Raw genomic sequence first — 60022 nt, forward strand, 5'->3', positions numbered from 1 at the left:
TTCCCATTGATTCCTCCATAGGACATAGGTAGTGTATGAAAGCTTGGCAAAGAAAGAGAGCTGTTATTGAGGTGACTGAGACCGAAGTGGAGGAAGAAGAGGAGGGAACAAGAGCCATGGTATGCAAGATAGAGAAGAGTTGCGGAAGAGATCACATCAGTGTAGGAGAAAGTTTTAGCAAAAGTGAGGAGAATGTAGAGGAGATGTAAGCAAAAAGATAAGGTGGAGTTCCATCAGATCTACATACCATATTAAGAAGAGATGATTGATAGGGAAATCTGGAATTTGAATTCAATTTTGGTTGACTAATTATCTGCTTGAAGATAAGGTGCATATTTATATATTGAGTCTCAATGTCTCTAAGCCTTGACATATTTATTGTTTCTTGAATTTAGGTGATGCCTTCTTTAGGATTGATGGGTTGGTAAGAGAGATTTTTGCTTTGATTGGCTATCAAAGCTGTATTTGGCAAGAGTTTGGTTTGATTCAAACTCTTGTTGTGATTTTGGTTGTCAATGGCCAGAGATGGAAGTGTTTCTGACACTTTCCTTCCATAGGTTGTTGATCGTGTCAAACGCCTAGCCAATAAAACCCAAAAGACCGGTCTGTTAAGTGTGGAAAACCAAGTACCTAACCCAGGTGGACCAGGGGTGAACGGAACCTAACCCAGGTGGACCAGAACCACCTAGCTCTGATAGATCGTCTATCAATAACATGGTGTGAGTGGGATATAGAGCAATACCTAGCTGACTAGTTCAGGTTTACTAGTTGAAGTGATGAACCAGTAGACTTGGCCTAGTCAAAAGGGGCACCTTCCTAGAACTGGAATACAACCATGGAAGTAGGGATGGCATGCAATCATGGTCAACCAAGTCTCACCACTTTGGGCATTGGGTGGGGAAAAACAGCCCACTTCTCACTTCTCCTCCCTCACACGTGTTAGCGCATTGGGAGAGGGAAACCCTGATCTATATTTTTCTAGATTTAGTTTAATTTTTAAAAATATAATATTAACATTAACCGGGTCAGTTGACAATCTAAATTGATTCACTTGAGTTTAACATGACCAACTTAAACTTAATTTCATTCAAGGTGTCCAAATACAAAGTTAAGCAAACAACTACTAACTGCACCAAGAATTTCTTTATGGCTTGCAATTAATTTTTGATACTGCTACTCCACTCGTAGGGGGCAGCCCTTGCTCTAAAATTAAAAATTCACTATGATTAGTTAAACAACATCTACAACAAAGAGTTTCAAGAGACTTAATCACAACACTTGCCCAAACACTTTGGGACTTAAGGTCAAAAACTTTTGCAAGTAGGTGACATGGTTTCTATTAAAATTATAAATATGCCTCTAGTTAGGCAAATATGATAATCTACTAGTTATTTCAGTAGCTCTACCTAAGATTTAAAATAGATGCAATTGAGAACTTTTTATTGTTGGCAATATTAGAAGATTTTCAAAGAAGAACTACACTTGGTATTAAAAGAAAAGGCTTGTAATGATATGACCATGTATAGGGGTGGTATCGAACCAAGCCAGTTCGTGAGCGGCTCGAGCTCGGCTCGGTTCAATTCCATTTATCTGGATCTCAAACCGAGTTTGAGATCCAGATATGGCTAATTTGAGTTAACGAGCCGAGCTCAACCGAACCATGGTTCAGTTCAAAAGCTCGCAAGCCGGCCCTTTAACTGACTCAGGAGTCGGGAGCTGGAGTGAGAGCGAGGGGGGAAAAATTCTTCCTCCCCTCGTCATCGCCTAGCCCCTCCCATCCATTGTTGTGGCGACATCTTCCACCGTTGACAACTGCTCACCGGCCGCCTTCGCCGTTGCTCGGTTCGATTTCTTCCTTCCATTTCTTCCTCTGATTTCTTCCTCCCCTCGTCTGCCTTCGACGCTGCTTCCGTCTTCACTGTTTTTGTTGCCACCGCTTCCACTGCCGCCGCCTCCGTCTCAGTCATCAGCCCCGACGACAGGTCCTCTCTGGCCCCGCTAGACCCCTTCCCTTGGCGTCAACTATGGGGAAATAATTTTTCCCCTTGCACAAAGACAATTGGCGATTTTGCACTTTCGACTTTCACTCATACGATTTCGCACGTTCCGGCTATCCCTTCCTCATAGCTCTTGAAGAAATTGAAAAGATATTTCAGTAGAAATACGTTTTTAGGGCCTATTAGTGGTTTTTTCAAGAAATGTCAAAAAGACATTTTTAGTAGAAATACAGTTCTAGGGACTATTAGTGCCTCATGTTTTTTGGAAACATTTTCCTAATTGGAAACTCTTACTAAAAAAATCATATTATTTTTTAAGTAAGATTTTCCTGCCAAGATGGGGTAGCAACCGTATAGAAAATTTTTGAATAAGTATTTGACAGTTGATACTGTAATACTTTTAGTATGAGGCAATTTTCATAGCAACTTTGTGTTAGAAATTTTACTTGATTAAAAATTTACCGATAAGCATAGTAATATATTTGATTGATTATTAATTTTTATTTATTTCCCTGGAAGAGACAATAAGAGGTCTATTTAACTTTACTAAGAAAATTTTAAAATATTTCTTGAAATTTTCTAGTAAGTCACTAATAATAATAAGATTTTATTTAAAGGTTTTTTTGGAAATATATATCCTAGAAAAGACATTTCTAGTTTTTCCTAGAATATAAATTTTCAACCACGGGCACTAAGGAGGCCATAGTAAATTTATGGCTTAATTCAAAAATTACAAAATAAGGTAGACAACATTTGGGGTAAAATGGATTAATATTGGTACATTTTAATCCATTACCGAGATTCAATCCCGAACCTCCCCTATCATTTTTTTTAAATGTATACATAATTTTATATATAATTTATTTGATATATATTTTATGCAAAGCATTAAATGTAGGTTGAAGCTTGAACTTGGCTCGAGATCGGTTAAAATTATTAGGCCCAAGGTTAGGGTTAGCTCGAGCTCGAGTTCGAAATATTTAAATCAAACTCGGCTCGAACATAGGAAGGTTTGGGCTCCGCCCAATTTGATGCCACCCTTATGCCCAATTTTATGTAGAGGTTATGTCCAATTTTATGTAAAATGTATGCCCAATTTTATGTAAAATGTAGGCATAATTTTATATACAATTTATTTGACATGTATTTTTTGAAAGTTTAAATGTATGTTGGAGCTCGAACTCGAGACATGTATTTTTTAAAAAGTTTTAAATGAATGTTGAAGCTCGAACTTGGTTAAAATTATTGGGTTCGAGTTCGATAACAATTTTAGGCTCGAACTTGAGTTCGAAATATTTAAATCAAACTCGGCTCGAATATAGGCAGGTTCGGGCTCGGCTCGGTTCGATGCCAACCCTAACCATGTGAAACTAGACTTCCATCAAACACCAAGTACTCAAATATAATATTATAAACAATGTTCATAAATAGTTAGCCTTCAATGAGAAACCTTGCAAAGGTACTTCTTGAGCACCTAATAATGGCTCTTGCACTTTGAGAAAACAATTGGGAGCATTTGGGAGTTAAGAAACTAGAGTGAGCAAACATCTCTTGAAGTTTTGGTCGAGTTTGATGTATATAACACATTTCTCAATGTTTTGAAAACTATCCATTATGAGTGGATAAATTTCTTTTTGGTATTTTGTAAAATTAAATCAAAATAAATTCCAAAAATTGACAAGAGTCAACAAATTCTATCTTTGTTATTGATCATATTGGTGGGTCACTAATAAAGTTTGAATATATATATAGTCTCTAAATTAGCCACTAAGATTTCAAGTATAGAGGGCGACTATAATTGGCAAGGGTCAACTTCCCTTTGTTTCTTTTTCTTTGTAACGAACTCGACTCCTCCCTTATGGTCTCAACTCCTTTCAACTTCAGTATAGGAGTCGACCCTACTTTCTAATCCAAATTTTTTTGTAAGTCGAGTATCGAATCTTCTTTTCTTTTCTGCTTATTGGATGAGGCTGACTCCTTCTGAATGAGTTTGACTCCTTTTTTTAGCTTCTGTATTGGGGTCAACTCCACCTTTTAATTCGAAAATCACAATAAGTGAAATTTGACCCCATTTTCTATTGTTTGTAGCAAGTGGGTTGGACTCTACTAGTAAGAAATCGACTCCTCTTTCAAAAATAACTTTTATGCCTTTGATTTCTACAAAAAAATTATGGTTAAACATCTTAGTTTGTTATCATTAAAATATGGGTTCTTAGAGGAACTTTGAGCCTCAATTCCCACAGAAACTTGGTGCATGCAACTCTAATACAGTTGAGATATGACAAAAGAAAAAAAAGTGTGAAGAAACTATTAGAAGATAGTCCCATATAGATTAGCGAGAACAAGATCTTGGGTATATTAGTTTGAAAATAAGGTTCTTAACTTCACTATTCATTTTAGGATGAGTCTTAGGCCCAACTTTATATAGTATCAGAGCAGGTGTGCATACGTGAGGCTCCACCCAAATTGTCCACTTTTAGGAACCATATACGATGGTTTACTTATGAGGGTGAGTGCTAAAAAAAAGTTTCATATGGATTAGTGAGTATAAGATTTTAGTTTATTAGTTGGAAGATAGACTTTCTAACTTAACAAGTCATTTTGGAATGAACTTTGAACCCAACTTCACAAAAACAACATAAACGTCTAATAATTTAGATGATCTAATTTTGTTCTTTTACTTTTTTCCTGCTTTTACAATCCTTCACTAGGATGCTCCCTCACGTACACTTGAGTAAAACTATGACTACGGCTGCTGATGTTTACTACTTTCTCTACATGGTGGTTGCACTTGATGCCCTAGAGTCTATATATGGTGGTTGCACTTGCACAAGTTTGAATTCATTCAGTGGTTTCATTTTCTTTTTTAATCGACGACAAGTGTAACAACTGCTGGGCTGAGTGAGACAGTATTCATCTCAGATGATGAATATTATATTCCTTTTAGTTGTTATCTTTGGAGTTTGGACCATGCATAATGGGCAGAGGGTGACACTTTAAATGACTTCAACACTGTGAGTGAGGTTACTAGTATGCACCTTTGTCAGACATAACTAACCCCTTCCTAACCTCTTCTCTATTTGTCAAAGATGATCCATATATCTAAGCAAACTAGCAACATCTTCTTTCTCTATCATCTACTCTGACAAGACATCCACTCTGACAAGACACAAGTGAAGGTGCTTATCCTGAAATCTGATCAGCTAATTAGGTTCTTCATGGTTGTCTATCGGACTAATGGTGTGAAATCTGATCATATATTTGATACCATGAAGTATTAGAATCCACAATAATTAGGTTCATGCGAGGAGTAAGAGATTTTTGTGAAGAGAATAAATTAATCAAGAGAAAGAAACAATTTTCTTTCTTATTCAATATCTATATAGCTTGACACCACACGTCGGGGTGGAAGATTCAGGGCCTTTCAATACATGGCAAAATCAGGCCTCTTCAATTTCTATCTATTTAAGTACAAAATTTTCTATGTTTTAAGTCTCGGAACATCTTGGAACGACGAGGCCACGAGTGGTTCCATGCACGTTTCTACAAGAGGACTCCGCCGGCCGGTTCTGATAAGTGAGCTTAATGTTTTCCATCCAGATCTCTGTGCATGGTTTGCTCCCACTGCAGTCCAGTTTCAGCGCCACTTCTGTCCCTGACGTCCCATGGATGTCATTGTAGCTGACTCCGCTAATTTTGACACCGGAAGACCGTAGAACCGTAGAAAAAGGCAGAGATCAGAAGATTCAAGCAACTGAAATTGACCAGAGGATCTCTTTTAGTGTTTTCGATTTTTAGGTTGACATCAAATTGATCCCTTCAATGAAGACGATGTAAAACTGGGTTTGACACTTTTTGACATTTGACCGCTTGAATCGAAAAAAGTCGACCGAAATTGGAGGAGATTTATGTTGTCATCATCATTTACGCAACCCGATTCAGAATCCCTAATGCAAAACGTTTGTTATGGGCTAATTGGACCTTCTGAGGCGATTCGATATTCTTACCTGATCATGGCAGCCATGATTTCCGGGGCAGTAATTCTGGTCAATAATGATGGGGTTGTCGACATTGTTCATGATCGCATCCTGGAAAATAACTCCCTGCACGAACCCATTTCTCCTTTCCTTGGTGGTTCAAACTACTATGTGATATTTATTGATGATGTAAGCAGAAAAGTATGAGTTTATTTTCTGAAAATAAAATCTGATGTCTTTGATACATTCAAAAGATGGAGAACAATGGTTGAGAATGAGACATATTTGAAGGTGAGGTGCTTCCAGTCAGGTAATAGGGGAGAATACATAGATGATGATTTCATACGATACTGTGCTGATAATGGCACCAGGATGAAGAAGACCATTCCCGGAAAACCTCAACATAATGGTGTGGCTGAGAGGATGAACAGAACTTTGAATGAGCGTGCTAGGAGCATGAGATTACATGCAGGATTGTCAAAGATGTTCTGGTTTGAGGCTATTAGCACCTCTACCTATTTGATTAGCAGAGGTCCCTCCACACCATTGGATTGCAAAATACAAAAAGAGGTCTAGAACGGCAAAGAGGTAAACCTTTCTTCCTTGAAAGTTTTTGGTTGTGTTTCTTATATTCACATTGATTCTGTTGTAGAAGTAAACTTGATGCTAAATCTAAGATATGCTTTTTTATTGGCTATGGTGGTACCGAGTTTGGTTATTACTTCTAGGATGACCAAAGTTGTAAGGTTAGCAGGAGTAAGGGCGTGATCTTCAATGAAGGTGTCCTGTACAAAGACAGGTTGAGAACAGAGTCTGAGAGCACAAGTGATGAAGCCAAGAAGTCTGGAGTGATTAAGTTGAGAGATCTTCCAGTTATTGAGATGGAGAATATTGCTCAGGAAGACTAGGAAAAGATACCCCTTGAAATAAATCAGAACATTCCTATGATTGAACATAGAAGATTTGCTAGAACTAGTAGTCCACCACATAGGTACTCCTCTAGCTGAATTATATTTTTTTGAATGATAAAGTTGAACCAAAGAGTTTTGAGGAAGTCATGCAAGTTGATGAATCAACCAAGTAGGAGTTGGCCATGAGAGACGAGATGGACTCACTATTGTCCAATCAAACACGGTAGTTAATCGAGTTACCAAAAGAGAAGAAGGCCTTGGAGAGTAAATGTCTGTACCGAAAAAAGACAAACATGATGGTAGCAAGCGGTACAAGGAAAGACTGATGGTAAAATTCTTTCAACAAAATGAAGGCATTGACTACAATGAGATTTTCTCTCAAGTAGTGAAATTGACTACTATTAAAACAATGTTTGGACTAGTGGCAAATGAAAACTTGCATTTAGAACAGTTGGATGTAAAGATAGCCTTTCTTCATGGTGATTTGGAGGAAAAAATTTACATGATATAGCCATAGGGTTTCAAAACACAAGGAAAAGAGAAAATAGTGTGCAAACTTTAAAAGAGTTGGTATGGTCTTAAACAGGCTCCAAGATAATGGTATAAAAAGTTTGACACCTTTATGAGTAGTAATGATTTGTTGAGGTGCCAGGCGAATCATTATTGTTATGTGAAGAAGCTTAATGAGTCCTACATCATTCTATAACTTACAAAAAAGAAATAGATAAATAGAAAAGGGATTTTGTCCAAGAAGTTTGCAATGAAGGATTTAGGGGCTGCAAAACAAATCCTTGGGATAAGGATTACTAGGGACATTGATGTCTTGAAACTGTCACAAGAAGAATATGTTAAAAAGGTATTGAGCATATTTAACATGAATGATGCAAAACCAGTGAGTACTCCTTTGGCTAGTCACTTTAGGCTATCTAAGGTGCAGTCACCTTCTATAGAGCAGGAGTGAACCTGCATGGCCAATATGCCTTATGCTTCTGGTAGTGGAAGTTGTGGGCAGATATATGAGTAATCCAGGTGAACAATATTGGGAAACAGTGAAGTGGATTCTCAGGTATTTGAGAGGTACTGCAAACTCAACCTTATGTTTCAGAAAGTCAGATTTGGGATTACAGGGTTATGTAGATGCAGACATGGCTGGAGGCATTGATGGTAGGAAGAGTTCCACTGGATATATATACACATTGGGTGGTACAACAATTAGTTGGATGTCAAAGTTGCAGAAGATAGTTTCTTTTTCCACTACTTAGGCGGAACATGCCATCGTGACCAAAGCCAGCAAAGAGATGGTATGGCTGTAGTCTTTCTAGGAAGAATTAGGTCTCAAGCATGGAAAGAATGTGTGGTATTGTGACTGTCATAGTGTTATTCCTTTAGCAAAGAATCTTATTGATCATGCCAGAACAAAGCACATATAGGTGCATTCACTTTGTCATATCAGCTTTTGAGGATGTAGTCATAGTACTTGAGAAGATTCAAGGAAGTCAAAATTCGGTTGATATGTTGACAAAGACTATTACGATTGAGAAACTGAAGTTGTGTGAAACTTTAGTTGGACTTCACTCTGAAAATTGGGAAGTTGTTGCCGTTGTAGAGGAGATATTGATGACGAATTAGTCTCCAAGTGGGAGATTGTTAAGTTGTGGTGCCTAATCAATGCTCTATGCTATTTCTTTAAGGGCAGTTTGAGAATTTTAATCTTGTATCACGGTTGCCCTAGTTTTTTCTTTATATTTGAGCCATCACTATTAGGGTTTTATCATCAATTTGAGAAGTATCATTAGTTGCGACTGAGAGAGGTTAGAGAAAAATCACATGTAACTGTGTGTGATTTCTCTTGTGAACTATTTCATCTTCATAGTGGATTACTACAGCGGCAGAAGATAGGATGTAGTCTCACCTTGAGGTGAACCTGTATAAATATTGTTTGTTCTCGTGTTTGCTTTTTCGTTCTTCCGCGTTTATTATTATTGCTCTCGTTAGTTTGAAATTAGTGCATCTAATTCCTAACAATGTCCTCATGAATAGTATCTAAATAAAATCTAGCATGACTAGTCCTAGAAATAAAGGTAACTTTTGGCTTTTAGCAATTTGAAATCCACACAAATTTCATGCTTACAAGATAATTTTATTAACAACTTCTTATTGACTAAACTAGAAAGAGACTTAACATCAAAGTAATTAGAAAAAAATCAATGGAGCAATTATTATTTTTAGTAAACTTATGAACTGAAATCATTATAGTAGGAAGATAAAGAGTACGAGGAAGAGTGAAGGAGTTATTAGTGGTAAATAAAAGTACCAGTCCACCAGATTGTATAGGCAATAAAAAATAAGTGCCTTAGATTTCTAGAAAAAAATTATGGTGAAATATTTTAGTTTGATATCATTAAAATATGGGTTCTTAGAAGAACATTAAGCCTCAATTCCCACAAAAACTTGGTGCATGCAACTCTAACACAGTTAGGATATGACAAAAGAAGAAAAAGTGTGAAGAAACTATTAGAAGATAGTCCCGTATAGATTAGTGAGAATAGGATCTTGGGTATATTAGTTTGAAAATAAGGTTCTTAACTTAACTAGTCATTTTAGGATGAGTCTTAGGTTCAACTTTATATAGTATCAGAGCAGGTATTCATACGTGATGCTCCAAATTGTCCACTTATAGGAACCATATACGGTAGCTTACTTATGAGGGTGAGTATTAAAGAACAGTTTCATATGGATTAGTGAGTATAGGATCTTAATTTATTAGTTGGAAGGGAGACTTTCTAACTTGACTTGTCATTTTGGAATAAACTTTGAACCCAACTTCACAAAAACAAACATAAACGTCTAATAATCTTGATGTTCTAATTTCGTACTTTTACTATTTTTCATCTTTTACAATCCTTCGCTAAGATGATCCCTCGTGTACACTTGAGTAAAACTATGACTGTGGCTGTTGTTGTTTACTACTTTCTCTACATGGTGGTTGCACTTGATGCCCTAGAGTCTACATGTTTGGAGCGAGTTGGCAAGGCTATGTCCATTGTTGGAATGACTTGTCTTTAATATGCATGTTGGGCCTTCGCTAAAAGACCGGTCTTTTGGCGCAATGGTAAGTAACATGGTATCAGAGCAGGTGGTCTCGAGTTCGAGTTCCACTCCCCCGTTTGTTTCGTCCCCGCATAGGTGGGACTTTGTCTTTGGCCGTCCCCGTATAGGTGGGATTGTGCATTTGCATTTGTACACGGGTGTTCCCCGTGCGGGTTTGCAGCCGATGGAGAGACCTCTGTGATCCTTTGACGATGGAGAGGATGGAAACAGCACCAGGAAAATTGACATTCTCTTACGAACTTGTCCTTGAATTAAGGAGTGCAAGTCTGAAATGTTTTACGGAGCCTGAAAGGGATCCCCGCCTTTGCTTGTCTTAACTTCCAGAATGTCAACCAGCGTAATCTACCGTATTTGTTTCTTGAAGCTTTCATCAGTATTTAAATGTTTGAAATCAGAATCCAGAAGTCATCATGGAAACAGTTAAAAGAGCACGAACCTGTCAGTTACAGTAGATTTATGAATTAAACTACATTTTCAGAGGCTTTCGCGGGGTGAAGAAGAAGATAGATTAGTTAGAGTCTTCAACCGAATATAACTAACCTACTAGCGTGAGTTGCTGACTTTGAGTGGAGAAATTAGACACCTACCAGGCCATGGTTTCTCAGTAATTTGTTCCAGCTGGGAATTGGAACAGGAGGAATGAAGCAATCATATTAAAACTTAAAAGCAGGCAGATTTTCCGAAGCCGAACTGGATTAAGGGAAGAATTGAGTGGAGGAGATAAGACACATGCGCGGCGCTTGCGGTTTGCGAAACTCAACCGGAAGGCATTGGTAAGTAAACTACTCTTTGTAATTAAAAGGAGCTTTTTTCCATGACGCGAATTAAAACGATGGAATTATTACGATTTCTGGCTCTTCTCATGGATCAAAGTGAGAAGGGAATGTTGGGAAAAACACCATATTCAAACAAATATTTAGTAAAATATCCATTTTTTAAATTAGTCAAAATAGCCAATATTGATTTGCCACGTTGGACGATCGATGAGCCACATCAGCCTAGACCGACAATGTGGCACATTAAAAACTCGATAAGTATCATCTGAAGAAGAGGGACGATCGACGAGCCACATCAGCCTAGACCGCCAATGTGGCACATTAAAAACTCGAGAAGTATTATCTGAAGAAGAGGAAAGAGGAGAAAAATGAGGAGGATCGAAAGAAAAAAGAAGAAAAATAGGGATGGCAAATTGACTGTCCAATAAGGACCCATTATGGAATCCAATAAATTATAAAACTTAATTTAAGCTACAAAAATTATTATGAATAATTTAAATTAATAAAATAATCATTTAAATTTTTAAATAAATCACATAAAATATAAATTAGATAATAAATTTGAAATAAAAATTACAAAAAAATTAATTTAATAAAAAATATTTAATGTATAAATATTATTAATATTTAATTAAAATATTATAAATATTATAAATATTTAATTAAAATATTATAAATGTTATAAATATTTAATTAAAATATTAAAATATTATAAATATTTAATTAAAATATTAAAATATTATAAATATTTAATTAAAATATTATAAATATTTAATTAAAATATTATAAATATTTAAAATTAAAAATATTTAAAATTAAAACTATAAAATAACAAAAATCAAAATATTCAAATTCAAATTCATAAAATTATTCGAAGTCACAAAGTCCTATGCACTTGCAATTGACTTATAGTTGCACTTATTCCTTAAATTCTTATGTCTAATAACCAACATTTTGATAATAATAAATTAATTTAATTAATTATAGTGTACAAAGTGGATTTTGTACTGAAAATTGTAGTATAAAAGTCATTTTCAAAAGTGGAGTTGACCCCTTAATAAATGGAGTCTAAGCACTGAGCTGAAGTAACTAAAGGAGTCAACACTACCTTAAAATAACTGTTTTTTGTTTAAAATTTGTAGTCGATCCTAATAGTGTGAAAAATGGAGTTGAGCATACTCAAGTGGTGTTGATCCCTTACAAATGGTGAAAAAGGAAAAGAGTCCACACCAACTTATAGTAACTTCTAGCTTAAAATTTGGAGTCGACCCCTTATAGCTAACGAAAAAGGAAACAGAGTCAACACCAACTTACAATAAGTATTCGAGTGGTTAAAGAATGATTTGACCTTAAAATGACCATTGGGACCAATGAATTCGACCCTCATGTAATCCAATCAACCCATGATATAGAATTTCAACTTTTTAGATTGTCAGAGGTAAATTCTATAGGTTATAAGTTTCAAGTTTGGTAAGTGATCTACCAACACATTCAATAACAAAAATATGATTTATTGATCATTTTTTGTGATTTTTTGGAGTACTTTTCACCTATTTTTTTAAAAAAAAGACATTAAATCAACCCTATCCACTCCAACAACTAATTTTTTTGAATATTAAGAAACATTCTATAAATGTAAAACTCGACCCAAAGTCCCGAACAACACCTATCTACACGAATTTTAAAGTTTGCTCCCAAGTGATTTCTCAAAGTACTAGTGCCATAAAAAGTTAAAAAATGGTGTTTTTAATTGAGAGATAAGTATTTATGTGCACTGAGTTTTAAATCTATATTTAATACTTTTTCTTTAATTTGTGGAAGGGGAACTCATTATTGATCTTTACGTTAATATTATTTTACCTGATTTTTAAAAAAATTTCCATATAGCCAACCTCTATAAAGCATTCAAGAGCATTGATTTTCAATACTTCTATTGTTGGTAGATTAACCATAGGAGTAGAGTAATCAACTAATACTTTATTTTAATATCTTCCTTACAAGAGGTGTATTGATATATTGAGACCAAGTCCCCTTGCAAAACCACCAACTTCAATTGAATGTTGTTAAATCCCTTATTTCGGTCCAAGTTGCCAGTACCTAGGAGCTACCGACCATAAGTCCCAAGGTGTTTGGGCTGGTATTGTAAATTGAGTGTCTTGAGGCTCTATATAGTAGATGTCTTTTAGCTAACAATTCCAGGATAAGGGCTCCTTGGGAGTTTATTAGCAATCTGGAATATTAATTGTGAACCAATTTATATAAAAATCTTCAGTAGTGTGGTTAATAATCATATTATATTTTAATTACTACTTGTGCAATTAAGATATAAATTGGTTATAAAATCTAATAAACCTATTCATGCATTCCTTGCTTTAGGTTTATCCTTATGAGACCTTACAAATGAAGGAGAATGAAAACTCATTTCAATTAAAAACTAACATTATAAACTAGAAGAACAACCACCAACATAACTACATATGGAACAAAAACTTAAGAAAGGAAGGAAGAAAAATGAAGTATCCCAAATGCATAATATTAGTTTAATCACAACTTGAACAAGAGGGAAAATGTACAAATAATTTGTAATCTTCTTCTATCACCATGAGCTTTGTTAGACACAGACTCTTAGTTTTCTTAAACTTTTTAAAAATTCAATGATAACGCACATTTGGCCTCTCCAAAACGAATACTAAGAGCACTTATCTTCAATCTTCTAAGCCTTCTCTTGGTGTCATCCAACACCCAAGATCCATTTGTAAGTGAAATCTCAAAAACACACAAAAGTGGAAGGGACAAAAACTTACAACAAGCCCCTTAAGAAAGGAAGAAAGAAAAAATGAAGCATCCCAAATGCATAATATTAGTTTAATCACAACTTGGAGGAAAAATGTACAAATAATTTGTAATCTTCTTGTGCCACCATGACCTTTGTTAGATACAAAACCGTTAGTTTTCTTAAACATTTTAAACACTCAATGATAAAGCATATTTGGCCTCTCCACAATAAGTACAAAGAGCACACATCTTAAAGCTTTCAAGCATTCTCTTGGTTTCATTCAACAAGAAGATCCATCTATAGTTGACATCTCAAAATACTTAAGAGTGGAAAGAACAAAAACTTATAACAAGCCCCTTATGAAAGGAAGAAAGAAAAGTGAAGCATCCCAAATGCATTATATTAGTTTAATCACAACTTGAACTAGAGGGAAAAGTACAAATGATTTGTAATCTTCTTCTACCATCGTGAACTTTGTTAGACACAGACCTCTTAGTTTTCTTAAATGTTTTTAAAAAATTAATGATAAAGCACATTTGGCCTCTCCACAATGAATACTAAGAGCACTTATCTTCAATCTTCCAAGCCTTCTCTTGGTTTCATTCAACACCCAAGATCCATTTGTAATTGACATCTCAAAAAACTTAAAAGTGAAATTTATCTCCTAATATTTGTAAGAGAACTTTGTATGCTTCTAAATTTCAGCTCATTTAAACCCCAAGCATCTTAATTATAAACACCAAGCACTTGCCCTCCATAATAAACAATAAGCATCCAAATAACATCTATAGAGGAGACAAAAGGCATAACAAAACCTCTTGCATTTTAATACTCAAGAGGCTACATCAATCCTTAAAAGTAGGTCTTATGCAACTCTTGAAAGGAACATCAATCTAATGCAATAGTCTATGTAGACATCTATGAGATTATATATAAGAATAGCTAGAATAAGTAATAGTCTCAATAATCCAAGCAAATATGTCTAAAGAAAAAGAACTGAGCAAAAGAACTAGGGGAGGCATCGAACCGAGCCGGTTCACGAGCGGCTCGAGCTTGGCTCGGTTTCGGCTCAATTTGATTTGATTTATGTGGATCTCGATCCAAGATTCAGATGAGGCTCGTTTAAGTTAATGAGTCAAACTCAACCAAACCATGGTTTGGTTCAAAAACTCACGAGCCTACTCGTTAACTTAACGAGGGTCCAGGACTCGGGGATTTAGGAGGCGGGAGAGGGAGCGGGAGGTCGACTCTTCGAGTTCGTCTCTTCATCTTTCGTTCTCTCGGGAATCATGGGGAGTAGAGAAATGGCGTTCATCAGGCAGCGATTTAGAAAAAATAGGGAGATTTTGTCTTCTTATTCCTCATTCTCCCTCTCCGATTCCTTACTCTTAGTCTCTCAGTCTCCAATTTGTTTCCTCTTCGAATTCTTCCTCTCTAATCTTCTTCGTCTTCAACTTCTTCCTCTGAACTTCTTCCGCGCCAAGATAAATGACAAAAAGGGGTAAGTTGTTTTATTCTTAATCTTCTGGGTTTTTTGTTCGCCGACCTTACATTGATTTTTTTTATCTTTTATATTCCATTATTTATCTTTGATCGGACGAACGCCTCATGTTGATGTTGTTTTAGGAGCTCCTTCCTACTCATTTATCAAAGGTAATATCTCTCAACCTCTCCACTACTGTTGATTTTTAAGTTTTTAGCTCATATCATTCTGTTGTGTTTTCCGTTTTAAGTGTTTTGTATTAATGTTTTAACTCACCACCTCTCACTCCTTAGATTCGGCACTTTGTGTATTTCTTTTGCCTTTTCCCTCAAATTAAAAGGTTCAGAGAACTCCATATTCTTGAATTGTATTGTTTGAAGCGAAAATCCCATCATGACTTCGGTAAGAAACTCTCCCTTTTGTTTGAATTTTCCTTTTATTCCTCATGTTTGGGAACTATTGGAATCTCGTTTCTTACTCCAAAAATGGCTTTTTGGATTTATTGGTTCTTTTCATCTGAACTTTGTCGTCTTGATTTGTTGTGCTTGTTTGGGGTTTCAGGTTTCTTTGTTGGAGATTGTCATTTTCTAGGATGTTTGTGTTCGAAATTATCCATTTTGCAGTTTACTCTACAGGTTACCTGCAGATATTTTGGATGTAGTGTGCCAGATCTTTAACTCTTTGTGGGGGATCACTTTGTTTTCACTGATGATTTGTTTTCTGTGAGAACTTTTCGGCTTAGCTGTAGGGGATCAGTTTTATTGGTAATGAGAGAAACATATTTCTGTTATGAAACACCTAGTCAACGTCTTCTTCCCTCTGCCGTTCCTCTTTTTTCTTCTTTGTTAATTTCCCACACATTATTCTCTTTCTTTCTCCTTATCTCTCTATCATTATCTTACTAATTTTCAGCTTTATGAAAAAATAAAGAAGAAGAAGAAACAAGACATAGAAAATATTATGAGGAAGAGAGTTTTATTTTTTGAAAGTCAATTAAGTAGTTTGTTTTTGTAAAGTCTTTGTTAGAAAGTCTCAAATCTTTTCTTTAAACAATAGATATTTTTCATGCAAGAGTTTAAGTGCATATAAAACTACCAATTTCTCTCACAATCCATTTAGGTTATTTTGCAATTAAAAAATAAAAAATACTAATTTTTGGTTTTAAAAAAACTTACACATTTCATTTCATTAGCTAAGTTCGATTAATTTTTAAATGTTGTTGAATAATTTTTATGTTATTTGACATTTTGATGTAAAAAAATTTATTAATATATGACTTCCTTTTACATCCATCCTTGCTTATTTTTGTAAATATAAGGTAATAAAATGTGAAATGATAAATTTGATTTTTGAACTCTAAAATATTTATTTTTCAATTAATATAATATTTTTTAATTAATAAATATTTTAAACCGATAATAAAAAAGTATTAAATAGGTAAGAGTAAGATTTTTAATTAATTAATATACTAATTTTATATTCTATTATTTTAAATATAATGTACCAAATGTCTATCGAAATGTTTGATTTTATAACACAAAAGTAAAAGTTTTTAATAATTTTTCATTTTTTTAAATTGATAATAAAATGTGATAAATAAGTAAGAGTAAGATTTTTTAATTAAATAGTATATTTATTTTATTTTTAATTATTTCAAGTATAAATTAATAAAAAGTGTATCGATAAATTTGAAAAAAATGTATTGAAAATTTTGATTTTTAAACTCAAAACTAAAAATTTTAAAACATTTTAACTAAAAAAAATTTTAAATCACTAATAAAAAATTGTTAAATAGGTAAGAGTAAGAATTTTTAATAACTTATTATTTTAAATAAAACCTATTAAAAAGTGTACCGATACATTTATTTTTTAAACTTTTAAATAAAATTTCATATTTTATCAGTTAATAAATATTTTAAATCCATAATAAAAGGTGTTGTAAGATTTTTAATTAATTAATATATTTTAATAATTTATTATTTTTTAAAATAAATTGAATTTTTAAGCTCTAAAATAACTTTTTTGTGTAATTTTTTCAATTTATAAATTTTTTAAATCGATAATAAATGGGTAAGAGTAAGATTTTTTCTATTTATAAATATTTTAAAGTGATAATATGTTAGTAAGATTTTAAATTAAGTAGTATACTTATTTTTAAACTATTATTACGAAATTTCATATATTTTTAATTAATAAATATTTTAATCGATAATAAATGGTGTCAAATAGGTAAGAGTTAATTTTTTAGTTATTTATTATTTTTTTATAATTTATTATTTAAAATATTAGGTAATAAAAAGTGTATTCATAAATTTAATTTAAAAAATTATTCAATTTTTTTTTCATTTAATGATGTAGCCTCTTATTTGGCTGTAGACGGGTTGAAATCATGATGTAGCAGTCGATGTGTCTATTTACTCACGTAGTGCTGATGACGTCACGTAATTAGTTAAATCTCACGTGTCATATTTGACTACACATGGACAGCGGACCGCTCAAAGTTGGGTACTTTTCAAAATAATTTCAAAGTGATGTCATTTACTGAAGGGGGGGTTAGTCCACAATGAAGTGGAATGAATTCCCCCCGCATTACCTAGTTCATCCCATTTATGGTGTTAGTCCAGAATGACTTGACTTGAAGTGAGATAACGCCGTTTCATCTCCTCAGGCAAAAACAACGGAATTCTGTTTCCGCCCTTTTTTTCAAGTCATCGAATTACTCCCCATCTCCCTCTCTCGTCTCTTTCTCTCTCGGCCTTTCTCTTCCCTCTCCCTCTCTCGTCTCCCTCTCTTTTTTCCCTCTAGGCCTCTATCTCTTTTCACTCTCGGCCTCTATCTCTTTTCACTCTCGGCCTCCCTCTTCCTTCTCGTTCTCGCTCTTCTCTTTCCTCCTCCCCCGATTTCTTTTGATTTAACCTATTCCGGTTTCGAATTCCTTCGATTTCCTTCAATCTTCTTCGATTTTCGACGGTTAGGCGTCGATTTCTTTCATTGGGCTTACATTTCCCCATTCGGCGGTGATTTCCCCCAAATTTCAGAAGGTAATCCGAAACCCTAATTTTTTTTTCAACTAATTTAGTTTTGTGTTTGAGTTCATTTTAATTTTTGTGCGTAATTTATCTTGATTGTGGCGAAATTAATTCCAATAATATCACATTCATTGAAGCTATTTTTATCTTTCATAAACTTGTGATGAATTTTATTTCTTATACTGTTTATCAACAAAATCTCTACACCCGTCACAAAAGTGACTTGTTCCGACTCTAAACATAACTCCCCTTTTATTAGTTGGTTTGTTACAAATTTGATTGTGCCCCAATAAATAATTTGGAAGAGTATTGACTAAGAGAACTGTAACGTTTCCCCGTTTGCTTTTAAAAAATTTATAAAATACAAAAAAATGGTTGCTGCAACCCCTATCTTAAAACCAGAGTTGGTAAAAAGAAAATTGGCCGGACTCTAAAATCTGAGATTTATATACGAATGGGCATATATTTTGGAGATAACATGGGGATGTAAGAAAGAGTATGTCGATAGGTACATACTCAGGAGAGTAAATCTGATGATGATATATATGTAGCAGGTTCAGCTACTACCCTTGGTATGAACCTTTAAAATCTGAGAGTATTGGAAAGGGGGAATTAAAGATCTGGAAGTAAAATGCCCTGTAGAGAGATGTGCTATGAAGATAATACTCAAAAAAATTTCTTTTCTTCTTTTCTAAGATAATACTCTGCAATGAAATTAGTTAGATTAATTTTGAAATGTGTTAGAATGTTGTTGAATATGTTTGAAGTGCTATGGAATGTTTATGTCATGTGGTGAGGAGATTTTGGAGTTATAAATATCCACCACATGGTCCAATTCAAACAAGGCTGAGTCGCCTACACGGGCGTCCATTAGCCAACTAAACCCGACCCCCATCAATGACGATGTACGGTTCGTAGTGACTGCGAAGTCATATGGGGCTCTACCAGGGGTGTTCGGTGAATTTGGACTTCATGAGTTTGTTTTTGCATTGTTCTAGTCATCTACAATGAAATTAGTTAGATTAATTTTGAAATGTGTTAGAATGTTGTTGAAAATGTTTGAAGTGCTATGGAATGTTTATGTCATGTGGTGAGGAGATTTTGGAGTTATAAATATCCACCACATGGTCCAATTCAAACAAGGCTGAGTCGCCTACACGGGCGTCCATTAGCCAACGAAACCCGACCCCCATCAATGACGATGTCCGGTTCGTAGTGACTGCGAAGTCATATGGGGCGCTACCAAGGGTGTTCGGCGAATTTGGACTTCATGAGTTTGTTTTTGCATTGTTCTAGTCATCTGCAATGAAATTAGTTAGATTAATTTTGAAATGTTTTAGAATGTGGTTGAATATGTTTGAAGTGCTATGGAATGTTTATGTCATGTGGTGAGGAGATTTTGGAGTTATAAATATCCACCACATGGTATTTTGTTATTTGTTGGTTGTGTTTTTGTGTGTCCCTAGTTACTACGACGAGTAATGGTTGTCTGATAAAAAAAATTTCTATGACGACCATCTCGGATTTAGATTATAAATGGCTGGAAGAAGACAACAAACTCCTCGATCATATGACATTTGGACCTTCGATGATGACAACAAAATGCTCGATCTGTTGGTTGAGCAAGTCAATATGGGGAATAGGATGCCTAATGGGGTTTGGAAGCATGAAGTATATTTGGACTGTGTCAATAGGTTCAATGAAGACACAGCTAATAAAAAAACTGTTGAGCAGCTCAAGAATCGAACAAGATCATGGAAGAAAACTTACCAAACAGTAACAAATTGTCTCAACACTAGTGGGTTCGGTTGGGATGCAACCACACATCGAGTTACTGCATGTCATTCTGTATGGCAAGACTATATCAAGGTCAGTAAATTATGATTGACTGTAAAACATTTTGTATGTTTTTCGCATTACTAGAACTCTATGCCAAGTCATCTAAATGATGTTTTATCCTTGTAGGAGCATAAAGAAGCTGAAAAGTACAGACAACAAGGCTGCCCTCTTTATGACAAATTGGCTTTGGTAGTGGGAAACTCAATAGCCATGGGGAGAACAAGTCAAACTGACGAAGACATGTGTAATGATGTCCAACATCAGGAAGAAAATCAGCACGTGGATATGCTCGAGGATGTCGATTTAGGTAGAGAATCTCCTTTGCCATTCTTTACAGAAAATGAGTCGGCACCTGATCAGTCTCCAAGTACTAACCCGTCAAGTTCAAGTCTTCGTAGAAAGAGACCACAAATGGCCACTGATGATAGTATTATGTTCGCTAATATAATGACAAGAATTGCCACCCTACTGCAATCTCTACAAGCTAAAAATGATAAAGCCACCAGAGAAAATTGGTATGAAGCACTCACAGAAATCCCGGACCTATCAGTAGAGATGAAGTTTCACGCTCCTATATTGTTAGATACACCAATGAAGAAGGACATGTTTACGAAGCTGCCAATGGAAGAGAGAATTAATTGGCTTAAATATTGTGCTGGTGAAATGGAGTCAATACTTTGAAGTACACTATGTATTTTGGGACGATTGTTTTGAAGTTTAATTATGTTTTTTTAATTATGACTTTATAAGACGTATCATTGATAGATTATGAATTTTATTATGGTTAAGATTTGGGTTTTCATGATTGTCGTGTTCTTATTGTGTGGATGAATGTTGTGGGTGTGTGATTGGAGATGATTTTATATAGGTGTGATTAAAAATAGGTTATGATTGAAGAACATAGTATGTTTTTGTGTTGATGATATTATGAAGAAAAAGGAATTATTGTTGAAGTCGTCATTATGGTTGTGGTGATTGTATTTGCAGGTTTCCATGGAAGACGAAAATAGGAATACAATGATGATTTTATTGACATGTCTTATGTACATGATGGGAATATACTATATGAACCATAGGTCTAGACGTACATTACGTCCTCGTGGGATTGGTGGTCCGGTTTATTTACAAAAGGCATTAGCGAAATCACCTGTTAAATTTCGAAAAGTTTACAGGATGAATCAAATTGTGTTTAAAAAAATGGCAGAGATACTTTATAGCAAAGGATTTTTATCACCTACAAAGACCATCTCAGTGGAAGAACAACTTGCATATTTTCTCTTAACTGTTGGTCAAGGACAAGCGTATAGTGTCACAGCAGAGATGTTTGATAGATCAAACTGGACTATAAGTAGGTATTTCAATAAGGTGTTGAATGCTATTATCAAACTTCGGCCTGATTACATCAAACGGCCTTCAGAACAGACTCACTCGAAGATTTTAAACAATCCAATGTTTAATCCGTATTTTAAGGTAACATCACTTGACATATAATGAACAATTTTAGATTAATATTTAGAGTTACTTGTATTAATTGAAATAATATAATTAGGATTGTATTGGGGCTATTGATGGAACTCATATCAAAGCAAACATCCAACTTGAAGAACAACAAAGGTTCTGGAACAGAAAAGGCTATCTCTCACAAAATGTGATGGCAGCATGTAAATTTGATATGCAATTCACTTATGTACTTGTTGGATGGGAGGGATCAGCAGCTGATTCCCGTGTATTGAAGGACGCATTGACTCGCCGAAATAGAATTTGTGTACCTGAAGGTAAATAATATATTGTTATGTAGTATTTTTTTTTAATTTTTTTTTCAATTATCTTATGTGAAAAATATTTTGTATTGTAGGTAAATATTATCTAGTCGATGCTGGTTATGCAAATATGTCAGGATTTTTGGCTCCATATCGAGGAACTAGTTATCATCTACAAGAATTTGGAGACAACCTTCCTAGAAATGATAAAGAGCTATTCAACCGAAGGCACTCATCTTTGAGAAATACTATTGAACGAACTTTTGGTGCTTTAAAAGCTCGATTCCAAATGTTGAAAGTCGCTCCTCCCTTTTCTTATAAGATCCAAATGAAAATTGTAATAGCTTGTTGCATATTACACAATTATATACGTAAAGAGGATTACAATGATATGTTTGAATTGGAAGATGATGATTCCGATGATGAGGTAGGTGGAGGACGTGATGAGGTCCGATTAGCTGGTGAAAGTTTGGATGGAGATAGTGATGATAGCGATGATAGCGATGATCTTGGGGATGAAGGCAACCTATCAACAATAATGCGGAGGCGTCGTGCATTAGAATCCACTAGAGCTGCACAATTTCGAGATGCCATAGCAACTAGCATGTGGAGTGATTATTAGTGGTTGTACTTTATTGCATTTGAACATGTATGTTGTCGTTCGTATCTACTAAACTAGTCAGTTGATGATGTTAAACGCACAAACTCTAATTATATTTGTTGTTGTCATTTTATTAAGTATTTTTATACTATATAGTATGTTATTAAAAAATAATTTATTTATTAATTATATTCATTTATGTTATTTTTAACTGTTTTATGTAATTTAAATAATTTATTCTACTCACACGTAATTAGTTTAATAATTAATAATAAAATGTAATCATTAACTTGTTTAATTATGCAATTGCTATAATTAATTAAACAATTTGGTTTATTTATTATATTCCCTTATGTTATTTTAAGATTTTTATTAATTTTAAATAATTTATTCTAATCCCACGTAATTAGTATAATAATTTATAATAAAATGTAATCATTAATTGGTTTAATTATGAAATTGCTATAATTAATTAAACAAATAGGTTTATTTATTATATTCCCTTATGTTATTTTTAAATTTTTATTAATTTTAAATAATTTATTCTAATCCCACATAATTAGTATAATAATTTATAATAAATTGTAATCATTAATTGTTTTAATTATGCAATTTCTATAATTAATTAAACAATTAGGTTTATTTATTATATTCCCTTATGTTATTTTTAAATTTTTATTAATTTTAAATAATTTATTCTAATCCCACGTAATTAGTATAATAATTTTATAATAAAATGTAATCATTAATTGGTTTAATTATGCAATTGCTATAATTAATTAAACAATTATGCAATTGCTATAATTAATTAAACAATTTGGTTTATTTATTATATTCCCTTATGTTATTTTTAAATTTTAATTAATTTTAAATAATTTATTCTAATCCCACGTAATTAGTATAATAATTTATAATAAAATTTAATCATTAATTGGTTTAATTATGCAATTGCTATAATTAATTAAACAATTATGCAATTGCTATAATTAATTAAACAATTTGGTTTATTTATTATATTCCCTTATGTTATTTTTAAATTTTAATTAATTTTAAATAATTTATTCTAATCCCACGTAATTAGTATAATAATTTATAATAAAATTTAATCATTAATTGGTTTAATTATGCAATTGCTATAATTAATTAAATAATTAGGTTTATTTATTATATTCCCTTATGTTATTTTTAAATTTTTATTAATTTTAAATAATTTATTCTAATCCCACATAATTAGTATAATAATTTATAATAAAATTTAATCATTAATTGGTTTAATTATGCAATTGCTATAATTAATTAAACAATTAGGTTTATTTATTATATTCCATTATGTTATTTTTAATTTTTTTATTAATTTTAAATAATTTATTCTAATCCCATGTAATTAGTATAATAATTTATAATAAAATGTAATCATTAATTGGTTTAATTATGCAATTTCTATAATTAATTAAACAATTAGGTTTATTTATTATATTCCCTTATGTTATTTTTAAATTTTTATTAATTTTAAATAATTTATTCTAATCCCACATAATTAGTATAATAATTTATAATAAATTGTAATCATTAATTGGTTTAATTATGCAATTTATATAATTAATTAAACACTTAAGTTTATTTATTATATTCCCTTATGTTATTTTTAAATTTTTATTAATTTTAAATAATTTATTCTAATCCCACATAATTAGTATGTTAATTTATATTGAATTGTAATCATTAATTGGTTAATTATCCAATTGCTAAAATTAATTAAACCATTATTTTTATTTATTATATTCCCTTATGCTATTTTGTAATTTTTAATAATTTTATATAATATATTCTAGTCACGTAATTAGTATATTAATTTATACTGAATTATAATCGTTAATTGGTTAATTATCCAATTGCTATAATTAATTAAACCATTAGGTTTATTTATTATATTTTCTTATGTTATTTTTAATTTTTTTATTAATTTTATATAATTTATTGTAGTCACACGTAATTATTGTTTTAATTTATAATAAACTATAATCTATCTAGAAAAGGACACTGAAATCTGTTTTCCAAGCACTAACACTGGAATCTGTTTTACAGCCACTTCAACTGGCTTGGACTAACACCCAAACATGACTTTAAGTGGAAATAATTCATCTCACTTCAATTCAATTTTCCACTTCATTTCCACTTCATTGTGTACCGATACATTTATTTTTTAAACTTTTAAATAAAATTTCATATTTTATCAGTTAATAAATATTTTAAATCCATAATAAAAGGTGTTGTAAGATTTTTAATTAATTAATAGATTTTTAATAATTTATTATTTTTTAAAATAAATTGAATTTTTAAGCTCTAAAATAACTTTGTTGTGTAATTTTTTCAATTTATAAATTTTTTAAATCGATAATAAATGGGTAAGAGTAAGATTTTTTCTATTTATAAATATTTTAAAGTGATAATATGTTAGTAAGATTTTAAATTAAGTAGTATACTTTTTTTATTTTTTATTTTTTAAACTATTATTACGAAATTTCATATATTTTTAATTAATAAATATTTTAATCGATAATAAATGGTGTCAAATAGGTAAGAGTTAATTTTTTAATTATTTATTATTTTTTTATAATTTATTATTTAAAATATTAGGTAATAAAAAGTGTATTCATAAATTTAATTTTAAAAATTATTCAATTTTTTTTCATTTAATGATGTAGCCTCTATTTGGCCGTAGACGGGTTGAAATCATGATGTGGCAGTCGATGTATCTATTTACTCACGTAGTGCTGATGATGTGGCGACACGTAATTAGTTAAATCTCACGTATCATATTTGACTACACATGGACAGCGGACCGCTCAAAGTTGGGTATTTTTCAAAATAATTTCAAAGTGATGTCATTTACTGAAATATGTTTTAAAAAAGGGTAATTTAAAAAATAATTTTTATTTCAATATTTTAAAATAATTATCATTGAAAAAAATATAAAAATAAAAAATAAAAAATTAAAATAAAAAATAAATAATTAAAATTTTGAAATATTTTCAAAAAACTTAAAAATACATGTTAATATTTTTAAAAACCAAAATTGAACTATAAGAAAAATAATAAATTATTTTTAAAAAAATAATAAAAGAAATTATTAATTTTCTTAAAAGTATGAAATTTTTTATAGATTTTAAAAATTCATTAAAAATATTTTAAATATTTCCAAAAAATCAATAAATGTATTTTAAATATATATAAAAATCATAAAAAAATTCTTTAAATATTTTTAAAAAATCATAAATAAAATTTTCAATTTATTCTTAAATTATCAAAAATATTTTTAATATATAAACAAAAATTATAATAAAAATATTTATATTGAAAAAAAATTAAAGTATTTAAAAAAATTAACATACTTAACAAAAATGTAAATATTTTTAATTTTTTTTAAAAACTTCAATATATATATATATATATATATATATATATATATATATTTTAACAACTATTGAAAATATTTTAAATATATTTAGAAAACTATTTAAAGTATTTTAAATATATTTTTAAAATTATTAAAAAAATATTGGAAATTGGTTTTAAAATTAAATATATTTTTTTAATTTTTATTTTAATTTAATTTAATTTTGAAAATTATAATAAAAATTACTTTATTTTTAAAAAAATATTATTAAAATAAAAAAATATTTGAAAAATTATGATAAAATTTTTAAAATATTTTGAAAATTTAATTAAAATTAAAATTTTTTTTAAAAATTATTTAAAATTATTTAATTGTCTCACATTGATGTGCCACTATACGTAGGGAATTTTTCTTTACTTCCCATTTTTTATGAAATAATAACAAAAATAACCAGATTTGTAACTTATTATGACAAATACCCAATTTTGACCGTTTTATTGCACATATACTGTCAAAGGTGGAACATACGCTTTGATTGCATACGTGGACCCCATCAGCACCCACATAGTCTAACGCATGTCACCTGCCACATCATCATGAAGCCACTTCATCCTCCTTGTAGAATACCATGTCATCAAATAAATATTAAGAAAAGATACAATTTTAGATTAAAATTTTAAATATTTTAAAAAAAATTGAAATTATTTTAAATAAAATAATATTTAAAAAAATTAAATATATTTTAAATATATTTAATGTTTATAAATATTTTATTAAAAAGATTCATTATAAAAAATATTTTAAATATATTTTAAATTTTATTAAAAAATATTTTAAACATATTTTAAAATTTTAAATTTATTTAAATGTATTTTAAAAATTACTAAAATATTTTAAAAATATTTTAGATATTTTTAAGATTTAAATAATATTTTTAAATATAAATTAATTTTTATATATTTTAAATATTTTCTAATAAAATGTGTACCTATAAATTAGTTTTTAAAACACTGAAATGATTTTTTCAAATAAAATTTTCAATTAAAAAATTTTAATCGATAATAAAAGGTTTTAAATAGGTAAGATTAAAAATTTTAATTAAATAATATAAGAATATTATATTTTTATTATATAAAAGTAGGTAGAAAACTTGTTCCAACAAATAAGAATTTTAAAACTAAATAATTTCTTACTAAATATTGTATTAAATTAAATAACATCTTAAAGTAAAATAATTGCATTAAGGTATTATGGTATTAATAGGGTATTCAATAAAATAAGGTATTAATTACATAAAAAATATTTTTAAAATAATTAATAATCTAATTATTATTTTTTATTTTATCAAAGTGAAGCCATAACTAAGTCCAAATTCACCGAACACCCCTGGTAGAGCCCCATATGACTTCGTAGTCACTATGAACCGTACCTCGTCAGTGATGGGGGTTGGAAATGGACGCCCCTACTAGCGATTCAACCTAATTTAAACTGGACATAACCCACCCTCCATTACCCAACCTACTCTTAATCAGACTCTCTACCCATCCCTAGGGACACATGGAAACTCAATAAAACATAATAAAAAAATACCATGTGGTGGTTATTTATAACACCCGAATCTCCTCACCACATGGTAAAATCATTCCGTAGCACTTCAAAATTATTCAACAACATTCTACAATGCAAAAACACACCTAAGTCCAAATTCATCGAACACCCCTAGTAGAGCCCTATATGACTTCGCAGTTACTACGAACCGTACCTCGTTAGTGATGGGTGTAGGGTTTTGTTGGCTAATGGACTCCCATGCAGGTGACTCAAGCTAGTTTAAACTGGACACAACCCACCCTCCATTACCCAACCTACTCTTAATCAGACTCTCTACCCATCCCTAGGGACACGTGGAAACTCAATAAAACATAGTAAAAAAAAAATACCATGTGGTGGATATTTATAACACCCGAATCTCCTCACCACATGGCTAAATCATTCTATAACTCTTCAAAATTATTCAACAACATTCTACAACATTTAAAAATTAATTGAACTAATTCTATAGCAGATGACTAGTCCTAATAATGCAAAAACACACCTAAGTCCAAATTCATCGAATACCCTGGTAGAGCCCCATATGACTTCGTAGTCACTACAAACCATACCTCGTTAGTGATGGGGGTCGGGTTTCGTTGGCTAATGGACACCCGTGCAGGTGACTTAGCCTAGTTAGAACTGGATTCAACCGACTCTCCATTACCCAACCTACTTTTAATTAGACTTTGTACCCATCCTAGTAACTAGGGCAAACACAAGAAAACATAAAAAAAAACAAAAAAAAAAACCATGTGGTGGATATTTATAACACCCAAATCTCCTCACCACATGGCATAATCATTCCATGACACTTCAAATTTATTTAACAACAACTATCAACTAAAAATCCTATAAATCTTATACTCAATAGAGTAAACTACAACTTCATAAATCAGAAAATTAAACTAAATTAAACTAAAATTAAACTAGCAACTTAAGAAAATACAACATTCAATGGCATAGGAATCCATAAACTAAAATACAGAAAATTAATAAATACATAGAGGGAAATTTAATCAAGTTTCAATTAAATTTTGCAATAATTTTAATTTATCTGCAATTGATAAAAATTTCATTAACATAAAATCAGAAATAGCACATTAAATCATAAAAAAAATCGATACAGTAATTACACACCTAAATTCAAATCAACATTATAATTAAATACAGTAATTAGATTCAGTTAACAAAAACCCTAAAAAATCACCTTGCTAAATTGGGTTTTGGATTTCAAATTCGGGTTTGGAGTGTGTAGGGCTTCGGTTTTGAGAGAAGGGGCGGCGAGAGATTGAAATGATAGGGCATTAAGAGAGGGGGCACTGGGAGGAAATTATACGGTTCAGTTTTGAGAGAGGGGGCGGTGATGAGATGAAATGATAGGCTTCGGTTTTGAGAAAGGGGCGGCGAGAGGATGAACAGAGGGAAACGGAGAAGAAGAGTGAGAGATGTGCCTGAGACAAAGTCTGGGTTGAGAGGAGGAGAGGGCGGTTGAGAGGGGGGCGTCGAGGGTGAGCGGCAGCAGCAGGGGAGCAGTGGGGAACGGCGGCAACTGGCACGACGAGAGGGCAAGAGGAGAGGAGACGGGGTGAGAGTAGAAAAGAGAAAGATCGAGCGGGGAGAGAGAACGAAAAAAAATAAAAAGTGAGGGCTTAGGTGGCACGAGATGACTTGGCATCTTATCTGGCAAATAACATGTCAGAATGGTGACATGGCAATCAATGTGTCTATCTACTCACACAGTGTTGATGATGTAGCAGCACGTAATCTGTCAAAGCCTAAGTGTCATCTTTGACTATACACATGTACAGTGGACCACTTGGGTATTTTTCAAAATAAGTTCAAAATGACGTCATTTATCGAAATAAGTTTTTTAAAATGGGTAATTTGGTTAAAAGCCCTATTTTAAAAACTTAAATTTTAAAAATATTTAAAAATATTATCTAAAATATTATATTTTCTAAATATTTATTTGATGACATGGTATTCTACATGGACGATGAAGTGGCCTCCCGATGATGTAGCAGGTGACATGTAGTTAGATTCTTTGGGTGCTGATGTGGTACCACATATGCAATCAAAACTTATGTGTCAACTTTGACTTTACACATTTGTAGTTGATCGGTCAACGTTAGGTATTTATGATATTAAGTTAAAAACTTGGTTATTTGTGTTATTATTTTATAAAAAAATTGGGTAGTAAAGTAAAATTCCTTATTTATAATGGTAAATCTATGTGAGAATATTTTAACAGGAGTTGTACAAGCTGGAATTGAATCATCTTCACACTACAAACTGCAAATAGAAATAGAATACACCAGCTGCGGCGACTGGATTGGTTCTCACTGAATTGCTTTGCCTGAAGATAAGCTCAACCCTAAACTGAGTTCAAGAGCTCTCGAACACAATCCAATCCACCTCACCAATCTCATTTGCATTATACAAAAGAAGGTTAATTTATTCATCTATTTAACTTGAGAACATCCCCTGAGGATCTGAGATCCAATCCCCTGAGAACGTTTATCATAACGAGGTTCATAAAGCGCACATCTCTCACGAATCCGGTACTCGGTCTTCCCCAGGACTTTATCCTCACCCCGTTTTGAGTTCCCCTGAAGACCACCGTTTTCACTGTTATGTTCTGGACACCTTCTTTGAATTCCTGAGCCAGGCTCCCAATGCTGCCACAGATTCGATTTCATACACGAGAAAGTTAGGTGACCTTTTACTGGAGTCGGCCATTAACTTTTATATATTCATTCTTACTGTTATTCTTACTTGATTCCATGTCCAGGGCCTCATACTATCCGCTCCATCCACATGTTCCTGGTTCCTGGCCCAATAGAGATACAGTCGTCGCCGGTTTTCATGGCGCTGTTGACGATGGTGACGCCGATGGACAGTTGGACGTGGACACCGTCCGTGTTGAGGCTCTCATCAGGAGCCAAGAGCTGAATCCCTTGAAAACTGATGTTCTTGCATAGGTTTACTGCAACATGAAAAAACTGGCTATTGATCGACTTCAGGCCCCTGACGAGGACGTCTTCGGCACCGTTGAAGGCCAACGACTGCAATCGAAACGAGCATGAGTTATAAGTAAACCATAACCATGTCCTTTGCAGAGACTAAGAGAGGTTCAGGTACCAACCCGAGCTCCTTGAGGGCAGTTCCTGCCGGCAGTCTTGCAAGCCCACAACCTGAGCTCCTTGAGGGCAGTTTCCGCTACCATATGCTGCATAGTTGGTGGAAGCTCCATTTTCATGGACATTCTGCTATTTCTGCAGGGACCTTCGAAGATGATCCGCTTGATCAAATATGATCCTCGTGGAACGTAAACCGTCGCCGGCCTGACCGACGAGCAAGCTGCTTGCCATGCATTAAGGAATGCCCTACCCGAGTCGGTCTTACCGTCGCCTCTTGCTCCAAACTGGACAACGTGTTGTAATCCCCATAAACAGCCAAGGGGAAGAAGAAGATGAAGAACAAGAAGATGAGAAAATATTTGAGCTTCGCCATCTCTAATAGAGAAAGAGACACTTCTAATTGGAAGAGATGACTTAGTCGATGCAAGCAGCAGAAGTCTGTTTCATATTTATAGCCTCTGCGTTGACTTTCCATGATTAAGCAGCAGCAGCCAGAACCGAGTTTGAGCTAGAATTCTCGTTGGACGGAATTGAGAATGGTCGATCGTTAGGTCTTATTCCAAACAAATTAACGTGCTGGACTAAGATATACTTGGAATTGTTTATCCACGATGGGTGGCTAGATATACCAATTTGGAATCATAATTCCTGTAAATGGATTAAGAAAATGGAGACTGTACCAGTTTTTTGTGGCGGAATTAAAAGCAACACAACAGAAGTTGTGTTCTAAGGAGTCATGTTGGATCGGAATAATGACACATGGGATAACCCATGTAAAGTGGTGAATGGTTTGTTTTTGGACTCTCCTAGTCAAGCGAATATGTGCACTGCTCTCATCCATCAAGTGTCCAAGAATTCAGATAAGCATCTCGATTCCATAAAGTGTAGGATTTGACAAGGGAGGGCTGGAGATGTTTGTCTTAACATTTAGGGTGAGAGGAGTATGAATAGGAGTACAAGATTTCTAGACTTGCTTGAGATAAGACATCTAAAAGATATTTATGTCGAGAAAATAACAAACTGTTGGAGCCATAGATTACTTTTATGCAAAGCAAGAATTTAAGACATCCAAAGTTTTTAATGAAAAACTCAGAGAAGTGTTTATTGAAAATTAGAGATGAGGGAAGAGTTATTTTTAGTAAGAATAATATCATTAACATAAACGAGTAAAAACAAGTGTTCTTTGGAAGAGAAAAATGAAAGACAGAAGGATTGACTTAACTTGGTTGAAAACTAAAGGAGAGTAAAAAGGAGCTAAAAAAAAAGCATGCTTGACGAGCTAAGGTTTTTAACATAAAACTTAGAGAAAAGTGATTATTGAAAATTAAAGATGAGAGTAGACTTATTTTTAGTATGAATAATATCATCAACATAAACAAGTAAAAACAAATGTTCAAGTGGAGGAGAAATCAGAAGCACAACCTCAAGTTTATCATTTTGTCCAATTGTGACATAATGAGGAAGAAGAGCAGATTGGGATGAGGGGGCCAAGGAGAGGTCATGGATAGTGAGGGGGCATTGGAGTTTTAAGAAGCACTAGGGGAGTTTACTGAGGGAGATAAGATGGGCAGATCAACAGGGTGTTCAACAACAATGCCATCCAAAATAGGCTGGTTTGGTTGTGAAATAAGAGTAGGAGTAGGAAAGGATGGGGAGATTTGAAGAATTTTTCATAAATAAATCAGTAAGTTGACCCGAGGGAAGAAAATGAAAACTTGAAAGGAGTGGTAAGAACAGTTGTATTTCATCAAACATGGCAAGTCAAGAAATATACATACACCCACTATGAGGATGAAAGCACCAATAGCCTTTATGTTCATAACTATAGCCATTGAAAACTCAAGGTAATGATCAGGGATGTAACTTATTTTGGGCATAAACGCATACAAACGATAAACATAAGCATCCAAAAAATTTTAATTGAGTGTAAGAGATATTGATTTGAAAAAGAACAAAGTAAGGTGAGTCACCTTGCAATACTTCAGTAAGAATGTGATTGATTAAGAAAATTGCGACCAAATTGGAGTTCTACCATGGACTTAAATATTAGAAAATGCAGATAATACATCAAAGTTTAATTTCAAAGTATAAAGCCATGCGTCTCATGAAAATTCATCAGTAAAGATAAAAATAACAGTGGAAACCTTCTAAAGAAATTGTAAGGGTAGGGCTCCACATGCCTGTTAAGTTGTGAAGCCTAATCAACCCCCTACACTATTTCATTAAGGGTAGTTTAGGAATTTTACTCTTGTATTGTAGTTGCCTTAGTTTCCTCTTTATATTTGGGTCGTCACTATTAGGGTTTTATCATCAATCCAAGAAGTATCATTAGCTGCAGCCGAGAGAGGATAGAGAAAAATCACATGTAAGTTTGTACGATTTCTTTTGTAAACTATTTCATCTTCATAGTGGATTATTGCAATGGCGGAAGACAAGACATAGTCTCACCTTGAGGTGAACCTTTATAAATATTGTTTGTTCTTGTGCTTGCTTTTTTTTTTTACATTAATTATTATTGTTTTTGTTACTTTGGAATTAGGGCGTCTAATTCCTAACAAGTGGTATCAAAGCTTTGGTTCGTGATTGAGAGCAATGGCTGGCAGAGAAGGATCGACACTTGGAATCAACAAGTTTGATGGTATGGATTTTGCGTTCTAGAGGATGCAAATCGAATATTATCTGTACAGTAAAAAAAGTTGCACGCACTACTTCTGGATATGAAACCAGAAGGTATGAAAGATGATGAGTGGAATCTCCTCGATAGACAGGTGTTGGGAGTAGTACGATTAACACTATCAAAGAAAGTTGCTCGCAACACGGTGTAGCAGAAAACCACAGTGGATGATGAAGATTACGTCTGACAAGTATGAGAAGCCTTCCATAAATAATAAGGTACATCTCATGAAAAAACTCTTCAATTTAAATATGACAAAAAATACATCAGTGGCATCACATTCGAATGAGTTTAGCACGATTGTCAATATAATTAGTTGACCTCCAATCAAATTAAATTTGATGATGAGATTCGTTCTTTAATCCTTTTGGCGTCTCTGCCAAATTGTTGGGAGCCTATGAGGGTTGCGGTCAGCAATTGCGTAGGCAAAGGGAAGTTCATAGAAAGTTCGGGATACCATTCTTGCGAAGAAAGTTCGTAGAAAGGACTCCTAAGAATTATCAACTTTTAATTCTACCCTAAGTGTCAATACTAGGGGCATGAAGTTCGAGAAGAATTCTAACATGGGCAATGGAAGAGGAAAGTCAAGAAATGGTAGAAGCAAGTCCAAATTCGGAATGAACATAGAATGCTAGAATTGTGGCAAGTCTGGTTACATAAATAAAAACTACAGAGCACTGAAGAAAGATGAAAAGAAAAGCAATGCTACAAATTCGATGACTGAAGAGGTAAAAGATACTTTACTCTTGTTAGTTGATAGCCCTATTGAATCTTGAGTGTTAGATTCAATAGTTTCTTTTCACACCACCGTACGCGACAAGATCATGGAGAACTATATTGTTGGAGATCAGGAGAAGGTGTATCTTGCTGATGGAGAATCTTTGGATATTTTTGGTATTGGTAATGTCAGTTTGAGGATGTCAAATGGGCCAATGTGGAAAATTCACAAGGTGAGACATATACTAAAACTTATTTGTAATATAATCTCAGTAGGGCTTCTTGATGATGAAGGTCATAATGTGACATTTAATGGTGCTGCCTGAAAAGTCACTAAGGAAGCCATGGTTGTTGCACGAGGAGTTAAAACTAGAACTCTTTATATCACTTCTAGTTGCAGAGACATGGTTGCAGTTTTTGATGCTGTTACTGATTCTGATTTGTGGGATTATAGGATCAATCACATGACTGAGAAGGGATGAAAGTGCTTCAGTCCAAAAGGAAGCTACTAGGGTTCAAAATTGTAAACAAAATTTTGTGTGAAGACTGTATTTTTTACAACCAGAAAACGGTTTGCTTTTCTAAGGCAGGAAAGGAGCAAAAGACAGCAAAATTGGAGTTGGTTCACACTGAAGTGTGGGGACCTTCAACTGTTACTCCCTTGGTGGTTCTAACTACTATGTGACATTTATTGATGATGTAAACAGGTATAGGTTTATTTCCTTAAAAGGAAATCTGATGTCTTTGATACATTCAAAAGATGGAGAGCAATGGTTGAGAATGAGACATATTTGAAGGTGAAGTGCTTGCAGTCAGATAATAGGGAAGAATACATAGATGATGATTTCAAGTGGTACTGTGTTGATAATGGAATCAAGATAAAGAAGACCATTCCTGGAAAACCTCAACATAATGGTGTGGCTGAGAGCATGAACAGAACTTTGAACAAGCGTGCTAGGAGCATGAGATTACGTGCAAGATTGCCAAATATGTTCTGGTTTGAGGCTATTAGCATAGTTGCCTATTTGATTAATAAAGGTCCCTCAACACCATTGGATTGCAAAATACCGGAAGAGGTCTAGAGTGGCCAAGAGGTAAACCTTTCTTTCTTGAAATTTTTTTGTTGTGTTTCTTATATTCACATTGATTTTGCAGTTAGAAGTAAACTTGATGCTAAATCTAAGACATATTTTTTTATTGGCTGTGGTGGTATCGAGTTTGGTTATTACTTCTGGATTGACCAAAGTCGTAAGGTTAGCAGGAGTAAGGATGTGATCTTCAATGAATGTGTCCTGTATAAAGACAGGTTGAGAACATAGTCTGAGAGGTCAAGTGATGAAGTCAAGAAGTTTGAAGTGATTCAGTTGAGAGATCTTCCAATTATTCAGATGGAGAATATTGATCAGGAAGACCAAGAAAACATATCCCCTAGAAATAAATCAAAACATTCGTGTGATTGAATTCAGAAGATCTGCTAGAACTAGTAGACCACCACAGAGGTACTCCTCTACGGTGAATTATATTTTGTTGACTAGGTGGAAGTCGTGCAAGTTGATGAATCAACCAAGTGGGAGTTGCCCATGAGGGATGAGATGCACTCACTGTTGTGCAATCAGACATGGCTGTTGACCAAGTTATCAAAAGAGAAAAATGCCTTGCAGAATAAATGGGTGTACCGAATAAAAGACAAACATGATGGTAGCAAGTGGTACAAGGAAAGACTGGCGGTAAAATGCTTTCAACAAAAAAAAAGGCATTGACTAAACTGAGATTTTCTCTCAAGTAGTGAAGTTGACTACTATTAGAACATTGTTTGGACTAGTGGCAAATGAAGACTTACATTTAGAGCAGTTGGATGTAAAGATAGCCTTTTTTCTTGGTGATTTGGACGAAGAAATTTACATGATGCAGCCACAGGGTATCAAAGCACAAGGAAAGGAGAAAATAGTGTGCAAACTTCGAAAGAGCTTGCATGGTCTTAAACAGGCTCCAAGACAATAATATAAAAAGTTTGAAACCTTTATGAATAGTAATGGTTTCTTGAGGTGTCAGGCGAATCATTGTTGTTATGTTAAGAAGTTTAATGAGTTCTACATTATTCCACAACTTGCAAACATAAAATAGATAAATTGAAAAGGGATTTGTCCAAGAAGTTTGCAATGAAGGATTTGGGTGTTGCAAAACAAATCGTTAGGGTGAAGATTACTAGGGACATTGATGTCTTGAAACTGTCACAAGTAGAATACGTGAAGAAGGTGTTGAGTAGATTCAATATGCATTATGCAAAACCAATGAATACTCCTTGGAAAGTCACTTTAGCTTATCTAACGAGCAATCACCTTCTACTGAGTAAGAGCGAGCCTACATGGCCAATGTGCCTTAAGCTTTTGCTACTGGCAGTCTCATGTATGCCATGGTGTGCACAAGACCAGACATAGCTCTTGCAATGGGAGTTGTGCACAGATATATGAGTAATCCGGGTAAACAATATTGGGAAGTAGTGAAGTGGATTCTTAGGTATTTGAGAGGTACTGCAAACTCAACCTTATGTTTTAGAAAGTCAGATTTTGGATTACAGGGTTATGTAGATGCTAACATGGCTGGAGACATTGATGGCAGGAAGAGTTCCATTGGATATGTATACACATTGGGTGGTATAACAATTAGTTGGATCTCTAAGTTGCAAAGGATAGTTGCACTTTCCAATAATGAGGTAGAACATGTCGTCTTGACCAAAGCAAGCAAAGAGATGGTATGGATGTAGTCTTTCTGGAAAGAATTAAGTCTCAAACATGGAAAGAATGTGTTGTATTGTGAATGTCAGAGTGTTATTCATTTAGCAAAGAATATTGTTGATCATGCCAAAACAAAGCACATACAAGTGCATTATCACTTCATCAGATCGGCTCTGGAGGATGGAGTCTTAGCACTTGAGAAGATTCAAGGAAGTCAGAAGCCGACTGATATTTTGACAAAGACTGTTACGAGTGAGAAACTGAAGTTGTGTGAAACTTTAGTAGGACTTCACTCTAAGAATTGAGAAGTTGTTGCCGTTGTAGAGGAGATATTGATGATGGTTTAGTCTCCAAGTGGGAGATTGTGAAGTTGTGGAGTCTAATCAATGCCCCCATGCTATTTTATTAAGGGCAGTTTGGGAATTTTACTCTTGTATAATGATTGCCCTAGTTTTCCCTTTATACTTGAGCCGTTACTATTAGGGTTTTACCATCAATCCAAGGAACATCATTAGTTGCGGTTGAGAGACGCTAAAGAAAAACAACATGTAAGTGTATGCGATTTTTCTTATAAACTATTTCAGCTTCATAGTGGATTAGTACAGTAGCGAAAGACAGGATGTAGTCTCACCTTGAGGTGAACCTGTATAAATCATGTTTGTTCTTGTACTTGTTTTTTCTTTCTTCCACATTTATTATTATTGCTCTTGTTAGTTTGAAATTAGGGCGTCTAATTCCTAACAATGTCCTTATGAATAGTATCTAAGAAAAATCTAGCATGACTAGTACAAGAAATAAAAGGTATTTATGACTTTTAGCCATTTTATGGCTCTACCTCTTACAAGATAATTTTAGTAACAACTTCTTATTGACTAAACTAGAAAGAGATCTCTTAGAGAGATGTCTTAATTGATTGTACCAAATTTAGCAAGAGAAAATGTAGAGGCAAATAAAGCATGCTCCTTGTTCTGAAAAGCATACAGCCCTCTTTATATAGTCCCTTGAGCCATTAAAGTGTCATTCTACAAAGACTTAACATCAAAGTAATCAGAAAAAAAAATCATTGGAGCAATTATTATCTTTAGTAAACTTATGAACTGAAATCATTATAGTAGGAACATAAAGAGTTCGAGGAAGAGTGAAGGAGTAATTAGTGGTAAATAAATGTACAAGTCCACCAGATTGTATAGGCAATAAACTACCATTACCCACCATAACCTTATGAGAACCATCATATGGAGAGAGAGAGAGAGAGAGAGGTCATTGGAGTGTGAGTCTTGTAAGAGTAGTGCCAATATCTGGATGCCAAGTGTCGTCTTTGTGTTCAAGTTAGAGAGACGTGAGGGCCGCATGTTATGACGGAGTTCTTGATTAGCTAACATGTCAATAAACTCGTCAGGCGGTTTCACGAAAACTGCAGTAACAAATGAATAATACTTTAGACTTAAACCAATGCACGCCTAGAAAGCCAAAGGCACTGGTATGGCTGATAAGGAGTCACATATATCCTTAAACTTTGTGAGGAAATCACAAAGAGGACTGTCCTCACCTTGTCTTAGAAATTGAAGTTGTTGTTGTAGATGAAGCTCATGCACCAGGGGTGAGCATAGGCGAAGGTGCACTTGTTCCAGACATCTTGCTTTATTTTGAGGCCAACTGCATGTCGAAGAGCATCTTGTTGCATGGTAACTTTCAGCCAACTAATGAGAAGAGCATCACTTCTCTCACATATGTGAAAAATTAGGATTTAGGAATTGAGAGTTCAAAGGATAACAAGTGGAGAGGTGGTTTGTTAGAACCATCCATGTGCGTATGGAGATTTTGAGAGTGCAAGACTGATTCCCATTGATCCCTCCATAGGACATAGGTAGTGTACAAAATCTTAGCAAAGAAAAGAGCTGTTATTGAGGTGACTGAGACCGAAGTGGAGGAAGAAGAGGAGGGAACAAGAGCCATGGTATGCAAGATAGATAAGAGTTGCTGAAGAGATCACATCAGTGTAGGAGAAAGTTTTAGCAAAAGTGAGGAGAATGCAGAGGAGATGTATGCAAAAAGAAAAGGTGGAGTTCCATCAGCTCTACATACCATATTAAGAAGAGATGATTGATAGGGAAATCTGGAATTTGAATTCAATTCTGGTTGATTAATTATCTGCTTGAGGATAAGGTACATATTTATCTATTAGCCTTGACATATTTATTGTTTCTTGAATTTAGGTGATGCCTTCTTTAGGATTGATGGGTTGGTAAGAGAGATTTTTGCTTTGATTTGCTATCAAAGCTGTATTTGGCAAGAGTTTGGTTTGATTCAAACTCTTGTTGTGATTTTGGTTGTCAATGGCCAGAGATGGAAGTGTTTCAGACACTTTCCTTCCATAGGTTGTTGATCGTGTCAAATGCCTAACCAATACAACCCAAAAGACAGGTCTGTTAAGTGTGAAAAACCAAGTACCTAACCCAGGTGGACCAGGGGTGGACGGAACCTAACCCAGGTGGACCGGAACGACCTAGCTCTGATAGATCGTCTAGCAATAACATGGTGCGAGTGGGATATAGAGCAATACCTAGCTGACTAGTTCAGGTTTACTAGTTGAAGTGGTGAACCAGTAGACTTGGCCTAGTCAAAAGGGGCACCTTCCTAGAACTGGAATACAACCATGGAAGTAGGGATGGCATGCAATCTTGGTCAAACAAGTCTCATCACTTTGGGCATTGGGTGGGGAAAAACAGCCACTTCTCACTTCTCCTCCCTCACACGTGTTAGCACATTGGGAGAGAGAAACCCTGATCTATATTTTTCTAGATTTAGTTTAATTTTTAAAAATATAATATTAACATTAACCGAGTCAGTTGACAATCTAAATTGATTGACTTGAGTTTAACATGACCAACTTAAACTTAATTTCATTCAAGGTGTCCAAATACAAAGTTAAGCAAACAACTACTAACTGCACCAAGAATTTATTTATGGCTTGCAATTAATTTTTGATACTGCTACTCCACTCGTAGGGGCAGCCCTTGCTCCAAAATTAAAAATTCACTATGATTAGTTAAACAACATCTACAACAAAGAGTTTCAAGAGACTTAATCACAACACTTGCCCAAACACTTTGGGACTTATTCCTCTAATTAGGCAACTATGATAATCTACCAGTTATTTCAGTAGATCTACCTAAGATTTAAAATAGATGCAATTGAGAACTTTTTATTGTTGGCAATATTAGAAGTTTTTCAAAGAAGAACTACACTTGGTATTAAAAGAAAAGGCTTGTAATGATACGACCATGTGTAGGGGTGGTATCGAACCGAGCCAGTTCGTGAGCGGCTCGAGCTCGGCTCGGTTCAATTCCATTTATCTGGATCTCAAACCGAGTTCGAGATCCAGATATGGCTCATTTGAATTAACGAGCCGAGCTCAACCGAACCATGGTTCAGTTCAAAAGCTCACGAGCCGGCCCGTTAACTGACTCAGGAGTCGGGAGCAGGAGTGAGAGCGAGGGGGGAAAAATTCTTCCTCCCCTCGTCATCGCCTAGCCCCTCCCATTTGTTGTTGGGGCGACATCTTTCACCGTTGACAGCTGCTCACCGGCCGCCTTCACCGTTGCTCAGTTCGATTTCTTCCTTCCTTTTCTTCCTCCCCTCGTCTACCTTCGACGCTGCTTCCGTCTTCACTGCTTTTTTTTTCCACCGCTTCCACTCCCCTCGTCTACCTTCGACGCTGCTTCCGTCCTCTCCGGCCCCGCTAGACCCCTTCCCTTGGCGTCAACTATGGGGAAATAATTTTTCCCCTTGCACGAAGACAATGGGCGATTTCGCACTTTCGACTTTCGCTCGTATGATTTTGCACGTTCCGGCTGTCCCTTCCTCATAGCTATTGAAGAAATTGAAAAGACATTTCAGTAGAAATATGTTTCTTGGGCCTATTAGTGGTTTTTTCAAGAAATGTCAAAAAGACATTTTTAGTAGAAATACAGTTCTAGGGACTATTAGTGCCTCATGTTTTTTGGAAACATTTTCCTAATTAGAAATTCTTACTAAAAAAATCATATTATTTTTTAAGTAAGATTTTCTTGCCAAGATGGGCTAGAAACCGTATAGAAAAATTTTGAATAAGTATTTGACAGTTGATACTGTAATACTTTTAGTATGAGGCAATTTTCACAGCAATTTTGTGTTTGAAATTTTATTTGATTAAAAATTTACCGATAAGCATAGTAATATATTTGATTGATTATTAATTTTTATTTATTTCCCTGGAAGAGACAATAAGAGGTCCATTTAACTTTAATAAGAAAACTTTAGAATATTTCTCGTATTTTTCTAGTAAGTCACTAATAGTAATAGGATTTTATTTAAAGGTTTTTTTGGAAATATATATCCTAGAAAAAACATTTCTAGTTTTTCCTAGAATATAAATTTTCAACCAGAGGCATTAAGGAGGCCATAGTAAATTTATGGCCTAATTCAGAAATTACAAAATAAGGTAGACAACATTTGGGGTAAAATGAATTAATATTGGTACATTTTAATCCATTATCGAGATTCAATCCCGAACCTCCCCTATCATTTTTTTAAATGTATACATAATTTTATATATAATTTATTTGATATATATTTTATGAAAAGCATTAAATGTAGGTTGAAGCTTGAACTTGGCTCTAGATCGGTTAAAATTATTAGGCCCAAGGCTAGGGTCAGCTCGAGCTCGAGTTCGAAATATTTAAATCAAGCTTGGCTCGAACATAAGAAGGTTTGGGCTCCGATTTTATGTAGAGGTTATGTCCAATTTTATGTAAAATGTATGCCCAATTTTATGTAAAATGTATGCATAATTTTATATACAATTTATTTGACATGTATTTTTTGAAATTTTAAATGTATATTAGAGCTCGAACTCGAGACATGTATTTTTTTAAATGTTTTAAATGAATGTTGAAGCTCGAGCTCTGCTCGAACTCCGTTAAAATTATTGGGTTTGAGTTCGATAACAATTTTAGGCTCGAGCTTGAGTTCGAAATATTTAAATCAAACTCAGCTCGAATATAGGTAAGTTCGGGCTCAGCTCGGTTCGATGCCAACCCTAACCATGTGAAACTAAACTTCCAACATCAAACACCAAGTACTCTAATATAATATTATAAACAATGTTCACAAATAGTTAGCCTTCAATGAGAAACCTTGCAAAGGTACTTCTTGAGCACCAAATAATGGCTCTTGCACTTTGAGAAAACAATTGGGAGCATTTGGGAGTTAAGAAATTAGAGTGAGCAAACATCTCTTGAAGTTTTGGTTGAGTTTGATGTATATAACACATTTCTCAATGTTTTGAAAACTAGCCATTATGAGTGAATAAGTTTTTTTTTGGTATTTTGTAAAATTAAATCAAAATAAGTTCCAAAAATTGACAAGAGTCAACAACAAATTCTATCTTTGTTATTCATCATATTGGTGGGTCACTAATAAAGTTTGAATATATATAGTCTCTAAATTAGCCACTAAGATTTCAAGTATAGAGGGTGACTATAATTGGCAAGGGTCAACTTCCCTTTGTTTCTTTTTCTTTATAACGGACTCGACTCCTCCCTTATGGTCTCAACTCCTTTTAACTTCAGTATAGGAGTCGACTCTATTTTCTAATCCAAAATTTTTTGTAAGTCGAATATCGAATCTTCTTTTCTTTTCTGCTTATTGGATGAGGTTGACTCCTTCTAAATGAGTTCGACTCCTTTTTTTAACTTCTGTATTGGGGTCAACTCCACCTTTTAATTCGAAACTCACAATAAGTGAAATTTGACCCCATTTTCTATTGTTTGTAGCAAGTGGGTTGGACTCTACTAGTAAGGAATCGACTCCTCTTTCAAAAATAACTTTTATGCCTTTGATTTCTACAAAAACATTATGGTTAAACATATTAGTTTGTTATCATTAAAATATGGGTTCTTAGAGGAACATTGAGCCTCAATTCTCACAAAAACTTGGTGCATGCAACTCTAATACAGTTGAGATATGACAAGAAAAAAAAGTGTGAAGAAACTATTAGAAGATAGTCCCGTATAGATTAGTGAGAACAAGATCTTGGGTATATTAGTTTGAAAATAAGGTTCTTAACTTCACTATTCCTTTTAGGATGAGTCTTAGGCCCAACTTTATATAGTATCAGAGCAGGAGTGCATACGTGAGGCTCCACCCAAATTGTCCACTTTTAGGAACCATATACGGTGGTTTACTTATGAGGGTGAGTGTTAAAAAACAGTTTCATATGGATTAGTGAGTATAAGATTTTAATTTATTAGTTGGAAGAATGACTTTCTAACTTGACGAGTCATTTTGGAATGAACTTTGAACCCAACTTCACAAAAACAACATAAACGTCTAATAATTTAGATGTTCTAATTTTGTTCTTTTACTTTTTCCTGCTTTTACAATCCTTCACTAAGATGCTCCCTCACATAACTTGAGTAAAACTATGACTGCGGCTGCTGATGTTTACTATTTTCTCTACATGGTGGTTGCACTTGATGCCCTAGAGTCTATATATGGTGGTTGCACTTGCACAAGTTTGAATTCATTCAGTGGTTTAGTTTTATTTTTTAATCAACAACAAGTGCAACAGCTGCTGGGCTGAGTGAGACAGTATTCATCTTAGATGATGAATATTATATTCCTTTTAGTTGTTATATTTGGAGTTTGGACCATGCATAATGGGCAGAGGGTGACACTTTAAATGACTTCAACACTGTGAGTGCGGTTACTAGTATGCACCTTTGTCAGACATAACTAACCCCTTCCTAACCTCTTCTCTATTTGTCAAAGATGATCCATATATCCAAGTAAACTAGCAACATCTTCTTTCTCGATCATCTACTCTGACAATACATCCACTCTGACAAGACACAAGTGAAGGTGCTTATCCTGAAATCTGATCAGCTAATTAGGTTCTTCATGGTTGTCTATCGGACTAATGGTGTGAAATCTGATCATATATTTGATACCATGTAGTATTAGAATCCACACTAATTAGGTTCATGCGTGGAGTAAGAGATTTTTGTGAAGAGAATAAATTAATCAAGAGAAAGAAACAATTTTCTTTCTTTCTTATTCAATATCTATATAGCTTGACACCACACGTCAGGGTGGAAGATTCAGGGCCTTTCAATACATGGAAAAATCAGGCCTCTTCAATTTCTATCTATTTAAGTACAAAATTTTCTATGTTTTATGTCTCAGAACATCTTGGAACAACGAGGTCACGAGTGGTTCCATACACGTTTCTGCAGGAGGACTCCACCGGCCGGTTCTGATAAGTGAGCTTAACGTTTTCCATCCCAATCTTTGTGCATGGTTTGCTCCCGCAGCAGTCCAGTTTCAGCGCCACTTCTGTCCCTGACGTCCCACGGATGTCATTGTAGTTGACTCTGCTAATTTTGACACCAGAAGACTGTAGAACCATAGAAAAAGGCAGAGATCAGAAGATTCAAGCAACTGAAATTAACCAGAGGATCTCTTTTAGTGTTTTCGATTTTTAGGTTGACATCAAATTGATCCCTCCAATGAAGACAATGTAAAACTGGGTTTGACACTTTTTGACATTTGACCGCTTGACTCTAAAAAAGTCGACCGAAATTGGAGGACATTTATGCTGTCATCATCATTTACGCAACCCGATTCAGAATCCCTAATGCAAAATGTTTGTTATGGGCTAATTGGACCTTCTGAGGCGATTCGATATTCTTACCTGATCAGGGCAGCCATGATTTTTGGGGCAGTAATTCTTGTCAATAATGATGGGGTTGTCGACATTGTTCATGATCGCATCCTGGAAAATAACTCCCTGCACGAACCCGTTTCTCCTTTCCTTACTGGTTCTAACTACTATGTGATATTTATTGATGATGTAAGCAGAAAAGTATGAGTTTATTTTCTGAAAAGAAAATCTGATGTCTTTGATACATTCAAAAGATGGAGAACAATGGTTGAGAATGAGACATATTTGAAGGTGAAGTGCTTCCAGTCAGATAATAGGGGAGAATACATAGATGATGATTTCATTTGGTACTGTGCTGATAATGGAACCAGGATAAAGAAGACCATTCCTGGAAAACCTCAACATAATGGTGTGGTTGAGAGGATGAGCAGAACTTTGAATGAGCGTGCTAGGAGCATGAGATTACTTGTAGGATTGTCAAAGATGTTCTGGTTTGAGGCTATTAGCACCTCTACCTATTTGATTAGCAGAGGTCCCTCAACACCATTGGATTGCAAAATACCAAAAGAGGTCTAGAACGGCAAAGAGGTAAACCTTTCTTCCTTGAAAGTTTTTTGTTGTGTTTCTTATATTCACATTGATTCTATTGTAGAAGTAAACTTGATGCTAAATCTATGATATATTTTTTTATTGGCTATGGTGGTACCGAGTTTGGTTATTGCATCTAGGATGACCAAAGTCGTAAGGTTAGTAGGAGTAAGGGCGTGATCTTCAATGAAGGTGTCCTATATAAAGACAGGTTGAGAACAAAGTCTGAGAGCACAAATGATGAAGCCAAGAAGTCTGGAGTGATTAAGTTGAGAGATCTTCCAGTTATTGAGATGGAGAATATTGCTCAGGAAGACCAGGAAAAGATACCCCCTGAAATAAATCAGAACATTCCTATGATTGAACATAGAAGATCTGCTAGAACTAGTAGTCCACCACAGAGGTACTCCTCTAGCTGAATTATATTTTTTTGAATGATAAAGTTGAACCAAAGAGTTATGAGGAAGTCATGCAAGTTGATGAATTAACCAAGTAGGAGTTGGCCATGAGAGACGAGATGGACTCACTATTGTCCAATTAGACACGGTAGTTAATCGAGTTACCAAAAGAGAAGAAGACCTTGGAGAATAAATGTGTGTACCAAAAAAGACAAACATGATGGTAGCAAGCAGTACAAGGAAAGACTGGTGGTAAAATTCTTTAAACAAAACGAAGGCATTGACTACACTGATATTTTCTCTCAAGTAGTGAAATTGACTACTATTAAAACAATGCTTGGACTAGTGGCAAATGAAGACTTGCATTTAGAACAATTGGATGTAAAGATAGCCTTTCTTCATGGTGATTTGGAGGAAGAAATTTACATGATATAGCCATAGGGTTTCAAAACACAAGGAAAAGAGAAAATAGTGTGTAAACTTTAAAAGAGTTGGTATGGTCTTAAACAGGCTCCAAGATAATGGTATAAAAAGTTTGACACCTTTTTGAGTAGTAATGGTTTATTGAGGTGTCAGGCGAATCATTATTGTTATGTGAAGAAGCTTGATGAGTCCTACATCATTCTACAACTTACAAACAAGAAATAGATAAATAGAAAAGGGATTTTGTCCAAGAAGTTTGCAATGAAGGATTTAGGGGCTGCAAAACAAATTCCTGGGATAAGGATTACTAGGGACATTGATGTCTTGAAACTGTCACAAGAAGAATATGTGAAGGTGTTGAGTAGATTTAACATGAATGATGCAAAACCAGTGAGTACTCTTTTGGCTAGTCACTTTAGGCTCTCTAAGGAGTAGTCACCTTCTATAGAGCTGGAGTGAGCCTGCATGGCCAATGTGCCTTATGCTTCTGGTATTGGCAGTCTCATGTATGCCATGGTGTGCACTAGACCAGACATAGCTCATGTAGTGGGAGTTGTGGGCAGATATATGAGTAATCCACGTAAACAATATTGGGAAACAGTGAAGTGGATTCTCAGGCATTTGAGAGGCACTGCAAACTCAACCTTATGTTTCAGAAAGTCAGATTTGGGATTAAAGGGTTATGTAGATGCAGACATGGCTGGAGACATGGATGGCAGGAAGAGTTCCACTGGATATGTATACACATTGGGTGATACAACAATTAGTTAGATCTCAAAGTTGTAGAAGATAGTTTCTGTTTCCACTACTGAGACGGAACATGCCATTGTGACCAAGCCAGCAAAGAGATGGTATGGATGTAGTCTTTCTAGGAAGAATTAGGTCTCAAGCATGGAAAGAATGTGTGGTATTGTGACTGTCAGAGTGTTATTCTTTTAGAAAAGAATCTTATTGATCATGCCAGAACAAAGCACATACAGGTGCATTCACTTTGTCAGATCGGCTTTTGAGGATGTAGTCATAGAACTTGAGAAGATTAAAGGAAGTCAGAATTCAGCTGATATGTTGACAAAGACTATTACGATTGAGAAACTGAAGTTGTGTGAAATTTAGTTGGACTTCGCTCTGAGAATTAAGAAGTTGTTGCCATTGTAGAGGAGATATTGATGACGAATTAGTCTCCAAGTGGGAGATTGTTAAGTTGTGGCGCCTAATCAATGTTCTATGCTATTTCATTAAGGGCAGTTTGGGAATTTTAATTTGTATCGCGGTTGCCCTAGTTTTTTCTTTATATTTGAGCCATCACTATTAGGGTTTTATCATCAATTTGAGAAGTATCATTAGTTGCGGCTGAGAGAGGTTAGAGAAAAATCACATGTAACTGTGTGTGATTTCTCTTGTGAACTATTTCATCTTCATAGTGGATTACTACAGCGGCAGAAGATAGGATGTAGTCTCACCTTGAGGCGAACCTGTATAAATCTTGTTTGTTCTCGTGTTTGCTTTTTCGTTCTTCCGCGTTTATTATTATTGCTCTCGTTAGTTTGAAATTAGCGCATCTAATTCTAACAATGTCTTCATGAATAGTATCTAAGTAAAATCTAGCATGACTAGCCTCAATTCCCACAAAAACTTGGTGCATGCAACTCTAACACAGTTGGGATATGACAAAAGAAGAAAAAGTGTGAAGAAACTATTAGAAGATAGTCCCGTATAGATTAGTGAGAATAAGATCTTGGGTATATTAGTTTGAAAATAAGGTTCTTACTTGACTAGTCATTTTAGGATGAGTCTTAGGTTCATCTTTATATAGTATCACAGCAGGTGTTCATACGTGATGCTCCAAATTGTCCACTTATAGGAACCATATACGGTAGCTTACTTGCACTTGCACAAGTTTGAATTCATTCAGTGGTTTAGTTTTCTTTTTTAATCCACAACAAGTGCAACAGCTGCTGGGCTGAGTGAGACAGTATTCATCTCAGATGATACATATTATATTCCGTTTAGTTGTTATCTTTGGATTTTGGACCGTGCATAATGGGCAGAGGGTGACACTTTAAATAACTTCCAACACTGTGAGTGAGGTTACTAGTGTGCACCTTTGTCAGACATAACTAACCCCTTCCTAACCTCTTCTCTATTTGTCGAAGATGATCCATATATCCAAGTAAACTAGCAACATCTTCTTTCTCGATCATCTACTCTGACAAGACATCCACTCTGACAAGACACAAGTGAAGGTGCTTATCCTGAAATCTGATCAGCTAATTAGGTTCTTCATGGTTGTCTGCCGGACTAGTTGTGTGAAATCTGATCATATATTTGATACCATGCAGTAGTAGAATCCACACTAATTAGGTTCGTGCATTGAGTAAGAGATTTTTGTGAAGAGAAGAAATTAATCCAGAGAAAGAAACAGTTTTCTTTCTTATTCAATATCTATATAGCTTGACACCACACGTCGGGGTGGAAGATTCAGGGCCCTGCAGTACATGGCAAAATCAGGCCTCTGCAATATCTATCTATTCAAGTACATAATCTTCTATGTTTTAAGTCTCGGAACATCTTGGAACGACGAGGCCACGAATGGTTCCATGCACGTTTGTGCAGGAGGATTCCGCCGGCCGGTTCTGATAAGTGAGCTTTATGTTTTCCAGCCCGATCCCTGTGCATGGGTTGCTCCCGCTGCAGTCCAGTTTCAGCGCCACCTCTGTCCCTGACGTCCCACGGATGTCATTGTAGCTGACTCCGCTGATTTTCACACCAGAAGACTGTAGAACAGTAGAAAAAGGCAGAGATCAGAACTGATTCAAGCAACTGAAATTGACCAGAGGATCTCTTTTAGTGTTTTCGATTTTTAGGTTGACATCAAATTGATCTCTCTAATGAAGACGATGCAAAACTGGGTTTGACACTTTTTGACATTTGACCGCTTGACTCTTAAAAAGTCGATCGAAATTGGAGGAGATTCATGCTGCCATCATCATTTACGCAACCCGATTCACAATCCGTAATGCGAAACGTTTGTTATGGGCTAATTGGACCTTCTGAGGCGATTCTATATTCTTACCTGACCAGGGCAACCATGGTTTCCGGGGCAGTAATTCTGGTCAATAATGATGGGGTTGTCGACATTGTTCATGATCGCATCCTGGAAAATAACTCCCTTCACGAACCCGTTACTGGGTCTTCCCCACGACTTGATTCTCAATCCGTTTTCTGTCCCTGTAAATACCACTCTCCTTACTGTGACGTTTTGCACGCCGTCCTCGTTCTGGTCCTTTCCTAGGCTCCCAATGCTGCCAAAGCAAAATTAAAGCGTTTAATGGAGAAAGTTTTAGTCGTCAAGTTTACAGTACTGAAAGGAGATCGAAAACTTAGACATGGATCCTGTCGGCCTACCTGATGCCATGGCCGGGTCCACAAGTGACGTCTTGGACGAAGAGATTCATGGTGCCAGGGCCAATCGAAATGCAATCGTCTCCGGTCTTGATTCCACTACTCAAGACGGAGACTCCTTCCGAGTGTTGGACGTGTATTCCGTCGGTGTTCGGGCTGTTGCCGTCGGCCACAATCTGCACTTTCTCCACTTTACAGTTTCTGCAACCTTCCAACGCAATGTGACCCAGCTCGCTGTTTACCGACGTCAAGCCGCTTATTAATATATTTTCCGCTTTGCTGAACGTCAATGACTGCAAAATGTAGAAGAATCAAACAAAATGAAAAGGCAAAACTCTTTTAAGTAATCACTTCTTGATTTTCTTCCAAGATAAGATGTTTAGTGTTTGGTATTAAGTGTGGCGACTCACTGCTGTGCCGCCGGGGCAAGAGCCACCGCCGTGCTTGCAGTCCCACAAAGCCTTGCCCTGCCCATCGAGGATCCCACCATAGATTGAGACTCCCCTCACGCTATTGAAAGTAAGCCAGCGGTCATTTGAAGACAGGGACCGATAATTGGGCGCCATTAGAGTCCCGTCGATCCGGATATCAATCCGGTCGTTCTTACATGGGCCCTCGAAGTGGGTCTGGCTCAACAAGAACCTCCCTTTTGGGACGTAAATGGCCGCGGTCCCCTGCGAAGCGCAGGCGGCATTCCATGCTTGGAGGAATGCCTTGGAAGAGTCCGACCCTCCGCCGGGACTCGCTCCATAATCGACCACGTTGTAAACAGCCTTCGCCGAAGCGAAGAAGAAGAAGAAAACGAAGAGAAGTGACAACGGGGAGTGGGATGAGTTAGCCATTTCAGCAAACAAATAGTTGCAGTAGGGAGAGTGGGAGTAATGGGCGAATAAGCGAGCGGTGAAGAGGTTATGACCGTTTAACGAGTATTTATAGTGCTAGAGTTCGGATTAAGGCGAGAAAAAATCTCATCAATAAGCGCCGAGATCGAGCCAATGTTGTTTTCTCATGCATTGTGAAACATGCAGCCGCCGTTAGTCTGAAATTTCAAAGTTGTAGTTACTTTAGGACTGGAGAGACGGTGACGGTTCACGTGAGAAATGGAAATAAACTTGGTTTCTTTATCTTTTTTTCCCGCTGTTATCGTCACATACTTCAAACATAAGTAGCCCAGACGGCGGAAGCGTCTCTGCAAGTCTTACTTAATCGACCCCGGAGATTGAGTTGAAAGGAACCGTTTTCCCATTTCGCCACCCATTTCAACCAAGAATTTCTAAGGTCGCTGCTTCATTTACTGGAATTCCAAAGGACGTATCGGTATCTACACCGATGCAGCCGCAAATCCCGGCTCATGGCTGCCCACTCTCCGACGATGACGCCGGTGATGCGAACTCATAACGTAAAAAGACATCACCGTCCGTAAATACCGTAAGATCGCACGCCATCGATCACTGGAGCATGGTTTAATTTGCAGGAAAAAACTGCTGGTTCGATCATGGATTCCTTTTCTCGATCTACAGTTCCGAAAACTTCGTAGAGAAAGAAAAGATGTTTCTGTGGGAGTTACATAGATGTTAATTTGCAATTTAGATATCAAATGAATCACTTGGTATCTAAGTTATCCAATCTCTGATTTTGAGGGTTGAAATTTTAAAGATAGAAGAGCGAGATCTCGAACTCTGATGAAAGAAGGAAACATGATCAATTTGAGCAACTACAGAAGAAAACTTGCCAGATAATGGCTAGCAGCCATGGAAGCAGTAGCTCATGTTTGGAGCTAGTTGGCAAGGGGAGCAGAAGCCCATGTTTGGAGCGAGTTGGCAAGGCTATGTCCATGAAATACGAATTCACGCCTCGTTTTTATGACTTTGTTTGCAGCCGATGGAGAGACCTCCGTGATCCATTGACGATGGAGAGGATGGAAACAGCACCAGGAAAATTGACATTCTCTTACGAACTCGTCCTTGAATTAAGGAGTGCAAGTCTGAAATGTTTTACGGAGCCTTTGCTTGTTAACTTCCAGAATGTCAACCAGCGTAATCTACCGTATTTGTTTCTTGAAGCTTTCATCAGTATTTAAATGTTTGAAATCAGAATCCAGAAGTCGTCACGGAAACAGTTAAAAGAGCACGAACCTGTCAGTTACAGTAGATTTATGAATTAAACTACATTTTCGGAGGCTTTCGCGGGGTGAAGAAGAAGATAGATTAGTTGAGTCTTCAACCAAATATAACTAACCTAGCGGAGAAATTAGACACCTACCAGGCCATGGTTTCTCAGTAATTTGCTCCAACTGGGAATTGGAACAGGAGGAATGAAGCAATCATATTAAAACTTAAAAGCAGGCAGATTTTCCGAAGCCGAACTGGATTAAGGGAAGAATTGAGTGGAGGAGATAAGACATGCGCGGCATTTGCTGTTTGCGAAGTATGATTTAATTTAAAACTCGACCCAAAGTCCCGAACAACACCTTTCCACACGAATTTTAAAGTTTGCTCCCAAGTGATTTCTCAAAGTACTAGTGCCAGCAAAAGTTAAAAAAAGGGTGTTTTTAGTCACGTTTACCATTGAGAGATAAGTATTTATGTGCACTGAGTTTTAAATCTGTATTTAATACTTTTTCTTTAATTTGTGGAAGATGAACATTAAGATCCCTTCCACATCATTAAGAGCATTGATTTTTTAACAATCTTTCCATATAGCCAACCTCTATAAAGCATTCAAGAGCATTGCGGTTTGCGAAACTCAACCGGAAGGCATTGGTAAGTAAACTACTCTCTGTAATTAAAAGGAGCTTTCCATGACACGAATTAAAACGATGGAATTATTACGATTTCTGGCTCTTCTCATGGATCAAAGTGAGAAGGGAATTTTGGGAAAAACACCATATTCAAACAAATATTTAGTAAAATATCCATTTTTTAAATTAGTCAAAATAGCCAATATTGATTTGCCACGTTGGACGAACGATGAGCCACATCAGCCTAGACCGACAATGTGGCACATTAAAAACTCGATAAGTATCATCTGAAGAAGAGGGACGATCGACGAGCCACATCAGCCTAGACCGCCAATGTGGCACATTAAAAACTCAAGAAGTATTATCTGAAGAAGAGGAAAGAGGAGAAAAATGAGGAGGATCGAAAGAAAAAAGAAGAAAAATAGGGATGGCAAATTGACTGTCCAATAAGGACCCATTATGGAATCCAATAAATTATAAAACTTAATTTAAGCTACAAAATTATTATGAATAATTTAAATTAATAAAATAATCATTTAAAGTTTTAAATAAATCACATAAAATATAAATTATAAAATAAATTCGAAATAAAAATTACAAAAAATAAACTAATTTAATAAAAAAATATTTAATTTATAAATATTATAAATATTTAATTAAAAATATTTAAAATTAAAACTATTAAATAAAAAATTTAAAAATATTCAAATTCAAATTCATAAAATTATTCGAAGGCACAAAGTCCTATGCACTTGAAATTGACTTGTAGTTGCACTTATTCCTTAAATTCTTATGTCTAATAACCAACATTTTGATGATAATAAATTAATTTAATTAATTATAGTGTACAAAGTGGATTTTGTACTGAAAATTGTAGTATAAAACTCATTTTCAAAAGTGGAGGTGACCCCTTAATAAATGGAGTCTAAGCACTGAGCTGAAGTAACTAAAGGAGTCAACACTACCTTAAAATAACTGTTTTTTGTTTAAAATTTGTAGTCGATCCCAATAGTGTGAAAAATGGAGTTGAGCATACTCAAGTGGTGTTGATCCCTTACAAATGGTGAAAAAGGAAAAGAGTCAACACCAACTTATAGTAAGTTTTGGCTTAAAATTTGGAGCCGACCCCTTATAGCTAACGAAAAAGGAAACACAGTCAACACCAACTTACAATAAGTATTCGAGTGGTTAAAGAATGATTTGACCTTAAAATGACCATTGGGACCAATGAATTCGAACCTCATGCAATCCAATCAACCCATGATATAGAATTTCAACTTTTTAGAATGTTAGAGGTAAATTCTATAGGTTATAAGTTTCAAGTTTAGTAAGTGATCTACCAACACATTCAATAACAAAAATATGATTTATTGATCATTTTTTGTGATTTTTTGAAGTACTTTTCACCTATTTTTTTAAAAAAAGACATTAAATCAACCCTATCCACTCCAACAACTAGTTTTTTTGAATATTAAGAAACATTCTATAAATGTAAAACTCGACCCAAAGTCCCGAACAACACCTATCTACACGAATTTTAAAGTTTGCTCCCAAGTGATTTCTCAAAGTACTAGTGCCATCAAAAGTTAAAAAATGGTGTTTTTAATGACATTTACCATTGAGAGATAAGTATTTATGTGCACTGAGTTTTAAATCTGTATTTAATAATTTTTCTTTAATTTGTGAAAGGTGAACTCATTATTGATCTTTACATTAATATTATTGTACCTGATTTTTAAAATTTTTTCCATATAGCCAACCTCTATAAAGCATTCAAGAGCATTGATTTTCAATACTTCTATTGCTGGTAGATTAACCATAGGAGTAGAGTAATCAACTAATACTTTATTTTAATATCTTCCTTACAAGAGGTGTATTGATATATTGAGACCAAGTCCCCTTGCAAAACCGCCAACTTCAATTGAATGTTGTTAAATCCCTTATTTCGGTCCAATTTGCAGTACCTAGGAGCTACCGACCATAAGTCCCAAGGTGTTTGGGTTGGTATTGTAAATTGAGTGTCTTGAGGCTCTATATAGTAGATGTCTTTTAGCTAACAATTCCAGGATAAGGGCTCCTTGGGAGTTTATTAGCAATCTGGAATATTAATTGTGAACCAATTTATATAAAAAACCTTAGTAGTGTGGTTAATAATCATATTATATTTTAATTACTACTTGTGCAATTAAGATATAAATTGGTTATAAAATCTAATAAACCTATTCACGCATTCCTTGCTTTAGGTTTATCCTTATGAGACCTTACAAATGAAGGAGAATGAAAACTCATTTCAATTAAAAACTAACATTATAAACTAGAAGAACAACCACCAACATAACTACATATGGAACAAAAACTTAAGAAAGGAAGGAAGAAAAATGAAGTATCCCAAATGCATAATATTAGTTTAATCACAACTTGAACAAGAGGGAAAATGTACAAATAATTTGTAATCTTCTTCTATCACCATGAACTTTTTTAGACATAGAACTCTTAGTTTTCTTAAACTTTTTAAAAATTCAAAGATAACGCACATTTGGCCTCTCCAAAACGAATACTAAGAGCACTTATCTTCAATCTTCCAAGCCTTCTCTTGGTGTCATCCAACACCCAAGATCCATTTGTAAGTGAAATCTCAAAAAACACACAAGTGGAAGGGATAAAAACTTACAACAAGCCCTTAAGAAAGGAAGAAAGGAAAAATGAAGCATCCCAAATGCATAATATTAGTTTAATCACAACTTGGAGGAAAAATGTACAAATAATTTGTAATATTCTTGTGCCACCATGACCTTTGTTAGATACAAAACTATTAGTTTTCTTAAACATTTTAAACACTCAATGATAAAGCATATTTGTCCTCTCCACAACAAGTACAAAGAGCACACATCTTAAAGCTTTCAAGCATTTTCTTGGTTTCATTCAACAAGAAGATCTACCTATAGTCAACATCTCAAAATACTTAAAAGTGGAAAGAACAAAAACTTACAACAAGCCCCTTATGAAAGGAAGAAAGAAAAATGAAGCATCCCAAATGCACTATATTAGTTTAATAACAACTTGAACTAGAGGGAAAAAGTACAAATGATTTGTAATCTTCATCTGCCATCGTGAACTTTGTTGGACACGGACCTCTTAGTTTTCTTAAATGTTTTTAAAAAATTAATTATAAAGCACATTTGGCCTCTCCACAATGAATACTAAGAGCACTTATCTTCAATCTTCCAAGCCTTCTCTTGGTTTCATTCAACACCCAAGATCCATTTGTAATTGACATCTCAAAAAACTTAAAAGTGGAATTTATTTCCTAATATTTTTAAGAGAACTTTGTATGCTTCTAAATTGCAGCTCATTAAACCCCAAGCATCTTAATTATAAATAACAAGCACTTAAGATGCCCTCCATAATAAAAAAAAAAAAAGCATCCAAATAACATCTATAGAGGAGACAAAAGGCATAACAAACCCTCTTGCATTTTAATACTCAAGAGGCTACATCAATCCTTAAAAGTAGGTCTTATGCAACTCTTGAAAGGAACATCAATCTAATGCAATAGTCTATGTAGACATCTATGAGATTATATATAAGAATAGTTGAGAATAAGTAATAGTCGCAATAATCCAAGCAAATATGTCTAAAGAAAAAGAAATGAGCTGAAGAACTAGGGAGGCATCGAACCGAGCCGTTCACTAGCGGCTCGAGCTCGGATCGGTTCTAGCTCAATTTGATTCGATTTATCTGGATCATGAACTGAGATTCAGATGAGGCTCGTTTAAGTTAATGAGTCGAGCTCGACCGAACCATGGTTCGGTTCGAAAGCTCACGAGCCGACTCATTAACTTAACGAGGGTCCAAGACTCGGGGATTTAGGAGGCGGGAGAGGGAGCGGGAGGTCGACTCTTCGAGTTCGTCTCTTCATCTTTCATTCCCTCGGGAATCATGGGGAGTAGAGAAATGGCGTTCATCAGGCGGTGATTTAGAAAAAATAGGGAGATTTTGTCTTCTTATTCCTCATTCCTCCCTCTCTGATTCCTTACTCTCAGTCTCTCAGTCTCCAATTTTTTTCCTCTTCTATTTTTTCCTCTTTGATCTTCTTTGTCTTCAATTTCTTTCTCTAAACTTCTTCCGCACCGACATAAATGACAAAAAGGGGTAAGTTGTTTTATTCTTAATCTTTTGGGTTTTTTTTTTTTCCGGCCACCTAACATTGATTTTTTTTATCTTATATATTTCATTATTTATCTTTGATCCTTCCTACTTATTTATCAAAGGTAATATCTCTCAGCCTCTCCACTACTGTTGATTTTTAAGTTTTTAGCTCATATCATTCTGTTGTGTTTTACTTTTTAAGTGTTTTGTATTAATGTTTTAATTCACCACCTCTCACTCCTTAGATTCGGCACTCTGTGTGTTTCCTTCGCCTTTTCCGCAAATTAAAAGGTTCGGAGAACTCCATATTCTCGAATTGTATTGTTTGAAGCGAAAATCCCATCATGACTTCGGTAAGAAACTCTCCCTTCTATTTGAATTTTCATTTTATTCCTCATGTTTGGGAACTGTTGGAATCTCGTTTCTTACTCCAAAGGTGACTTTTTGGATTTATTGGTTCTTTTCATCTAAACTTTGTTGTCTTGATTTGTTGTGCTTGTTTGGGGTTTCAATTTCTTTGTTGGAGATTGTCATTTTCTAGGATCTTTGTGTTCGAAATTATCCATTTTGCAGCTTACTCTACAGGTTACTTGCAGATATTTTGGATGTTGTGTGCTGGATCTTTAACTCTTTGTGGGGGATCACTTTGTCTTCACTGATGATTTGTTTTTTGTGAGAACTTTTCGGCTTAGCTGTAGGGGATCAGTTTTATTGGTAATGAGAGAAACATATTTCTGTTATGAAACACCTAGTCAACCTCTTCTTCCCTCTTCCGTTCCACTTTTTTCTTCTTTGTTAATTTCCCACACATTATTCTCTTTCTTTCTCCTTATCTCTCTAAAATCTTTTCTTTAAACAATAGATATTTTTCATGCAAGAGTCTAAGTTAGTAAGTGCATATAAAACTACCAATTTCTTTCACAATCCATTTAGATTATTTTACAATTAAAAAATAAAAATACTAATTTCTGATTTTAAAGAAACTTACACATTTCATTTCAATAGCTAAGTTCAATTTATTTTTAAATGTTGTTGAATAATTTTTATGTTATTTGACATTTTGATGTAAAAACATTTATTAATATATGACTTCCTGTTACATCCATCCTTTCTTATTTTTGTAAATATAAGGTAATAAAATGTGTAATGATAAATTTGATTTTTAAAGTCTAAAATATTTATTTTTCAAATAATATAATATTTTTAAATTAATAAATATTTTAAATCGATAATAAAAAAATATTAAATAGGTAAGAGTAAGATTTTTAATTAATTAATATACTAATTTTATATTCTATTATTTTAAATATAAGGTAACAAAATGTGTATCGAAATGATTGATTTTAGAACACTAAAGTAAATTTTTTTAATAATTTTTACTTTTTTAAATCAATAATAAAATGTGATAAATAAGTAAGAGTAAGATTTTTTAATTAATTAATATATTTATTTTATTTTTCATTATTTTAAGTATAAAGTAATAAAAGTGTATAGGTAAATTTGAAAAAAATGTACTGATAAATTTGATTTTTAAACTCAAAACTAAAAATTTTAAAACATTTTAATTAAAAAATTATTTTAAATCTCTAATAAAAAAAGTGTTAAACAGGTAAGAGTAAGAATTTTTTAAAAACTTATTATTTTAAATATAAGGTAATAAAAAGTGTACCGATACATTTATTTTTTAAAATCTTAAATAAAATTTTCATTTTTTATCAATTTATAAATATTTTAAATATAAAATAAAAGGTGTTTTAAGATTTTTAATTAATTATAGATTTTTAATAATTTATTATTTTTTTCAGATAAATTGTATTTTTAAACTTTAAAATAACTTTTTTGTGTAATTTTTTCCATTTATAATTTTTTTAAATCGATAATAAACGGGTAAGAGTAAGATTTTTTCTTTTTATAAATATTTTAAAGTGATAATATGTTAGTAAGATTTTAAATTAAGTAGTATACTTATTTTATTTTTTATTTTTTAAACTATTATTACTAAATTTCATATATTTTTAATCAATAAATATTTTAATCGATAATAAATGGTGTTAAATAGGTAAGAGTTGATTTTTTAATTATTATTTTTTTATAATTTATTATTTAAAATATAAGGTAATAAAAAGTGTATTCATAAATTTAATTTAAAAAATTATTCAATTTTTTTTGTCATTTAATGATGTGACATCTTATTTGGCTGTAGACGGGTTGAAATCATGATGTGGTAGTCGATGTGTCTATTTACTCACATAATGCTGATGACAATGCGACATGCACTTAGTTAAAGCTTACGTGTCATATTTGAATCTGCACATGGACAGTGGACGGGTGAAAGTTGGGTACTTTTCAAAATAATTTCAAAGTTATGTCATTTACTGAAATAAGTTTTTAAAAAAGGGTAATTTAAAAAAATATATTTAAATATTTTTTTTCAATATGTTAAAATAATTATCGTTTGAAAAAAATTTGAAATTTTTTTAAAAAATTAATATTAAAAAGAATTAATTTATTATAAATTTTTTTACATAAATTAATTATTTTTAAAATATATTATAATTTTAAAATTTTGAAATATTTTCGAAAAACTTAAAAATATATGTTAATATTTTTAAAAACCAAAATTTTAATTTAAGAAAAAATAATTAAATTTTAATATAACTATCGCACTAGCATGAATTGCTGACTTTGAGCGGAGAAATTAGACACCTACCAGGCCATGGTTTCTCAGTAATTTGATCCGACTGGGAATTGGAATAGGAAGAATGAAGAAATCATATTAAAACTTAAAAGCAGGCAGATTTTCCGAAGCCAAACTGGATTAAGGGAAGAATTGAGTGGGGAAGATAAGACACATGCGTGGCACTTGCTGTTAGCGAAACTCAACCGGAAGGCATTGGTAAGTAAACTACTCTCTATAATTAAAAAGGAGTTTTCCATGACGCCACCGAAACGATGGAATTTTATAGTTTTCTCCCAAGTGATTTTTCAAAGTGCTAGTGACAACAAAAGTAAAAAAAAGGGTGATTTTAGTGACGTTTACCATTGAGAGCTAAGTATTTATGTGCACTGAGTTTTATATCGAATACTTTTTCTTTAATTTGTGGAAGGTGAACTCATTAATGATCTTAACGTTTATATTATTTCACTTGATTTTTAACAATCTTTCCATATAGCCAACCTCTCTAAAGCAATCTAGAGCATTGATTTTCAATACTTATATTGCTGGTAGATTAACCATAGGAGTAGAGTAATCAACTAGTACTTTATTTTTATATCTTCCTTACAAGAGGTATATTGATATATTGAGACCAAGACCCCTTGCAAAACCGCCAACTTCAATTGAATGTTGTTAATTCCCTTATTTTGGTCCAAGTTGCTAGTACCTAGGAGCTAGAGGTGGCATCGAACCGAGTTGGTTCATGAGCGGCTCGAGTTCGGCTCGATTCGATTCGAGATCCAGATAAAGATTGTTTATGTTAATGAGCCGAGCTCGATTGAATCATGGTTCGGTTTAAAAGCTCGCAACCCGGCTCGTTAACGGGCTCGAGAGTCGGGGACTCGGGAGCAGGAGCGGAGTTGAGGACGCTGCTATCGCCGTCAACAGCTGATCATCGGCCGCCTTCGCCGCTTGGTTCCATTTTCTTCATTCGATATCTTCCTCCCCTCGTCTGCCTTCGCCTCTGTTTCCATCACCGCTGCTTCTGTCGCTGCCATCATCCCCCCCCCCCCCCCCCCCCCCCCCCCCCCTTCTTTACATTTCTAGGGACTATTGGTGGATTTTTCAAAATATATTGAGAAGACAATTTTAGTAGAAATACGTTTCTAGGGACTATTAGTGCCTCATGTTTTTTGGAAACATTTTTCTAATTGAAAATTCTTATTAAAAAAATTGTTTAATTTTTTGCGTAAAATTTTCCTGCCAGGATGGGCAAGAAAACCGTATAGAAAATTTTTGAATAAGTATTTGACAGTTGATGTTGTAATACTTTTAGCAAGAGGCAATTTTCATAGCAATTTTGTGTTTGACATTTTATTTGATTAAATATTTATCAATAAGTATAGTAATATATTAGATTGATTATTAATTTTATTTATTTTCTTAAA

At 34.2% G+C, this 60022-nt stretch overlaps 2 protein-coding genes and 1 pseudogene across 2 annotated transcripts; all 3 read right to left on the reverse strand.

Moving 5' to 3' along the window:
• Positions 1–5485: 5485 nt before the first annotated feature.
• LOC137946026 (polygalacturonase-like) lies at positions 5486–31228 on the reverse strand (annotated as a pseudogene).
• A 12501-nt stretch (positions 31229–43729) lies between these two features.
• LOC137946030 (polygalacturonase-like) lies at positions 43730–44604 on the reverse strand. The gene is made up of 3 exons (XM_068792192.1): positions 44482–44604; positions 44249–44434; positions 43730–43951 (listed from the first exon to the last, which is right to left on the reverse strand). The coding sequence occupies exons 1-3, from the start codon at positions 44602–44604 to the stop codon at positions 43730–43732; spliced, it is 531 nt and encodes a 176-aa protein (XP_068648293.1).
• A 3575-nt stretch (positions 44605–48179) lies between these two features.
• LOC137946037 (polygalacturonase-like) lies at positions 48180–49871 on the reverse strand. Its single transcript, XM_068792202.1, has 4 exons — positions 49440–49871; positions 49033–49322; positions 48701–48929; positions 48180–48401 (listed from the first exon to the last, which is right to left on the reverse strand). The coding sequence occupies exons 1-4, from the start codon at positions 49869–49871 to the stop codon at positions 48180–48182; spliced, it is 1173 nt and encodes a 390-aa protein (XP_068648303.1).
• Between the last annotated feature and the right edge of the window lie 10151 nt (positions 49872–60022).

Source organism: Aristolochia californica, unplaced genomic scaffold (assembly GCF_029961685.1).
Source record: "Aristolochia californica isolate CCGP_79_NKW_82.1479 unplaced genomic scaffold, dmAriCali1.0.hap1 SCAF_1, whole genome shotgun sequence".
Classification (NCBI taxonomy): domain Eukaryota; kingdom Viridiplantae; phylum Streptophyta; class Magnoliopsida; order Piperales; family Aristolochiaceae; genus Aristolochia; species Aristolochia californica.

Bases quoted from the DNA above. Each gene is read 5' to 3' on its own strand.
- LOC137946030 (XM_068792192.1), bottom strand. From the start codon at position 44,604: ATGGTCTTCTTTATCCTGGTTCCATTATCAGCACAGTACCAAATGAAA. The intron at 44,435-44,481 runs GTTCTCCATCTT...TTTTCTTTTCAG, and splicing joins ATGTCTCATTCTCAACCATT to AAAATAAACTCATACTTTTC. The intron at 43,952-44,248 runs GTAAGAATATCG...ATGGTTCTACAG, and splicing joins ATCATGGCTGCCCTGATCAG to TCTTCTGGTGTCAAAATTAG.
- LOC137946037 (XM_068792202.1), bottom strand. From the start codon at position 49,871: ATGGCTAACTCATCCCACTCCCCGTTGTCACTTCTCTTCGTTTTCTTC. The intron at 49,323-49,439 runs GTGAGTCGCCAC...TACATTTTGCAG, and splicing joins CTTGCCCCGGCGGCACAGCA to TCATTGACGTTCAGCAAAGC. The intron at 48,930-49,032 runs GTAGGCCGACAG...TTGCTTTGGCAG, and splicing joins GGACCCGGCCATGGCATCAG to CATTGGGAGCCTAGGAAAGG.